Source organism: Gavia stellata, unplaced genomic scaffold (genome assembly GCF_030936135.1).
Source record: "Gavia stellata isolate bGavSte3 unplaced genomic scaffold, bGavSte3.hap2 HAP2_SCAFFOLD_60, whole genome shotgun sequence".
NCBI lineage: Eukaryota > Metazoa > Chordata > Aves > Gaviiformes > Gaviidae > Gavia > Gavia stellata.
The window spans coordinates 652,331-724,044 of record NW_026776979.1 but is presented as its reverse complement, the minus strand read 5'-3'; the positions used below and the strand labels follow the sequence as shown (position 1 = coordinate 724,044).

General features: G+C 45.3%; 1 protein-coding gene across 1 annotated transcript; it reads left to right on the top strand.

The window, feature by feature from the left end:
- The first annotated feature begins 43,282 nt into the window (after window positions 1–43,282).
- On the top strand, window positions 43,283–71,436 carry LOC132321551 (ATPase family AAA domain-containing protein 2-like). The gene is made up of 17 exons (XM_059835048.1): window positions 43,283–43,293; window positions 50,073–50,181; window positions 50,405–50,520; window positions 52,304–52,478; window positions 53,111–53,199; window positions 53,546–53,705; window positions 55,048–55,138; window positions 55,568–55,877; window positions 58,743–58,926; window positions 60,455–60,640; window positions 61,914–62,046; window positions 62,193–62,389; window positions 63,665–63,824; window positions 64,184–64,306; window positions 64,403–64,552; window positions 65,121–65,186; window positions 71,330–71,436. The coding sequence occupies exons 1-17, from the start codon at window positions 43,283–43,285 to the stop codon at window positions 71,434–71,436; spliced, it is 2,367 nt and encodes a 788-aa protein (XP_059691031.1).
- Window positions 71,437–71,714: the final 278 nt, after the last annotated feature.

The window sequence follows — 71,714 nt, the reverse complement described above, 5'->3', positions numbered from 1 at the left end:
AACCTGAGCTCTTCTGAGAGCTGGTTGGTATCGCTTCATACGCCACTGCAGCAGGGATATTCGGAGTGATGCCAGATTGTGCTAGGTAGCAGAATGGCAGAGGAAGATTTTTCTGCCTTAAATTAGTCTCTTGTTGTGGTTTTTGCTTTTGAACTGAAACAGTCCTTTAGAAATCAGGAAAGGAGGTGGTTGATCGCTGGCCATTAAAAGCAGACTCCATCCCCCAAACTGTGGTCATTCTTTTGCTTGAATTAAATCAGAGCAATCCTTGGAGCTTTAGTTGTGCAAACTTTGTGCAGATGAGTTAAGATGATACTGCATCACACAAACTGAAATATGCATTAGTTTCCCCGGAAACAGGCTGGCTGTGGCGATTAGCTCTATTGGGTTATGTTAATGTTGTCTACCTGGAGACAAAAGTAGATCTAGCACCTGATATAGCCTCTGGGTCTCCTGATAATGGCCGATATGCAAACTTGAGACTTGGCCAAACAGCCAAGTCAGTGAAATGCCCCAAATGGGTGCCCTAAGGCTAACCTACCTCATTATAATGTTAAAACCCACACCTCCTAGCTAGAAAAGCCCCCAACCCAAATAAGCCCCCTACTCTTTGGGCATGCGTAGTGAATTAAAAGAGAACTGTATCTTTAAGATGAAGTAAGAAAGATCCTAACCAATAGTTAGCTAAAGGGTGGGACCAGTAGGTGTAACTAACTTTGTTAACTGTTTAAATACCTGTCATGATTTCAACTGGGTGTGCATGCTAGGAGGAAAGATCCCCCATGCACCCAGCGCTGCAATAAACCAACGTTGGCTTTCTAAACTATCATTTGGTTTGGAGAGTTTTCTTGGTTACGATTTTCGGTAACATAATTACAGTCCAACTTAGATTCTTGTTTTCATTTCTCCTCTGTAGTTGGTCAAGTAAAATTTGGTCCACTGTTGAGGGAGGAGACAGAGCCACATCGTGAGTTTGTGAGTTACAAGCATGGGCTATGCTCTGCACATTATTCCCTGCAAATGTCTGTGGAGGAGGAGAAATCCAAGATGTGTAGCATACCTCCTTAGCGCTACTGAAGTTGGTAGTGAATTTTTCTGACAAGTAGCATATTGGTCCTGGATCTTTTGGTGCCATTGCACTATATGCAGCAAGACCCCTTATTTGTGGGCTCTGCCAGGTGTGATGTATGTGCTAAGCAACAGCCCTTGGTCTTGTGGGTTTCCCCTATGCTTTATACCTCATTGCCAAGTATATAATTCCCTTTATTTATAGAGTTATTTTTTTAATTGTAGAATTACAGTGCATATTCAAATGTTTCTTTCCCTTGTGCTTGTATTGACACTTGAGCCACGCCGAGTCTGGCAGTTGATGTATTCTGTGAAGGTGTGTTGCCAATGTTTTCATCCTACGGACCTGTCAGTGCAAGGGGTGTGAGAACTCAAGCAGTGAGGGAAAAGGTGTCTGTGCTGCCTCACGCACACGATTGCAGCAGCTTCCTGTCTTCTATGGAGACTGTTGCTTTCCACACTTGTGCACTTGGGCAGTTTCTTCACATTCCTGGATAAAAAAGACACTCCTTTGCTTCCTTACTGCAGACTTCTGTGTTCTCTTTGTTTTTCTAAGGCAGGTGTTGAGGTGAAAAAGTTGGCTTAGTGCATAGGTGGGAGGGACATTGGCTTTGCTCTGAGTTGGTTTTGGGAAGGGTGTGTAGCTGGGAATGTAATTCCTCTTCTGAAGGCTACAGACTACACGTGAGTGGGATTTCTGGCGTAGGTTTCCTTGTACTGCTCTGTCGTTGTACTAGAATCTCCTTCCCAGTGCCTTGTCCTTTAGTAGTGGGTCAGCTGGCTCTGGGTGTATGAGTTTGTACGTGATCTTGCTCTTCCTCAGCAACAGCTGGACAGGTAGTCTGCAGGTTCTAGTGCCTGTTGGAGACAGAGGAGAATAGCTTACCACATGTCACGTAGGACTTAGGCAGTTGTTTCAGATATGTTATTTAGACCTTGACATGACTGCATAACAACATCATTTCGGAGCCCTGGTTATACAAGTGTTTGTTAAACATGGTAATAAAGTCAGTGTTTCACTGTAAACTCATCACCGTAAACTCCAAAAGATTTTTGAACTGATTCCAAGTTATCCCGGCTTTGCTCCCCTGTTGCATTGTCTGGATTATAAAGAAAATACAATTGGTAGCATCGTATAGTTCAAATTATAATGCTTGGCTCCTTAAGAATTTCATTTATTTCTACAGACACAGACTCATAATTGCAAAGAGATGTTAAGGGAGAAGCTGAAGTTTTAAAAATACTTTTTCCATTTCTTTCTTACTTTATCAGTTACTGACCAAACCAAACCAGTTAGCGGACAACTTCATGGGGCAGAGACGTGTTTTCCTTGCACCTTAGGAACCTGAGTTGCTAAACCGGGGAGAGGGATTTTCTGCAGGGACTAAAGCACCACTTTGGAGAGCACTTCTTCATCCGGTGTTGTTGGGAGGGAGGAGCAGAGCCTTTTCCTACCTTGTGGGTTAGCAATCAGGGCCTTTGCACTTTGGAATGGCAGAAGCCCTTGCTGCTCCAAGAAGGGACTTGAACGATGCAGATTAATTCTGCTGATAAGGAAATCTCTTAGTATTGTCTGCTCCTGTTGGAATTTGGGTGTTTGAAACCTGTCCAAAGAACTTGCCTCATCTCCCTGCCTGTAGGGAAGATCCCTGATTGCTTGTTTGGATCTTTCTGAAGAGGGCAATTAACTGGTCCACTGCTCGTATCAGAATGAAGCATGCAGTCCTGATCTGTCCTTTCCAGATAAAACAGAGCTATGATTTTGAAAATGATGATGTCGGGGTCTAGAGACCAAAGAAAATCTGTATTTTGTCATTAGATATAGAACCGATGGACAATTTAAATTGGCATGTCAAATGCGAACTAGAGATCTGTTCACAGAATGGCTGTTCCAGCAAAGAGCCTTAGCACAAAGCAGGCTGAGGGAGAAGTTTGTAACAACCTACACGCTCTTTTAAATGCAAGCGGGAGCAAGAGGTGCCTGTCTGTTCCTCCAGCACTAACAGTGTGGATCCCTTTTCCTTACAGCAGTTCTTCTGACCCTTTTGCTTCTGTCTCACTAAAGCATGCTTAAATTTGATGTTTATAAGGCAAAGGACTGGACCGCTGCAGCATGAGGAGTTACTGGTGGTGGTGCACAGAGATGTGGAACTGGCACATACTCGCCTCTAACTGAGGCAGTTTGTTGCTCATTGCCACAGCTCAGGTGGTGAACAATAATCCATTCTTTTGGTGTGACTCGGTAGTGTCTGGTAATGTGACCGTACCCTTCGCTGTGTTTTACCTCCATGCCCAGAACTGGCTTAATATGGTTTGAGTTTCAACTAACAACTTTTTTTTTAGCAAGAAACTTTCCCTTTGTGTCTACGTGGCTTTCAGTCACAATGTAAATAATTTGAGTGTCTTGATCTCTGTCTAACAAACAGCCTGGCAGTAGTGATTTTTGGACGATTCAGAAGAAAAATACTACACTGCAAGATCTAACCTGGTATTTTTCATCTTATACCTTTCTTTGTCAGTGTTAGTTTTGTCTTTGTTTTCCTTTTTCAAAGCTCATGTTGTGCCCTGTTGTTGTACTGGTGTTTTCATCTGTGTAAAAGCCATTCAGTCAGTATAAGGATGAGTCTAGATGTGGGTTTCTGTAATGTAGGAAGGAATTCTTAGTATGTGCAGTATTGAAAGTATTTAACCCATATTCATGTTTAGTTGAATCATTTGTATAGAAGGGGCTCAATATTAGGCATTCATTCTAATTTGTTTATTTAACTGCCTTGCAAAGCATAACTTGTTAATTTTTTTGAAAGTGATTAAAAATAGAAGAGACAGTCTCTTTGTATTTTTGTCTGGTAGTTCCTTTAAATAGTCCCATGAAAGACTATAAAATTACATAAATGTAAGTCTCTGAATTCTCCAGATGGTAATTATGTGACAGAATGAATATACACTGAATAGCAGTAACAGAAAGTGGGGTCATAAGTGTTTTCAATGGCATTTGGCATCGCTTACAGACTGATACGTTTTTGACATTTTCTTTTACTGCACTGCTAAAAAATTTGGTTCCTAGCATTGCAGTGTAGAAATTACTCTAGAAAGAGAGTTTTCTTATTTCTGTGCTCTTTAGGCACTGTGTAGTTCGAAAAGTAATGCTTTGAAATCTTGGACATCTTCATATACTGTTAAAAAAGTTAAAGAAACGTTCTGTACTAGATGAAGAGCATTATTCTGCTAACTTTCTTTGATTTGTGAGATGTTTCATAGAAGTGCAGTGAGGGGAACATAGAAGACTGGGCTGCTTGGGAATGTCTTGGTTTGTTTTTCATGTGGTGTTTTTTGTTTTGGATTTGTTACAAATCTGTAATATAAAAACTCATCTACACGATGTACATAGGTGAGCAGGCACTTCTTTATTGCAGCGCTGGACGCCCAGGGGATCACTCCACCTAGTGTGCGTGCCTAGTTTCTCTGCTACAAAAGTTATATTCAACTAAAGTATACATATTCATCATATTTCATTTCATGAGGTTCAGAGAGGACCCCCTTGCTTTCTAAACTTCTGAGAGAGGAGGCTAGGTGCGGCTGGATCCAGACCTGGGCAACATCCTGCGGCTCTCCAGAGCTAAACAGAGGGTAGGAGCATGGGGCACACAGGGCAGGAATGCCTGGGTGTCCCAGCTTCATCCCCTTGGGGCTGGGGTGCACCGAGGTGGACGGTCTCTTTCTAAAGACCTCCCAAGGAAGGGTTTGTCCTCAACGTCCAGATTCAGCCCCCCATGGGTTTCCCCTGCCCATGCTCCTCTTCCACCTCTCAGCCCTTCAAAGAGTTGAAGGGGTGCTTTTCTCTCTTTGGCCTCAGGACATGCAGCTCAAGCTCGCCCTGGTGCAGAGCATCACCGAGGTCAGCTGTGCCATCCAGGCTGTGGGCGACTGTGGCAGCTTTGAGCTCTCCTTAAAGCGGAAGGCGATGTGGACCTTGCTGGTGAGTACCCGTAGGTGGGGCAGTCGCACGGCGGAGTTTTGGGCTGCGCCATCAGACTGGTTTCCCCAGAGGCACGATGGTCTGTGGGCTTCGTGCGAGCTCTGGAGCTGTGTCCGGAGCTGGTGGGGCCCTTGAGTGCTGGTGCTGGGTGGCTGTGGCTGGGGAGCAGGGTCCCTCCTGCAGTGCCTTTGGGGATGCGTGGGGGTGATGGGGCAGTGTCTGCCCAGGCCTGGCAGCAGAGCCTGTCCCCAGGGGAGGCGGGAGGGCTGTCCCATGCCCCGGCCAACTCTGTGCTTCTCTCTCTGGGACTTGCAGGACTGGATCAAGGGGGAGCCCTGGGACTCCCTGGTGTATGGAGTGTTCCAGGCCCTGGAGGAGTTGAGGTGAGGTCTGTTCCCCAGGCTCTGGGGACTTCTAGTGTGCCCCATCCCAGCTGTCTGGGGCAGCCCCAGTGGCCTTGAGCATGGAGCCGGGAGCTGCTGGGGCTGTGGAGTGGGAGGGTGTCCCCCATGTCGGGTGTCTCCCCCAGGAAGGGAGCCCCCAGGGTTCCTTAACCTGGGGGCGGGGGTTTGCCTGCTGCCTGGGAGGAGGCAGGAATTGCTGGTGCTGAAGGCAGTGCTCGCTGGCATGGGCTGGGGGTGTTGGATTTGGGGCCCTCGATTAGGAGGAACCCAGCTGTGGTCTAAGCCACTCTGGAGAGGGCTAGTAAATCCTCTTTCTGTTTTCTTTTTTCCTCTGGCCAGCAAGCTGAGGCCACTTCTGAGCAGGGAGGAAAATCGCAAGCTGCTGTCAGTGTGCTGCCAGACTGTCTTGTCCTGTCCTTCCGAGGACTGGATGAACAAGGTCAGGAAGACAGTGAGGGCAGCTGTGAACACGCAGGTACCCACCAGCCAGTGCCTGCCCACCCCTGGGTCAGGGTCCCACCTCAGTGCGCCCCGGCAGCCCCCCAGCTCTGCTTTCCTGCTTTCAGCTTCTGCACATGAGATGCATGGAAGATCTGGGCCATCTCCTAGAAAGTCTTCTGGAGGCAGAGGAGACCTCTGCCTGCTTTGATGACGTGGTCCATGTGAGTGGCCATGGTGCAACAGGGAAAGTGTCGTGGGGACAGAGAGTGGAGGCATTAGAGGGTGTTAGGAGGTGGATACCTTTCCTACGGGCAAGTGGGGCTTTGGCTCCTCGCTCTGAGGCTGTGCGTCTGGCTGGAGCAAGGGGCTGAGCTGGGGGACGGGAGCGCAGGCCAGGCAGGGAAGTGGGCCCTGATTTAGGCAAAGCCAAGAGCCAGCCCTGAGCTGGGTGAGAGCAGCCTGGGGGAAGGCTGGAGTGGGGAGGTGCCGGCAGGGAAGCAACAGTGGGCTCAGGGCAGAGGCGGCTGGAGAGAGCGAGGTGGTGGAGGCTGCAGTGCCAGTGCTTAGTGGGGCTGGGGGCCGTGCTGGGAAGGGGCCAGAGAAGGAGGGAGTTGGAGAGGGACCTCAGGGAGAGAAAGATGCCTGTTGCGAGAGAGATGCACCCTGCCTCAGGTCCTGAAGGGCTGGCTCACCTCAGCCAAAGAATGGGAGCGGGAGAGAGCCCTGCAGGTTTGCGTCCATGTGCTGGGAGCTTGCAAGGAGCAACGTGAGCTTATGGTGAGTAAAGCCCCCCTGCATGCCCTGGTGCCCCCTTCCCACCATCTGTGTCCCCCAGAAGGGAGCCCTGCCCAACTGGGTGCTGGGTTTGGGGGCTCCTGGGGGATGGAGCTGCTAGGAGCAGAGGCTGCTGAAACCCTGAAGCCCCAGCAAATGGTTCCAGGCGGAGGAGGGCTCTTTCCAGCCCAGGATTTCTCAGCAGGGAATTCCTGCTGCACCGAGTTCAGGAGGGCCCTGGGTTTCCCTGTGGCCTTCACTGCCATCCCTTGGGTTCTCCTTTGCAGTATCTGGGCTCAGCGGTTGGGTTTCTGTAGACATGACTCGTCTTTTTTCCTGGTGTTTGCTCCAGCCAAGACCATGGAGGTGGTGCCTCAGGCAGATGAGATCAGGTGCTTTGGTGAGGAGCTGAACAGCCCAGACACGGAGACTGTGGTGGAGACCTGTACCAAAATAGCAAAGGTAACTGGCCCCAAAAGACCGGGGTGGGGGCCCAGCTCCTGGGCTCCTGCACGTCTCCCTGCTCCCCTCCAGAGTCTCTCGCTGTCTCCAGAGCAAGCTGTCCAGGATGGCTGTTGTTAGCAAGTAGCAGGAGGCTTTGAGACAAGACTGTCCTTTAGACACACTGGAGCAGATACCGTGATGTGTGTATGTGCGTTCGCACATGTGTGAGTGCTCTTGTCAGAATACAAATTTGGTATATGAGCCAACAACGTGGGGGGAGACACTTCCAAATCGGTTAGCTGTGTCAGGTGTAAACAGCACTGTATGCACAGCAGGAGGAAAAAGTGATTGCCCCCTCTACAATTGCCTGACTAACAGTCCCGTCAAGTTTCCTTTCCTTGCCGAATTGCTGGAGCAGAGCTGTGACGCGGTCTCTCCTGTTCCTGACTTCTCTCCAGGCTGTTTGCAAATGCATCCTTCCAGCACAGGCTACAGACTTTCTGAGTGCTGTCCTGGACAGCTTGCTGCATGTCAGACCTGCGTGTGTGAAGGCAGTATGGAAGTGGGTGTTCCATCTTCCTGGTGGAATGCAGGAAGGAAATAGTCCAGGAGGCAAAGGAGACCTTTTTCCCATTTGACTTTGTCTTTTCTCCTGTTGGCTGTTGCACGACACCCTGTGCAGTTGGCATGGGCTCAAGAAACACTGCCTGTGTGCCGAGCCGAGGGGCTGCCGATGCTCCGAGTCGTGCATTGGCAACTGCTGCTGGGGTCTGCTCCAGCTGGTGACAGGGATGTGGGCCTGTCTTGTGTCCAAAGTCTTCCGTTGTCCAGGTCCTTCCCACGAGTGACGCACTGGGAGGCACCGACCTTGCTGTTCCTCCCCTTCCTCCGGGGTCACTGTCAGTCCTTCCTGCCCTGGGACCTGCTTCACTTTGCTCTTTCCTCACTTCTCCCCAATTCCCCCTACTCTGAGCTTTGCTGGGCACACCAGGTTTTCCATAGGTTGCATACTTGTTCATTGCTCTCATTGCTTTCCCCGACTGTGGTGTTTCCCAGCCTGCGAGGTGCCCTTCCTTTAGCCACCAGTTGCTGCCTGTTTGTAGCCTGGGAGCCTCTGGCCTCGTGCTGTGCCTGCCCTTTCAAGGCTCCTGTTCTCCTCCTCCGTTCCTGCTCTCCTGCGCTCCATTTGGGCTCCAGGGCCAGCAGCAGCTCGCTCAGCCCAGACTAACTCCGTGGCTGTCCACCGCTGACAAAGGTCGGTCGCAGTGACAGCAGCCACGGGTAGCAGCCCACAGGATCGCGCCCAGCTGAGCTAAAGCTCACCCAGCCGTTAAGCCACTGCCATTACAGCCAGGGCAGGGTGTCCCTGTGCCGTCCCTGCGCCGTCCCTGCAGAGCCCGCGGCCGCTCTGGGCAGCGGGAGTGCCACATCCGTGCGCTGTGGGGTCACCCCTTGCTGCTTCCCCAGGCGCAGAGCAGGTTCTGTCTGCACCCCGGGCCAGAGGTAGGCAGCTGTGGGAGAAGCTGGGATCTTCCACGGATGAGGGACCTGGCTGCCTATTTGTCCTTATCATGGCCACGGCTTCTAGCTGTGAAAGGCTCAAGCAAACACTCCTTCCTTCAGGGGAAGGTCCTCTGTGTGGGGAAGGGGTTGGCGCTTTGGGAAAGGAGGGTAGAGGCAAGGAGAAGTGTCCCCGGAGAACTGGGTTCCTCTGGAAGGAGTCACGAGCCCTTGCAGAGGCCCTGCAAGGCATCTTCAGGGTCTCAAAGAGCGTGTTTGGTTTTGCTCTTGCATCGCTACAGACACGTGGGGAGAGTTAGTCAAGCGTTGGGTGTGAAATGTGTCCGTGTCCTCTGTGTGCACAATGGCACGCAGCTGCTCATACGGTGCCCAGGGACATGCCATGACTGAGTCTGCGCGTGTGAGTGCATGCATGTCTGTGTGTGCGTGTGCGCGCACAATTGCTAAGAGCACGCTTGGCTCCAGACGTGAGCCAGGATCAGGCAGGGTGGAAGGGGTGAGGTTTCGAGCTAGGTCTGGACTCTGTGTCACGGGAGCAGGCACTGCTCATATGCTGAATGACTGTGTCTGGGCCCCGCAGGAGGGGGTAAAGGATGCACCGAGCCCTTCTTTCTCCTCTTCTTCCATTCAGGTGCCAAAAATCCTGAACACCCTTTACACCTGCATGCAGCAGAGCACCCACAGGCCCTTACCCAATAATGACCAAAAATGGCTCTTCACATCAGTTTTCTGTATGTTCAGGTTAGTTCTTTCAGTCAGACACAGAAATCACAAGTGATTTCTTCTTCTTTCCCTGAAGTAATCAGTCTTTTAAGTAGTTACTGCTAAACAATGTGGAAGCTACCAAAAGAAGTTGAAGCAGGTACTTTCCTCCTCACAAGCAGCATATCATTGAAGTGCTTCCCCTATTAAATTCTCTTCTCTACTCTAAAGGGTCCCTGTTTTCTCTGCCCCCAAGGTAAACTCCAGAGCTATTCATGGGGTTTCAAAGAAAGGCACAGGTAGTTTACCTGCCTTTAAAAAAAAAAAAGGGCACTCAGAGCTATGAATGGAGACTGTTTACTAAACACTGCACAGACAAATTAACCAAAGAGCAAACGTTAATGGGAAAAGCTGGGAGCAGAATGAGAAGCATCACACAACTAAAGCTATCCCAAGCACTTAGGCCTCCATCAAGGACCACAAGCCCTGAGGCTGATGATGGCTGTTGGATGAGCTTCCCTCCCCCAGGTGGAAACACCTCTCACTGCGCTGTGCTCAGACCAAAGAAGGAAAAAGCGATACACCCCCCCCCATCTAAAGGCATGCCACTCCTTTCAAAGGTAAATTTTGATTTATTTAGATAAACTGCCTGGCCAGTTTTAGCACCTGCCTCTAGAGTATATTGATTTCATCCACCCCTACCCACAAAAACTTCTGACTGAGTGCTGAGTAATGTGGAGAGTGAGGTGGACTTAGACAAGCACGCTGCTACCAGGGAACTGTATTTTTAACCTATTTACAAGTATTTGTTGCTTTGAAGCTGCCCGAGGGTCAGCATGCCCTCGCTACTGGAGGTTCTTGCTCTGTGCAGGCACTAAGGAAGACATTTCTGGCGACAGGTTATTTTAAAGCACAGCAGAACATACCGTTTATGACCTCCTGAGAATTATCTCCCAGACAGATCCGGAACAAGGGCAAAACTTGTATATTTAACATGCATTTGGGTTACCTGACTGTTAAACATGTTACAAATCTGTAATATAAAAACTCACCTACACAATGTACGTAGGTGAGCAGGCACTTCTTTATTGCAGCGCTGGACGCACAGGGGATCACTCCACCTAGTGTGCGTGCCTAGTTTCTCTGCTACAAAAGTTATATGCAATCAAAGTATACATATTCATCATATTTCCAAGAAACAATTAACATATTCATACGATTTCTGAGAACTCATTAATATATGTAAACGCTCGTGAGGCATGCGCCTTCAGGTACAGAGGTGGTCGTCTGACGTCCTCTGGTGGTCGTCCATAGTCTTCCTCATGGTGTCCTTTAGTTGAACCCCATCTTTGCGCATGCTCAGGTTGGTTGCAAAATCCCATTCTTGGAATCTTCTTAAGTTTTCGACGGTTTACTGACCAGGCCTACAGCTTATCCTTCTCTTGACAAGCAAATCCTACCTATTCACAGTGCTACATTGTTCGACAATTAGTTTATGATGAAATCACAGATAAGTCATACCTAGTTACCTTCATACAAAATATATATAATTTAATTTTTATTAATCGCTCTCTAGATTATACTTTTCTATCAATATCCATCCTTAAAATAATCAATGGTTATTTCTATTAATATCTATTGATTGGCATTCTTGATATTTGAATCAAGATGGGAAAGGTAAGGAATTTTCCAGGCAGCATCATTGGTGCATATCAGGTCACATTGTCACGGGACTCAAACGAAACTTTTCTATTCAATTCTTCATCGTTCCATCTCGTTACTGTTAGTTCCTTAGTATGGAACAGCGACTCCCTGGTGAGGTTCCTATGGTTATTGTTTCTAACTTCACAATCCTAACGTATGCATTTGTATTTTATTATTTTATTGATTAATCAAATTTAACCTTTCTATATGATTAATTCTTGATTCTTTTTTAAAAAAATCAGAGTATTTACAACAGTTCCCCCCTTTGAAAGTTTTGAAAATTATTTCAATACTTTCATTTTAATCAGTTAAGCAGATTATGTGCATCAAGTATAGATGCCAATCGAGTTAATCGAGTCATCATCGTCCAATTTATGATATGTAGTATTACTGAGAAAACAAGACTGATTACAATCAGTATCAGGCGAATAACGATGGGGTGGCATAACTTATTTAGGATGCCTGTAGCAGTAGGTGACCATCCGAAAAGAGTGTCCCACCATTTATGTTCTGCACCTTTTCCACCCTCTCTAAAACACAGTGTATTTCTTCCACATTGTGACGGACAGTTATTAAAGTTCTTTGTCTGTTTTCCTTGACCTTTTTCAAAATTTTGATTAAATCCTGGTGTTGTAGCAATTGTTTCACTAAAGTGAGATTCATTCCAATGGGTGCAGGCAACAGTTCCTCAATTAATGTATAATTAGATTGCAAGAGCTGGTGAGAGGTGACTGGAGCCAAATAAGAAAAATCACATCCCGTGATTTCAGTGAAATTACAAACACAAAAATTGGAGTGATTCCTAGTATATAGGAATAGTAGTAGGATGTAGTATAACTACATCATCTATGGATATAAAATCACAAGCTGTTCTCAAACATACCCAGCCCTTACCAATATATATATATATAAGCAGTGTTTCAGGGTTTTCATCAGGGCGAGTCTCAAAATGATTTTGTTCAGTATCTAAACAGATATCCTGACCTCTGACTGCATTACCTTCACAGATGAACCGTTGATGTTCTCGTACAATACAAGAATCCAAATCCACAGTTTGCCATTTCTGTCCCACTTCTTGGGCCCATACTCTATGCTCAAATGGATAGAGTATGGTTCCATTGTGATTCAATCCTAATGCAATAACAGGGTAAATTGAATATATTGAAGCATTATGTATAGTTAATACAAAGGTTGTGGCTGTACTTGTGATGGGATCGTGGATAAAGTTTACCAAATTCCACCAGGACTGGAGTTTTTTCTCTAAATCAGTGGCACTATCTCAAATTATTTTCCGAATCTCGGTGGGGAGATTGCCTTCTTCACCCTCTCTTATGATTGAAGCGGCCCACAGTTGAGCCTGGATACAACTGAGAACCAAAGATAGGTTATCTTGGGCCACACCGAGTGCATCTACAATCAATTCATGGTCTTCCACATTCACCTTTTCCCATTTTGGTAATATGTTTGACAACAGCCACTGATTAGTTCTTAAAGGCAACAGGGAAGATTGCAAAGGCCGTTGTAATTTAGCCAAGTCACTAGATGTAGTAGCCAATTTGTCTCCTAACATATTTTGCTGATTTGCCTTTTAAATGTCTGATTCATTCTTTCTATTTTTCCACTCGATTGAGGCCTCCAAGGGGTACGTAAATTTCAGGTAATTCCCAGAATTGTACTAATATTTTGTACTACTTCTGCAACAAAATGTGGGCCTCTGTCAGAAGATATTCCAATAGGTACTCCAAATTTCAGAATTATTTCTTGTAACAACCGTTAAATTATTTCCTTTGCTTGATTGGTCTGACAAGGAAAAGCTTCAGGCCATCCTGTAAAAGTATCAACCCCCACCAGAATGTATCGATACCCTTTTTGTCTGGGTAATTCTGAAAAATCAATTTGCCAATAATCTCCAGCTTGTACTCCTGATTTCAAGGTTCCCATTGGAACTTTTCTCTTTACCACTGGATTGTTTCGCAAACAAATCTCACGCTTAGCAGAAATCATTTTAGCCATTTCTAACATTCTTACAGACACCACATATCTCTTTAAAAAGGCGACTAATGCTTCTGGACCCCAATGGCACTCTTTATGTTTTGTTTGTAATATTTCTCTCATCAGAAGTGGGGGAATTATTACCCGTCCCTGAACTGTGACCCACCGTCCTGCTAGATTCCCTTTTGTGTCTAATAACTTCCCTAGTTTCTCATCTTCCTCCGAATATTTAGGTTTCTCTTTTGGTAATGTAATGTTCTTTGTAGGGATTAATGCCATTTGTAAGGCATTCCTTTTTGCTATTCCTTTAGCTGTTCTATCAGCTAATCTGTTCCCTATAGCTCTTTTTCCTATTTCCTGATTGATGTGCTTTACAGTGCATGATTGCCACTTTGATCGGTCGCTGGACTGCTTGTAACAATTTCAGTATTTCCTCTTTGTATTTGATGTTTACCCCTTGAGAGGATAATAGTCCTCTTTCTTTCCGTAATATCCCATGGACATGCACTACACCAAAAGCATACTTTGAATCAGTCCAGATATTTACTTTCTTTCCTTCGCTCAGTTCTAACGCCTTCGTCAAGGCTATCAGCTCTGCCTTTTGTGCTGAGGTATTGCTGGGCAAAGCATTAGCCTCTATGACTGATCTCTCCGTTGTTACCGCACACCCAGCGTAGCGAACTCCATTCTCCGCAAAGCTGCTACCATCCGTGTACAGTTCCCAGTCAGGATCCTCCCATGGTGCGTCTTTCAGGTCTTGTTGGTTGGAATACACCTGTTTGACAGTAGCTAAACAGTCATGTTCCAGTTGTCCTTCTTCCTGCACAGGAAAACTGCAGGGTTAACTAGGTTAGTTTTTTCTAGCATCACATCATCTTGCTCCGTCAATATTATTTGATATTTCATCATCCTGCTGGGAGAAAGCCAGTGACCCCCCTTTTGTTCCAAAACAGTCACCACCATGTGTGGTACATATACCACTATTGTCCGTCCCAGAGTTAACTTTCGGGCTTCTTGTGTGAGCGTTACCGCAGCAGCGACTGCCCGAAGACAGGTCGGCCATCCTGTACTTACTGTGTCCAGTCGCTTGGAAAAGTACCCCACTGGTCTCTTCCAGCTTCCCATCCGTTGGGTCAGCACTCCCAGGGCCAGATGCTGCCTTTCATGAACAAACAACTGGAAATCTTTAGTTAAATCTGGAAGTCCCAAAGCAGGAGCAGTCATCAGGGCCTGTTTCAGATCTTTGAAGGCCCTTCGCTGTTCTGGGCCCCATTCAAAGGGAGGTGTCCCTTTCTGGGCCTCATACAATGGCTTAGCTATTAGACCATAGTTCATGATCCATAGCCTGCACCATCCAGTCATTCCCAAAAAGGCCCTCAATTTGTGAACGTTTTTCGGTTCTGGTATACTACAAATGGCGTCTTTTCGGTTTGTTCCCAACTGTCGTTGCCCTTTTGAAATTTCAAAGCCCAGATATATTACAACTTGACTTGCTGCTTGAGCCTTGTTTCTGGATACTTTGTACCCATGAAGTCCCAGAAAGTTTAAAAGGTCTATCGTTACCTTTATGCAGGTTGCTCTGTCCTCGGTGGCGATCAATATATCATCCAGGTATTGCAAAAGTAGATGACCAGGTAACTCTGGATTGCTTTGTTTCCACATCTCGAGCTCTTTTGCCAGTTGATTGCTGAAGATGGTCGGGCTATTCTTAAATCCTTGTGGTAGTCTGGTCCGTGTTAATTGTGTTCTTCGTCCTGTTTGTGGATTCTCCCACTCAAAGGCAAACAATTTTCTGCTTTCCTTTTCCAGAGGTATGCAGAAGAAAGCATCTTTTAAATCAAGCACTGTAAACCACTGATGACTTTCCCTTAAAGTTGTCAAAAGGGTATATGGATTCGCAACTACAGGATGAATGTCCTTTACTATCTGATTTATTGCCCTTAAATCCTGAACTAATCTGTATTCACCTGAAGGCTTCCTAACCGGTAAGATTGGAGTATTATATTCGGATTCACATTCTTCCAAAATTCCACATTCCAAAAATTTATCAATTAATTTCTTAATTCCTTGTCTAGCTTCTGATTTTATTGGGTATTGTTTTATTCTTACTGGTCTGGCATGTGCCTTTAATTCAACCTTTACAGGCTGGGCTACCTTCGATCTTCCAGGTATTTCAGTGTTCCAGACCGTAGGTATCACAGCCTCATTTACTTCTTGTGGTATTTCTTGCATTTTTGGTTTTTCTTGTATCATTAATATATCCCCTGTCTTTGATTCAGGTCTTTTTAAATAAATGTCCCCCTTTTCAAAAATTATTTGTGCATTTAATTTAGAAAGCAGATCTTGTCCCAACAAGGGCATCGGACATTCTGGCATATATAGAAATTCATGTGTAATTACCTTACTTCCAAATTTCAGATTAAGGGGTTTTAGGAATGGCCTTTCTTCGTGTTTCCCGGTCGCTCCAATTACACTTGCAGTTTTATTTCCCAATTTCCCTTTATAGGTGTTCAAAACAGAATACGTTGCCCCGGTATCTACTAAAAATTCTACTGCAGAGTCTCCCAGCTTAATTGTAACCAGAAGCTCAGCTGGGCTCCCCTCCGGTCCTCTTCATTCATCCAAAGTCATCATTCTCACAGCCTCCTGCTGATTTGCTTTCAGTCTGGGGCAATTTTTTTTCCAATGTCCCTCTTCCCAACAGTATGCACACTGATTCATCCCTAATGACTTATTAAATCCTCTTTCCCCAAAATTCCTAAAACCTCCTCTTCCCTTGGCTTGTCCCCTTCCTCTGCCTCTCATCAAACTTCTTGTTAAAACAGCCAGCAGCCTATTTTCCCTAACTTTCCTTTCTTTCTCCTTTTTCTGTTCTTCTTCCTTCTCCTAATTATTAGAGACTCTCCATGCCACTTCAAGCAGCTTATTCAGATCCCTCGAATCTTCCCCCTCCAATTTCTGAAGTTTCTTTCTTATGTCCGGGGCTGATTGCCCCATAAAGATAGAAGCCTGTTCCGGTTTTTCAGGGTCCAGATTGGTGTATTCCCTGGCAGCAGTTTTTTTTAACCTTTCCAGGAATAATGAGGGGGATTCATTTTTTGTCTTGTTTTACTTCATATAATTTTGACCAATTCATAGCTTTTGGCAGTGCATGCTTAACTCCATACAGTACCCATCCTTGGTATCGAGTCAATTTTTGTCTGTGATCTATAACATTTGGGTCCCATTGAGGATTCCGCAAAGGGAAATTCTGTTCTATGGTTCCAATAAGCACACCACTTGCACTTGCTGCCTCTGCCTGTGTCTTTGCCGTCTTTAACACCATCTGTTTTTCAGTACTATCTAACAAATTATCCAGTATCACTTGCAAATCATTCCAGTCGGGATCCTGAGTCCTAATAATCATTTCCACAACTCTAGCTACCCTTTCCGGATCTTCTCTGTACACTCCAGCTGCCTGTTTTCATGCCATTAAATCAACAACAGAAAACGGAACTTTCACATATCTTTTCAACAGTTAAAGCCATCACTAAATTATCTCGACTTATCAACTTACATTCCTTCTGCCAATCGGTTCACTGCCTTAAGTAAAAGAACAAATCTACATACGGTACTTCTTTCCACTTTCCTTCCCTTCTACAAAACAAGATTAACTGCAAGATAGTATTATAATTCAAAGTCCCATTCTTTGGCCACTTCTCCTGGTCTTCTAAAACATATAAAGGCCACCAATGATTACAATATTCAATCATTTGACTCTTGCTTAAATCATCTTGCAACTTGTTCCAATGAGCTAACAAACATCCCAATGGTGACGTCTCCGGTATCTTCTCATCAATAGTTAAATTCCCTGCACTCTTACTCTTGAACAATTTTGTTAGCACCATTCTATATATATATATATATACACACACTCTTATATATATATATATAAAAATAACAAATATATTATTTAATAAATATATAATTATATATTAATATAAATAATACCTTTACCAATACGAATATTTGAATTCTAGTACCAATACGAAATTAGCATAGAATATCAAATACCAAAACCAATACCAATATAATAATACCTTTACTAATACCAATATTTGAATTCTAGTACCAATACGAAATTAGCATAGAATATCAAATACCAAAACCAATACCAATATAATAATACCTTTACTAATACCAATATTTGAATTCTAGTACCAATACGAAATTAGCATAGAATATCAAATATCATAACCAATATAAATTAAATACCAGAGACAATTGTCCAATTTCCAAATGTCCAACCCAGCAATAGCTTTCGCTTATGACTTACGGGCAGATGCCTAGGCTCCCATTCCACATACGGGTACCCTCCAAGCCCCAACCCTGCGAAGCTTTTGCCGCGCCTTACGGGCAGGCTACCGAATGTTGCAAAATGCAACACACCAATTCCAAAATTCCGGAATCCAAAACCAGATGTTGCAAAATGCAACACATTAATTCCAAAAAAAAGAAAAGAAGTGCCTTACCTTTTTATTTCTCCAGGGAACGTTGCGAGGAGCTTTTGGGTCGAGGAAGATGGTCCTCCTCCGAGAATCCCTCGGTGCTGGCTGGAGTCTGATCCACACTCGATCCCTTCCAGTCTCACTCGCAAGGTCCCATCTGGGTCGCCAAAACTGTTACAAATCTGTAATATAAAAACTCATCTACACAATGTATGTAGGTGAGCAGGCACTTCTTTATTGCAGCGCTGGATGCACAGGGGATCACTCCACCACGTGTGCGTGCCTAGCTTCTCCACTACCAAAGTTATATACAATCAAAGTATACATATTCATCATATTTTCTAAGAAACAATTAACATATTCATACAATTTCCAAGAACTCATTAATATATGTAAATGCTCGTGACGCATGTGCCTTCAGGTACACAGGTGGTCGTCTAAGGTCCTCTGGTGGTCGTCCATAGTCTTCCTCATGGTGTCCTTTAGTTGAACCCCATCTTTGCGCATGCTCAGGTTGGTTGCAAAATCCCATTCTTGGAATCTTCTTAAGTTTTCGCTGGTTTACTGACCAGGCCTACAACTTATCATTCTCTTGACAAGCAAATTCTACCTCTTCACAATGCTACATTGTTCATAGCTAGTTTATGATTAAATCGGGGTAGCTCATACCTAGTTATCCTTATACAGAATATATCTATATATATAACTTTAAATCTTTTAATAATCACTTTCTAGCTTATAATTTTCTGTCAATTTCCATGCCTATGAATAATCAATGTTTATTTCTATTAATATCTATCAATTGGCATTCTTGATATTCATATCAAGATGGGAGGGTAAGGGGATTTTCAAGCAGCATCACTGGTGCATAACAGGTCACACTGTCACAGGACTCAAACAACACTTTTCTATTCAATTCTTCATCGTTCCATCTCGTTACTGTTAGTTCCTTAGTATGGAATGGCAACTCCCTGGTGAGGTTCCTATGGTTATTGTTTCTAACTGAACAATCCTAACTTATTTATTTATTAATTAAATTTAACCTTTTCTATATATCATATTTTGATTACAAATCAGAATATTTACAACAACTCTGTCCTGGGAGGGGGCCAGGGCATTCAGTTTGGACTGGGAACGATCCCAGTCTCTCCTGGGAGGGGGCCAGGGGATCCAGTTTGGAGTGGGACGTGGCCCAGTCTGTCCTGGGAGGGGGCCAGGGGATCCAGTTTGGACTGGGAATTATCCCGGTCTGTCCTGGGAGGGGGCCAGGGGATTCAGTTTGGACTGGGACAGGGCCCAGTCTGTCCTGGGAGGGGGACAGGGGATCCAGTTTGGACTGGGAATGATCCCAGTCTGTCCTGGGAGGGCACCAGGGGAACCAGTTTGATGTGGGAATGATTGCAGTCTGTCCTGGGAGGGGGCCAGGGGATCCAATTTGGACTGGGACAGGGCCCAGTCTGTCCTGGGAGGGGGCCAGGGGATCCAGTTTGGACTGGGAATGATCCGTGTCTGTCCTCGGTGGGGGCCAGGGGATCCATTTTGGACAGGGACAGGGCCCAGTCTGTCCTGGGATGGGGCAAGGGGATCCAATCTGGACTGGGGCAGGGCCCAATCTGTACTGGGAGGGGGCCAGGGGATTAAGTTTGGACTGGGATAGGGCCCAGTCTGTCCTGGGAGGGGCCAGGGGATCCAGTTTGGACTGGGAATGATCCCAGTCTGTCCTGGGATGGCACCAGGGGATCCAGTTTGGACTGGGACAGGGCCAAGTCGGTACGGCGAGGGGGCTAGGGGATTCAGTTTGGACTGGGAATTATCCCGGTCTGGACTGGGAGGGGGCTATTGGATCCAGTCTGGACTGGGAATGATCCCACTCTGTACTGGGAGGGTGCCACGGGATCCAGTTTGGACTAGGACAGGGCCCAGTCAGTCCTGGGAGGGGGCCAGTGGATCCAGTTTGGAGTGGGACATGGCCCAGTCTGTCCTGGGAGGGGGCCGTGGGATCTAGTTTGGAGTGGGACAGGTCCCAGTGTGTCCTAGGAGGGCGCCAGGGCATCCAGTTTCGACTGGGAATGATCCCAGTGTGTCCTGGGAGGGGGCCAGGTGATCCAGTTTGGACTGGGAATAATCCCAGTCTGTCCTGGATGTGGGCCAGGGGATCCAGGTTGGACTGGGAATGATCCCAGTCTGTCCTGGGAGGGGGCCAGGGAATCCAGTTTGGACTGGGAATGATCCGTGTCTGGAATGGGAGAGGAGCCAGGGGATCCAGTTTGGAGAGGGAATGATCCCAGTCTGTCCTGGGAGGGGGCCAGGGGATCCAGTTTGGACTGGGAATGGTCCCAGTCTGTCATGGGAGGGGGCCAGGGGATCCATTTTGGACTGGGAATGATCGCAGACAGGACTGGGAGGGGCAAGGGAATCCAGTTTGGACTGGGAATGATCCCAGTCTGTCCTGGGAGGGGCAAGGGAATCCAGTTTGGATTGGGAATGATCCCAGTCTTTCCTGGGAGGGGGCCAGGGGATCCAGTTTGGACTGGGACAGGGCCCAGTCTGTACTGGGAGCGGCCAGGGGCTCCAGTAGGAACTGGGAATGATTGCAGTCTGTACTGGGAGGGGGCCAGGGGATCCAATTTGGACTGGGAATGATCCCAGTCTGTCCTGAGAGGGGGCCAGGGGAACCAGTTTGGACTGGGAATGATCCCAGTCTGTCCTGGGTGGGGGCCAGGGGATCCAGTTGGGACTGGGAATGATCCCAGTCTGTCCTGGGAGGGGGCCAGGGGTTCCAATCTGGACTGGGGCAGGGCCCAATCTGTACTGGGAGGGGGCCAGGGGATCCATTTTGGACTGGGAATGATTCTAGTCCATACTGGGAGGAAGCCAGGGTATGCACTTTGGACTGGGAATGATCCCGGTCTGGACTGGGAAGGTGCCAGGGGATCCAGTTTGGACTTGGAATGATCCCAATCTATCCTGGGAGGGGGCCAGGGGATCCAGTTTGGACTGGGACAGGGTCTATTCTGTACTGGGAGTGGCCAGGGGCTCCAGTTGGAACTGGGAATGATTGCAGTCTGTACTGGGAGGGGGCCAGGGGATTCAGTTTGGACTGGGACAGGGCCCAGTCTGTCCTGGAAGGGGGCCAGGGGATCCAGTTTGGACTGGGAAAGGGACAAGGCTGTACAGGGAGGGGGCCAGGGGATCCAGTTTGTACTGGGACATGGCACATTGTGTCCTGAGAGGGGCCAGGGGATCCAGTTTGTACTGGGACAAGGCCCAGTCTGTCCTGGGAGGGGGCCAGGGGATGCAGTTTGGACTGGGAATGATCCCAGTCTGTCCTGGGAGGGCGCCAGGTGATCCAGTTTGGACTGGGAATGATTCCAGTCTGTCCTGGGAGGGGGCCAGGGGATCCTGGTTGGACTGGGAATGATCCCAGTCTGTCCTGGGTGTGGGCCAGGGGATCCAGTTTGGACTGGGAATGATCCCAGTCTGTCCTGGGAGGGGTCCAGGGGGTCCAGTTTGGACTGGGAATGACCCCGGTCTGTCCTGGGAGGGGGCCAGGGGATCCAGTTTGGACTGGGAAAGGGCCCATTTTGTCCAGGGGTGGGGCCAGGGGCTCCAGATGGAACTGGGTATGATTGCAGTCTGTACTGGGAGGGTGCCAGCGGATCCAGTTTGGACTGGGAGAGGGCCCAGTCTGTCCTGGGAGGGGGCCAGGGATCCAGTTTGGACTGGGAAAGGGCCAAGGCTGTACGGGGAGGGGGCCAGGGGATCCGTTTTGGACTGGGAATGATCCCAGTCTGTCCTGGGAGGGGGCCAGGGTATCCAGTTTGGACTGGGAACGATCCCAGTCTGCCCTGGGAGAAGGCCACGAGATCCAGTTTGGAATGGGAATGATCCCACTCTGGACTGGGAGGTGGCCATGGGATCCAGTTTGGACTGGGAATGATCCCACTCTGTACTGGGAGGGTGCCAGGGGATCCAGTTTGGACTGGGACAGGGCCCAGTCTGTCCTGGGAGCGGGCCACTGGATCCAGTTTGGAGTGGGACAGGGCCCATTCTGTCCTGGGAGGGGGCCAGGGGCTCCAGTTGGAACTGGGAATGATTGCAGTCTGTACTGGGAGGTTGCCAGGGGCTCCAGTTTGGACTGGGACAGGTCTCAGTCTGTCCAGGGAGGGGGCCAGGTGATCCAGTTTGGACTGGGAATGATCCCAGTCTGTCCTTGGAGAGGGTCAGGGCATCCAGTTTGGACTGGGAATGATCCCAGTCTGTCCTGGGAGGGGGACAGGGGTTCCAATCTGGACTTGGGCAGGGCCCAATCTGTACTGGGAGGGGGCAGGGGATCAAGTTTGGACTGGGACAGGGCCCAGTCTGTCCTGTGAGGGGGCCAGGGGATCCATTTTGGACTGGGAATGATTCTAGTCCATACTGGGAGGAAGCCAGTGTATGCACTTTGGACTGGGAATGATCCCGGTCTGGACAGGGAGGGGGCCAGGATATCCAGTTTGGACTGGGAATGATCCCACTCGGTACTGGGAGGGTGCCAGGGGATCCAGTTTGGACTGGGAGAGGGCCCAGTCTGTCCTGGGAGCGGGCCAGGGGATCCAGTTTGGACTGGGAATGATCCTAGTCTGTCCTGGGAGGGGGCCAGGGGATCCAGTTTGGACTGGGAGAGTGCCCAGTCTGTCCTGGGAGCGGTCCAGGACATCCAATTTGAACTGGGAATGATCCCAGTCTGTCCTGGGAGGGGGCCAGGGCATCCAGTTTGGACTGGGAACGATCCCAGTCTGTACTGGGATGGGGCTAGAGGATCCATTTTGGACTGGGAATGATCCCAGTCTGTCCTGGGAGTGGGCCAGGGGATCCAGTTTGGACTGGGCATGGTCCCAGTCTGTCCTGGGAGGAGGCCAGCGGATCCAGTTTGGACTGGGACAGGGCCCACTCTGTACTGGAAGTGCCAGGGGATCCAGTTTGGACTGGGAATGATCCCAGTCTGTACTGGGAGGGGGCCAGGGGATCCAGTTTGGACTGGGACAGGGCCAAGTCTGTCCTGGGAGGAGGCCAGCGGATCCAGTTTGGACTGGGACAGGGCCCACTCTGTACTGGGAGGGGCCAGGGGATCCAGTTTGGACTGGGAATGATCCCAGTCTGTACTGGGAGGGGGCCAGGGGATCCAGTTTGGACTGGGACAGGGCCAAGTCTGTACGGGGAGCGGGCAGGGGATCCATTTTGGACTGGGAATGATCCCAGTCTGGAATGGGAGAGGGGCCAGGGGATCCAGTTTGGACTGGGAATGATCCCGTTCTGGACTGGGAGGGGGCCAGTGGATCCAGTTTGGACTGGGAATGATCCCAGTCTGTCCTGGGTGGGGGCCAGGGGATCCAGTTTGGACTGGGAATGATCCCGGTCTGGACTGCGAAGCGGCTAGGGGATCCAGGTTGGACTGGGAATGATCCCAGTGTGTCCTGGGAGGGGGCCAGGGGATCCAGTTTGGACTGTGAATTATCCCAGTCTGTCCTGGGAGGGGGCCAGGGCATCCAGTTTGGATTGGGACAGGGCCCAGTCTGTACTGGGAGGGGGCCAGTGGATCCAGTTTGGACTGGGAATGATCCCAGTCTGTCCAGGGAGGGGGCCAGAGCATCCAGTTCGGACTGGGACAGGGCCCAGTCTGTCCTGGCAGGTGACACGCGGAAACAAACTTCACAACTCACACAGAGTTATAAAGCTGACATTGGTTTATTGCGGCGCCGGGTGCAAGGGGATTTCTCCTCCTAACATGCACACCGGGTTAAAATCATGACAGCTATTTAAAACAGTTAACAACGTTAGTGACGCCTCCTGGTGCTACCCCTTAATTAACTCTTGGTTAACACTTTTCTTACTTCATCTTAAAGTTACAGTTCTCTTTTAATTCACCACGCATGCTCAGAGAGTAGGGGGCTAAATTGGGTTGGGGCTTTTCTATCTGGGAGGTGTGTTCCTTAGCATTAGAATGAGATTATAATGAGACGAGTTAACTCTAGGGCACTATTTTGGCAGTCTTTTCTATATTTCTACGATTCGTCCTTGTGCTAATCATTATTGCTAGTTAGCAGAGAGTCAGTGAAGTCAGTCTTTATCAGCAGAGAGTCAGTGAAGACAGTCTTTATCACAGAGAGTCAGTGCAGACAGTCTTTATCTCTAATATGTCTAAGTACCGGGTGCAGTTGTTACAAAGTATTTTCTCTACATTTTTCTGTCTTACTTTTAACCCTTGTTTCTCACGATGCTCTGTAACATTGTAAAGTTCCCCCAGGATCTAGTAAAAATCCTCCAGGATACTATCTTTTTGAATGTGAGGTGTTGTGGTTGAAGTTCTTATTTTTAATTAGCTTAAGCAGGAATGTGTTCATTACTTGTAAAACATGCTCTGAAAGCTAGGCAGTATGCAGAGCTGAAAAGTAAACCCTCATCAGAGAATGTTCTGAGGGCCCCACAAGCTGTACCACGCACTTTTCAGAGTACTAGAAGTTGGGAAACTATTTGTCAAAATCGATGAAATACTGCCCTCTTCGGATTAAATTTGGTCTAGAGGTAGCTGCACTTGCAAGGAAAGAAAAGAGATCTGAAGAAAGAATAAAGGGACAAAAGATGCGGCTTGGCAACTGGGTGAACCTTCTACAGCGGTTGTTCATTGGGGAACCTTCATAATTTCTGAGTGGCAAATACAGTGACCCCCATCAAAGCGAGAGATATGGGTAGCCTGAATAAGAGCAACACGCAATGTACCGGTGTATTTTAGGATAATAGCGTAATGAAAAGAAAGGTGCCATGAAATGCAAGCAGCAGATGGATGCCTGAAAGTAAGCAGGCGGTGGTTCTTGGTGTAATTAAGCAATGGAACTTCTTGCTGCTCAGTTTTGTGCATACTAAGCTTTTGAACGTTCAAAACCAAGGAATCCAAGCCCCCAAAAGAAAAGCCCATTGGAGAGCTTTCACACACAAAGACACATTCAGGAAGTCTCTGAGCTGCAAACTGCTGGGTGAGCGTGCTGCAAAAGTACCACCATTTGCTTGCCTCTGTCTTATGCCCTTTCCTAGGTATTCTCCCCTGGCAGCTCTCACTGACTCACTTGAGTACCTTCAGTGCTCACCTTAGTGAAGTATTCCTCCATTAATGGCAAAACTGACTTGCACACTAGCCACTAGGTAAGGCATTTTGCAGACCTACAAGCAGAAAAGGGTTCAAAAATAAGATGAGTAAGACGCGCTCATACAGAAATTTGTACACGCTGAACCATTTGTCTGATTAGTTTGACTGTTTTTATGATAACTTCCTCACACAGAGTTGCACACAACATTGTTCCAGCTGTAAGTCACCACACACTCTGAAAATCTGATTGCTTTTCAGACCTTTTACGAGAAAGATGGGCACAGCAGGATCTGAACCTTCATTGAGCATCTGCACAGCTGAGGGTCCAGGACATCGCTTTACCCTTTCACAAGATGAGGCCTAATCCTTCTCGCACGTCCTGCAACTTCTGCTGCAGAGATGAAAAGTGCTCTTGTTCATCCCTTCCTTTTTTTGACCCTTTGAGACTCCCGTGGAGAGAACTGAGGAAGTCATCCTTATGCTCCCATCCTGGTAAAACCCACAACTCCATTCAGCTTTCACACGTCTCAAACAAAATGGAAATCACCATCTAAGGAAACTGCTGCTTTCTCTCCACCATGGTGGACTGACGTGGATGCCACTTCCATTTTGACACAGTTTTACAAGTGAAAGAGTTCTTTAAAACGCTGTAATTCCTTCAAATGCATTGTAAAATCCTTCTGGTATAGAACATTTTTAAATACGTTCAGTGTATGAACAACACAAATCTTTTTGTACTGAAATATTTTATTTGTATTTCTTTAATTAATGTTGAATTGTAAAAATACTTGTACGTAACAAAATTTAAAAATGTACAAATTGTGTCACATTTTAATACCTGTCAATTGCAGTGCGTTTTTGTGCAGAATGCATAAAACAAGATGATCTAGTATTAATGTACACAGTTCTTAATTGTATGCTATAAATTTAAGTGTATGCAAAACTCTTCACACTAGAAGGAAAAAAAAAAAAAAGGATTTTTTGGCAAGTAACATTGCGAGTTACATGCTCCATTGTGTCCTTAGGTAGGTACCCTGTTGCGAGTGAGAGCAGAATCTACATCCCGAATTTTTAGAGTAGATGTCGTGGTTTAAGCCCAGCCGGACTAATCACCACACAGCTGCTCACTCACTCCCCTTCCTCAGCTGGACAGGAGAGAGAAAATATGAAGAAAAGGCTCGTAGGTCGAGATAAGGACATAGGGAGATCACTCACCAATTACCATCATGGGCAAAACAGACTTGACTTGGGGAAATTAGTTTAATTTATTACCAATCAAAATCAGAGTAGGATAATGAGAAGTAAAACCAAATCTTAAAAAAACAACACCTTCCCCCCACCCCTCCCTTCTTCCCGGGCTCAACTTCACTCCCGATTTTCTACCTCTCCCCCCGAGCGGCGCAGGGGGACGGGGAATGGGGGTTGCGGTCAGTTCATCACACGTTGTTTCTGCCGCTCCTTCCTCCTCACACTCTTCCCCTGCTCCAGCGTGGGGTCCCTCCCACAGGAGACAGTTCTCCACGAACTTCTCCAACGTGGGTTCTTCCCACAGGCTGCAGTTCTTCACGAACTGCTCCAGCATGGGTCCGTTCCACGGGGTGCAGTCCTTCAGTAACAGACTGCTCCAGCATGGGTCCCCCGCGGGATCGCAAGTCCTGCCAGCAAACCTGCTCCAGCGTGGGCTCCTCTCTCCATGGCTCCACAGGTCCTGCCAGGAGCCTGCTCCAGCATGGGCTTCCCACAGGACCACAGCCTCCTTCAGGCATCCACCTGCTCCAGCGTGGGGTCCTCCACGGGCTGCAGGTGGATATCTGCTCCACCATGGACCTCCATGGGCTGCAGGGGGACAGCCTGCCTCACCATGGTCTTCATCACGGGCTGCAGGGGAATCTCTGCTCCGGCGCCTGGAGCCTCTCCTCCCCCTCCTTCTTCACTGACCTTGGTGTCTGCAGAGTTGTTTCTCTCACATATTCTCACTCCTCTCTTCTCCGGCTGCCGCTTCCCAGTTTTTTCCCCCTTCTTAAATATGTTATCACAGAGGCGCTACCACTGTTGCTGATTAGCTCAGCCTTAGCCAGTGGCAGATCCGTCTTGGAGTCGGCTGGCATTGGCTCTATCAGACAGACATAGGAGAAGCTTCTAGCAGCTTCTCACAGAAGCCACCCCTGTAGCCCCCCCCGCTACCAAAGCACTGCCACGCAAACCCAATACAGTAGACGTGGTATAAAAGCTTACTTGCAAAGGAGCCAACCTCAGTGGCATGGTTTGGATCACTTACAGTGACTGCTACACTCATTTATTAATATGACCTACAAGAAAGAAATACTGCCTTGCACTTAGCTACATTTCTTCATGAAGTGGGCACTTAAGAAGGTCTTCTATGGCATGTTAGAATGACTAGTTCCAAAAGCATGAACAAGATGTTTTGTGGCCAAATGTTGTCAGGCTAAACCAAAACATCAAGCAGTTTGGTTTGCTTTTGTACTGTGGCGTGAGCTGCTATGCTTATAGACTACACTGGAATATTGAGACGTTACATTATGGAACGTATATGTAGATGACATGTGGCTGCCTAAAATGTTCCACAAAATATTCCAGCACTAGCTGCTAGGGGAGATGGGAAGAAGAAAGTGCCCGTGTTTCCCAAGGCCATTCCTGAAATATATGCCATGCAATTTAAGCGGCTGTCTTATTCTTTAAGGACGTCAGCTTTGCGATTTTTCATTTGGGAACATCTGCACTTTTGAAGTTCTGACCACTATCGGATATCATAGGAAACTCAGAGGCCAAAATTCACCCTCACCAGAGTTTCATGGGGCCCAGATGAGTTGCTGGCACGTATGGTGCCTTGTGGCAGCTCCCCTGAAACCAGGGAGGAACAGTATTAAAAACCAGTACTTGGTCTCTCGGCATTTCATCGGACGCCATGCTGAGAACAGAATTGCACTGGCTCAGGGCAGGGTCGACAACGAATATAGATCTGGATGCTCTGGGTTGTGGCCACTCAGGTCTTGAAGGCTGATTTGCAGGCTCAGGGATCCAACCTCGTCTCTGGGCAACCCACTCCAGTGCTTCATGATCCTCACAGGGATTTTGGTTTTGATCCCTTACCTCCAGCCTGAACCTCTCTTGTTTCAGGAGATGCCGCCGTCTCTCACCCTCCCACCAGGCAGTGCTGGGAAGAGCCTGTCCCCATCCCCTTGATACCTTCCCCATAGGCACCGGGGTGTGCTGTGAGGTGCCCCGATGCCTCCTCTGCTCTATGCTGAACCAGCCCCAGACCCACAGACCCTCCTTGCCTCCCCTGAGCCCCTCTGCTCTGTCAACGTGTCTCCGGGACCCCACGTGGGATGTAGTGCCCGCATGAGGCCTGGTGGGTGCTGAGCAAAGGGGATCACCCTTGTGCCCTCCAGCTAGGGCAGAAAAAGAGGAGAAAACCCTGATGTCACCGAGTCCCCGAGCGATGGGTTCTGTTGTCAGCGACGGATGGGCTGTGTCACCTAGCGATGGTGACCAGGCGACCCTCGCTGCTCCTATGCGGGGACTGAGTCCCACTGAGCTGGCTCATGCCCACACTCCAGCTGAGCAGCTTGTGAGGCTGGAGTGCTGAGCGAGGCCTTGGAGCTGGTGTCCTGACTGGGGAGCTGTTGCTTACAGCTCTCTGTGCCTGACCCCAGAGCCGTCAGCAGATTATCCCCAGCCCTGCCAGCTTTAGGCAGCCGGGGCACCCAGGAGGCGCGCTCGAAGCAGCAGCGGTGAGCTGGGTGGGGAAACCTCACCCTGGGGAGCTGGGAGGGTTTCCTTCTTGAGGGACCTGGGCATTTCTTCCACCCCTCGCCGGGCCACCCAATGACCGTGGCCTCTCTTCCTTTTCCAGCACAACACCCGCTGCTGCAGCGCCAAAGGGAGGGAGCAGTTCCTCACCCCCGGCTCCCCCCGCCCACCGCAGTGAGTGGAGAGCATGGCCATGGAGGTAGGTGACCGCTGTCCAGTATGTCTGGACAGCTGGGATGATGCTGCCTACGTGATGCCGTGCCTCCACCAATTCTGTTACGGGTGCATCCTGCGGTGGGCTCAGAGCAAGCCCGAGTGCCCCCTCTGCAAGAGGAGAGTGCAGTCCATCGTGCACTCGGTGCGGGCAGATGATGACTTCGAAGAGGTCATCATCACACCATCTGGGTCGGCATCACCATCAGTTAGCACCCGCCAGGCAGGAGGAGCGCCCAGGCAGCCAGCCACCCAGAGCCCCCCGCGCCCTGTCACACCCCAGCCGCGGGCGGTGGAGTCGGGGCCCAGGCCTCCAGTGGGCGGCCTCCAGCCCGACACCTGGGCCTCCCTCTTCGACGAGCACCCAGCTCTCCTCCAGCGCTTTCTGCCCTGGCTGCAACAGCAGCTGGGGCTGATCTTTGCGGAGGAGCCCTCAACAGCAGTCGTGCTGGAGGACCTCATCCTCTCTGTCCTGGGCTTCTTTGGGCTGGACGAAGGGGTCCTGGTCCGGCTGCTGCAGGCCAGCCTCCAGGATCGTGCGGCGACGTTCGTACGGCAGCTGATCAACGTCGCCGTGCAGCGCTGCAGCAGGGAGGCCCACCGCCTGCTGGGCCTCGAGGACGGCCATGCCGTCGAGGAGCGGGAGGGCAGCCCTGCGGCTGCCCCTCGGCCTGCTGCCTCCCGAAGGGGGTCTCCTGCCCCTGGCCCAGGCCCCTCCGGCAGCCCTGCGGGAGCCGGCGAAGAGGAGCGCCCCGGCACCTCAAGCGCTGCTCTTCGTGGGGGTCCCAGCAGCCCCCCCGACGCCCCCGTTCCCACCCACGGGGAGCAGGAAGAGCCGCAGGAGGATGCGGGGGAGGCTGGGGCAGGTCCCTCCACTCCCAGCCGGGGCAGGGACCGCTCCCCTGGAGGGCCTCGGCGAGCCCCGAAGAGGAGGGCCGGCAGCTCCCCGGACTCTTGCCAGCCACCCAAGAGGCCACCCCACCGGCCCAACTAGGACCAGGCCCCAGGAGCTGCCGAAACCAGGGCCGGGCCAGCAGCTGGGGCGCCAGCCGGCCTGCAAGTCCATCAGAAGGCCCCAGATCTATCAATCCCAATAAACTGCCCGCAGGCAAGTGCGGCCCAGCTCCAGGCCTGCATCTCTGCAGCTGGTCCCCGGACAGATGTTTCCAGCCGGGGGGTCTCCAGGGCCAGCCCGTGCCCCATCGCTCATCACCCCAGGCCCGTCCTCCTCCTCACCGCACCCTCTGCCCCACGTCGCGGGGCTCCGCTCTCCTACCAGCCTGCGCTGCCCGGGGCAGCCTCCCTACGGCGGCACCCAAATCCTCCTCCTGCGCTGAGTCACCAATGGTGCTGCTCTCTGCATCAACCTGGGGTCGTACCCTGCCAAGGCATCAGCCCCAAGAACTGCAGCAAGGGGAAGCGCAAAGCCCTGCACCTGGGGAGGGACAACCCCCGGCACCAGCACTGCGGCAGGCTGCCTGGCTGGAAAGCAGAAACAGCCCTGGAGGTCCTGGGGGGCACCTACTTTTTTGGAAGTAAAAAGATTTACTTCAAGCTCAAGCTCTGAACACCCAGAGATGCTTAAGAATCTCAGTTTTCATTACAAGGAAATGTTTTTGATCCTTGTGACTGCAGAGGAAAAGCTGAAAAGAAACAAAGAGGAGCAAAGCAGAGAGAGTAAGTAAACAAAACTCCGTGTTTCCCCACTTTCTGACTCTATAGCACCAAAAAACCCCGACAAACCAAAGCCAGGGAGTTTGGTGACCAATTTTCTTGAATTCAATTGCAATTTTGCAAATTTTGCAACTTGCAATTTGCAAATTTTCCAAATTTCAGAGCAGAGGTTATGTAGCACCTGTTCAAAACACTAAGGCTATTAAAAGGCTATTAAAAGGCTAGCTCTATCCTGAAAATTTTTTTGTCCCACAGTAGACATTTGGGCAGCCTGATGGATCACTATTCAAAGTCTGCATGAGAGATCCTTGGTCTTGTACGCACTTCTAGGCTCGTTGTAATACTAACTACATGGGCAATTACCTAAAGGCTATGTACCTCAGGTATCTCAGGGACATCTCAGGTACCTCAGAGAAGTAGGACATGAACTTGACGTCGGGGCCAACACACACAGGGCTGTTCACATTTCCCTGGGACTGCAGAACATTTCTGGAGAGTCTTACCTGCTCTTTTACCCACACAACTTTACCTATGCTTTATGGTACATACAAGACCCTGCCTGCGGCAAAAAAATCCACAAGTTAGTATAGTCACGGAATGTTGTTAAAAATGTAAGCAAGCTTGATGAACATACCAAAAGTCCAGCTTGTCAGTAAAATATTTCTAAACTGCAGAGTGGAGGCCACATCATTTAGAAAAGGCTCCCAGACTGCTCAAGTGTTCCTGAATCCTAGATTGTCACACAAGGTGTTTCAAGCATTTGCAGTAATCATGGCTGAAACTTCAAAAAGGAGACCGGTCGATGTTACGCACATCAGATTGTAGGGATCTTGTGTGATCTTCACAAGTCCTCCTTGATGACCGTTTCAAAAGATGGCAATTACTGGTTGCCTGAAATACGCTAACAAAGTTAATAACACTGACGCTAGAAAGGTTTTTTTCCAAATCTTAGTACGTGCTTGTGCATGATGTTGTTTGAGACTTCAGGTTGCTGTTCTAAATACTGAAAAGATGATAAATAATGCAAAGTTATGAATCACCATGTATTGCAAATGCCAGAAAATCCTGAGGTGAAACCTGGCTATCTGAGAAGGTACACAGTGTATTGCCTGAAATGTGTGCATGTTCATCAGACTGCTCAAACCTGTGGAGGATTAGATGATGGTCTCAAATTCCATGGGACCACAAAAACAATGCAGGCAGCGAAGAAGAGCATGTTGGGCGCATCTTACAGATGCACAATACTTAGCATACATCCATAATACACATACGATACCATACGAATTAACTGTTTGTTTCCAACTTTTTGGGGATTTGCCAGGGTACAAAAAACAATCTAGACAAAATTATGACTCCAAGTTTTAAAAAAAAAAAAGGTGTCAAATTGCTTCCTGAATTCGTTTTGTTTCATTTGGGTTTTGGATCCTTTTTACATTTCTAAACTTCCAACTTGTTTTTAATTGCCAGTGTCTTTTTCATTCTACTGTCACCCTGGCCACATTCTTTACTCTGGATGAACTCCTCTGTCCTGAGAAACTGCACAATCTTTTTCACTCTTTACTGCCTTTTTCTTTTTTTATTGTTCTGGGCCTTTGTATTCTGGTGAACTCCAATATGGTATTTTTAAAAGTTCTCAAATTAAATGGAGGAATTGTAATTAGCTTATTAACTCCCAGTCTCTGTCTTAAAACTCGTTATTAATTATAGTAATGTATTTTATACCTCTGAAATAGCTAATCTATTATTTCCCTCCCCCCTCCCAGGAAATAATATGGGCTTGCACGGGGCTGTCACTTTGCACGTGGCTATGCACGTGGCTTTTGACAGTTGCTGGAGGACTAGTGTTGCTGCTTGTGTCTCTGAAGACCTTTTTCCCATCTTTCTGGGAAGATCTGATCTACTTCTTGAGGCGCAAGAGCTTAAAAGCAAGAGCAAAGAAGTGGGCAAGCAGTGGAATTCTCTCCATAATTGACCTTTTCATGCAGAGAGTGGGAAAGATTCCCCACAAGCTGTTCCTCATCTCCGAAGGGAAGGTGAACACCTACCAGGATGTGGACAGGAGGATCAGCAGGGTAGCGCAGGTCTTCCTACACTCTGGGAATCTGAAAACAGGCGACACAGTGGCCCTGCTGATGGGTAATGGACCTGACTTCAGCTACGTCTGCTTCGGGCTGGCCAAGCTGGGCTGTGTGGTGGCTTTTCTCAGCTTCACCATCCACCCTAGATCTCTCCTGCACTGCGTTAACACACGTGCAGCAAAAGCAGCGGTGATAGGAGAAGGTAAGTTCTGTACTGTGTTTGACTTACTACTGACTTTCCACTGCTTCATGCTTTTGCTCAAAAACAGGAAATCAGAGCCATTCCAAGCTGCAAGCACTTCCTAGAGACATACACATATGCCTAATAAAAAAGAGGGGAAAGCGATAGTCTTGTTTAAATGTCAAATGCATAAGCACCAAAAATATGTGGAATTAATTAGTGTAATAAAGGACTCAGATCCGAAACTCTCCAATGTACCAGCAGAAACAATCATGCATCAGCAAGAGAACAGCCTGGGCAGATGCTTCAGCATCATCTCCTTGCCGTTTCTATTTATTGGCTTAGGTAGCTACAACTCCACTGACTACAGGCAGACTCAGATTCCCTTTGTTAGTGGTGATTTCCTTCAGCTCAATATTTTCACATACAAATTTATGGTTACTTCAGAACTCTTTTAAAGTGGTGGTCCCAAGGTAGCGCTGCTTGGAGCAAAGAGTACAGCATGTTGAGCTGCAATTTTGGCCCTCTTACTGGCGTATGAGGTAATACTGGGCAATTTATTCAACCTTTCTACTCCTCTTTTCCCATCTTTCATACAGGTTGGCAATACTTCCATAACTCCATATGAACCCATGAGGGCTCATTAGTTGGTATGTGTACCAAGACATAAAACAAATGTTCTAACATACCGACTAACTGAAATCCTGTATATTAGCATCACCAAGTAGGAACAGGGAGTTCCTCAGGACACATACCAGGATGTATGACACAGGTGCAGTTTCTGCTACTAAGGAAATGGACTGAAATCTAGGACTGCTAGGAAAGACCCGTAACCATATTACGCTCTAGGATAAATGTTTTCTCTCTCTTCTGCTGATCCTGTCGTTTTTATTTCAGCTGAGACTGTTCAGTCTTCTTGACCTCACTTTGTGCGTACTTCCCAGTGTTGTCCTTGCCTTCAAGGACAGAAAAACCCACCTTTAAAATACATTCTTCACAAGGGAACAGCAACAGCAAAATCACACATCTCTACTTCCATTATTAGAAATAAACCAAACCGTTCCTCTGCCTGACCCTCCCTCCTAGCCATTAGCTTCCTGTTTTTCTTGCTCTCTGACAGGCCATTCATGGTTTCAGACAACCTACTCCATAGTCATGTGGTCTCCTTTACAGCTTCTTTAATCTTTTCCTCCAGTCAGGGTGAGAGTCCAATCCTTCCATAATGTGCCAATGTACCATACGACCGGCCCAGAATTATGATGTCCTCCAAACACAGCAAATGAAATGAAATATTTAGTATGTGAACGGAACAAAGTCTCTAAGCTTAATTAATATATTCTAATCAGGTGACATAATGTAATCTGTTAATTATTCAGTAAAATGAATTGTAGGGAAAAAAGTAATGGCCTACAGCTTTTCTAAAATCCAAACACCATCATTATGCCTCAGAGAACATTCATACAGTGATAGAAGATCCTTCTTATGAAAAATTAAATAGTACACAAACAGGAATGCAGCACACCCATGTGTATTTAGCAACCTTTTTCAAAAGCTGTTCAGCTTGCGATTTTGACTTTTAGAAATGAAAGGCTTAGTCCGTGTGATTTAAGTTGTTAGCCAACAGTGTATATGCCTTCCTGTATTCATGTAGTATTGCCTACTTCTTCAACCCATTAGGCAGCCAGAGGCATATAGTATAGTGTCCTTTTTCAGCATTTACAGTCTGTAACAAGACTGTCCTCGGAGGTTTGTATGACTAAGCTTAAAAAATGTGTTTGTCAGAAAATACTCTTCCACCTAATGAGGCCTTTGTACCTACTGCAGAGAACATACGACAATGTGAGAGAAATGCTATGGAAACATTTGCTGTATACTGAATGTATTGTAGTTAGGAGTACACAGCAACATCACTACACTTCTTCCATTACACTGAAACAGTCGTTTCAACAGAGTAGTCCTTTCCTTTGGTACAACGCCCTGCCTTGCTGCTTATGGTCCTCTTAAGCATATAAACTAACAGAGTGTAATTGACTGCTTTTGCTTTTAACAATTCACTCTCCATACAGCCAGCAAACACACTGCGTTCTAAGGTGCAACATCCGATTCCCTTTCAGTCAGATGCTTGAAGATAGCTGCAAAGCTGAGGAACTACAGAACAGGAGACCTGGGACATCCAGGAGACAGAAAGGAGGCTTCAGCTGTATGTGTGGGCATGCAGTCACCAGTGAAACACTACGGGTGTGGAGCTTCAGGAGAGCATCTGCTTGGATAAAATGAGTATGTTCAGAGTACCCACGCAACCTTCCTATGAGTGACGCACAGGGGCAGAAAGGATCTAACTGAATACAGGACACTAATCAAAGTACAAAATCAAAAAGTTGGTAAGAAAATATCTGTTTACTTATCATTCAGATGCTGGAAAAAGCACTGGTTATACACTTAGCTAAATTATAATGTTCTCATGTCTTTTATAGGTAATTTCTCAGTACTTACACAGAACAACGTCCACTGTATGTAGCTGAAGTCAGATTAGATTCATTCCTTTCTTTGCTTGCCTTACACTTCTCTGAAGCTGTCTTCTGTGCCTCTCTGCCTCAATCAGATAAACTTCTTAACCTATTCCTATTAACGAGACAGTAGGGTGAGCTTCAAAACGGAACTTTTGCTGCCTGCTGATTAGATTGCTTTTAGCAAGGGTAGCATGTTGTGTAACTGAAAAAGCTGGCAGATGACTTGGAAAACAGAACCTTCACTTGAATTCTTAGTGAATGTTTGGGCTCACTGTGTTTGGAAAGCCTTCCTGTTTGTCATTAGTCCTGTGGTTGCCTAAATACTGGAAGATAGTTAATTGTGCATTTCGATGCCGTTGACTACTGTCTTAGCCTTTTGTGTTTTACTTCAAGCTCAGGCTCTGAACACCCAGAGATGCTTAAGAATCTCAGTTTTCATTACGAGGAAATGTTTTTGATCCTTGTGACTGCAGAGGAAAAGCTGAAAAGAAACAAAGAGGAGCAAAGCAGAGAGAGTAAGTAAACAAAACTCCAGGTTTCCCCACCTTCTGACTCTATAGCACCAAAAAACCCCGACAAACCAAAGCCAGGGAGTTTGGTGACCAATTTTCTTGAATTCAATTGCAATTTTGCAAATTTTGCAACTTGCAATTTGCAAATTTTCCAAATTTCAGAGCAGAGGTTATGTAGCACCTGTTCAAAACACTAAGGCTATTAAAAGGCTATTAAAAGGCTAGCTCTATCCTGAAAATTTTTTTTTCCCACAGTGGACATTTGGGCAGCCTGATGGATCACTATTCAAAGTCTGCATGAGAGATCCTTGGTCTTGTACGCACTTCTAGGCTCGTTGTAATACTAACTACATGGGCAATTACCTAAAGGCTATGTACCTCAGGTATCTCAGGGACATCTCAGATACCTCAGAGAAGTAGGACATGAACTTGACGTCGGGGCCAACACACACAGGGCTGTTTACATTTCCCTGGGACTGCAGAACATTTCTGGAGAGTCTTACCTGCTCTTTAACTGACTGAATGCTTCATGTGTTCTTTCTCTCTCCAGGACTTCCCCTGCCTCCCTGCCTTCAGGAAAATTACACCAGAGTCTACCGACTCATTGGAACAAGTAAGTTTATTTCTGACCACACAGAGATACAAATCTGGATAGACGTGCAGCAAAATGCCCCTTTGTGAATCCTGGTGAAAAGAACGCAAAGGAGAAGTAACACAGTCACATTGCAAGCAGTTACCTCTTACTTTGACAGAGGGCCTTGGCAAAAAAACCCCAAACCAAACCATGCCAAAACTTGACCGTTAGTCGATACTGTAAGAAGAATACAAAGGCTTTGCTGAGACTGCCAATTAAGCATGCACTGGGTAAGATGGGGAACAACTGAGTTGTATGCATTTACAGCTAAATCCCAAGTTATTCATCAGTATATGAATAATTATTTTCTCCAGCGTGCCTTGAGTTTGTCTAGATTTAAGAAAATGCTTCACTGTCCTGAGCAGCTCCTTCTTATGGAGTGTGTTATAAATTCCTGGGCACGTAGCCTTTGTGAATGTTTTGGAGAATCCTGAAGTCCAGTAATCAGAAGCAAGCGAGGTGGTACCGCCAGGATACTGCAGCCAAAAGCAGGTATCAAGCTTGTCATTCCAGGCATAGGGGAGGTCATGGCAGTATGGCTTCTGGACTGCAGCTGACTGTATGCCTGTAGTATCACTCAGAGAGACGCATACTCTTTCTTAGGAGTCACTCTTTCCTAATATTCCCTCCTTTTCTTCTCCATCTATATATCCTACGTTTTTCCTTTCATCTCCTCTCTTTAGCTTGTATTTAATGTTTCTGCCCCATAGACAGTACCTCGCTCAAACAATTCTGAAACAAGGAATTGGTGGGCCTTCCTGTGAACCTAAATTAATCCTGAAACAACTCTGAAGACCAAAACTCTTTCATGTAGCCTGCTTTAGTCTTTTTGTCTGTTGTTTTAGTCTTTAGTCTGTTTTAGAACAGGGAGTTTTACTGACTACAATTAAATCCACAAGATAAATAGAGGGAGATTAAACCACGATTTTTTTTTCCCACTGTCGAATAGATGGGTTAGTTCTGCTGTACGCAGGTTCACTGTACGCAGCAGTAGTGTCTATCATTCCAATGCAGCTTATCGGGTCTGTAGTTGTTCTTATTTTAATAATAAGCATATAAATTCTTTAACTTGGCAGATTGATTGGGATCAACAGAGAAAGACTTTCTTTTTCATCTCTTGGAAAATAATGTTGCTGTCTGGCTGATGAGCACTAGCTCTCCTTTCCAGCATCTTCACACTACGCCAGACAAATTAGACAAGGTGCCAGATCACCCCGTTCCATCTCACCGTAAAGTTTTCAGTAACACAAGAAACACTGCTTCATGTATCTTCACATCGGGAAGTACAGGTGAGGATGTGTGCTAACAAAGTACAACTGCAGCTCTCTGAAAATTTAGCTGGTATAAATTTAGCAACAAAACAGGCGCACAAAAAGACAGAACTTGAATTTTTAAGCCAAGAGAGGGAGGAATTCATTTAGTTAAAAGCATAGTACACTTTAAACCATTTTTGTCTTGGCATAACAAGGGCGTAATTCCAGTTAGTGACCTTTCACATAGCTATTCCATGGCTGAACTTTATTTCTTAAACATAAGGCCAATAAAGTCAGTCTCTAACAGCTGCTCAGATTCCATAGTGACAGAATTTCACAGGTCTATACTAAAAAGAAATATGGGCAGTACAAGTGCTTGGGCCTTGGGAGAAAAGTGTTCCTCTGAGACTGACCTGAATAATGAAGCTTCACCTTACTTCCCTGGGAAGCAAAGGGGAATCCTTCCTCTTGTCAAGCCAATCAACTTTGTAAAAGTTTTTCCTATTGCAAATAGCAGCCGAGCAGCACAGCGGCTCTTCAGAAGCTTTCCCATTCTCGCTTTGTGGCGAGGGAACACTGTGTGCGTGGTCGGTCTGCACTCGCCTGTGAAGGGTATGGACTTTCTCCCACAGACACAGCAGATGAGAGGATTTAATAGACTTACAGGCAGAAAGACTAAAGAAGCTGAGAGACTAAGGAGATGTACTCATGAGGTAAAGACTAAAGGACGGGACAGACAAAGACTCAGAAGAAAAGACAATTCTCCCTCTACCTTCCAAACATAATTCGGTTTGCAGCAAAATTATTAATGCAAGCAGTACATTTATAATTATTTGCTTTTCTCCCATTGACAGGTTTCCCAAAAGCCGCTATCATCACTCATCTAAGAGCTCTATCTGCCTGCTTAGCATTTACTCAGTGTGATGCAGTTTCTCAGCATATTCTGAAGCTCACTCTTCCCTTGTACCACATGAGTGCTTCTCGGCATCAGTGGATGCACTGAGTTAGGCAATCTTTGCCTTCTAGTGAATTTTCATTAACTTGAGAATGCTGTAACATTCTGTTGTTTGGCAAGTATCTCCGTTTGGTGAGTAACTCAAATATTATGTCTACCAATAGACTTGTGTCATTTTCTCATTTTTATCACCTTCTACGGTCTGCAAACAATATCTAAGATACATGCCTAGTTTTTGAAGCTTAGAACAGATGCCAATCGTTACATAGATCCACCATAACATGACTTGAGGTCTGCATATTGCTCATACCACTGCGTATGTTCTGCAGGTTTAACTTAGAATCATATTTGTATCCTGTACCAAAAGTCTAAAAGGGCATTCACATAGGCATCTCAGCAGTCAGGCTTGATTTTTAGTGTCAGAAGGGACAAATGCATTGCGGAAGCTTTAACTAACCTTCAGAAGAAGGTCAACTAAATCTGTGTTGGAGCTTTTTGAGTCACATATTTGAGTAACACCTACAGAATTGGATTCTTTATATTAAAGGGAAGGAAAGGAAGAACGACGGAGCCTCCCCTTTTGATTCTGATAAGGGGGGTTATTTGTAGAGAGCTAGCAACCAGGTGTTTTTTCAGGTATGTCCTCCTGTCCTGTCCTTAGAGTCTTGCCCAGATGCTGGTTTTTGGTATGCTAAGTATACACCTGGACTGTTTTAAAAGCCATTTCAGTGCTTTGTTTCTTAGGGAACAGCATGGGCAGGCATGCTGGGCTACAGCAACTGATCCCAAGACTGCTGCTGCCTAACCAAAACACAAAAGGGATAGGAAAAGGCACCTTAAAAGTGCAAGGAATACACCCCTCGTGTACTCCCCACAGGATGACCTTCTGCAACAGGTCAGGAGAGCATCATCTGCAGAGAGCAGGAAAGGGCCCCACATTACATCTTCTGAAAGTTTGAGCAGACTGTTTTGTGCTGTTAGGGGATGCCGAGAGGCATTCGGCAGTTTTGCCTCTCCCTAAATACTGACAAATTGCCTGAAAGGCACAAATTTGACTGCGAACAAGATGGGAACCTAACGGAGAAAGCACACAGAGAGAGTATACATTTAGAGAGAAGTGTAATTTTTAGATAGTTTAAAGAATTGAGGAAAGCTATTTTTTCACTAATAGGTTACTGTACTAAGTAAATGTATCTTCAAATGCAGTTAGCATAGGTTATCTACGGTGCCTCAGGACAGCAGTGCCCTCTTCTCGGAAAAACCTTTGGAACAGACTTGTCTTTATGGTTCCATTAGATGGAGAAAATCTATATGGAGCTCTAGGGTCTATATATGTGGAAGCGATTAAACCTGTTTGCATTGATGTGTTCTCTGACTAAAGCTTTTTTTAGCTAGCTTACTACCAAAGATACTATCAGTACTAACTGATGAACATCTACACATGTATAAATTCTTATTAAAGCAGATAAAAACAATCTTAGAAAAAACCCTCAAAATTACAAAAAAACATATCGTTACTTTAAAAAACATCTTAGGGGAGGATAATAGGATGAATGCTGAACTCACAATTTTCTGAGTGGACAGATAATTCAGTCCCTTCTGAAAAAACCAGATGTGTCTTGAGAAAGAGTTCATCCTAATCAAGAGTGACAAACAAAAATATGAAATTCTCATGCAAAATTGGATTTAAGATCAAATCAATCTTGAAAATTTTTCAGCAGTCCATACGTAGGCTCTTTCTAATATAACTTGCAACCATGGTTGACTGATTTTGTGAAAACCAGACAGGCTGAGAGTTGTTCTTCTCAACCTCCCTGACTTGACTCTAGAAGAAGAGCAGGGGCCCAGGGACAATGATGCATAGAACCAGTGTACTCCGAGGCTCTGAGATAGTAGGTTTTTCACTTGACTTTTGCTAGCTTTATTTCTTGTTTGCAGAAGGATATTAGGAAGAGGTTTCTAAGAGCATGCAGGGAGTGATTTCAGTTTTGCATTATTTGTGCTCTGGTTTGGTTTGAGGTTTTTAGGGGTTTTTTGGTTTTGTTTTTTTTTTTTTTTCCAAAACTCGTCTTTCCTTGTAGAAAAATCTGACTTTATTAAAATAACATCAAGGGATCATTTAAACAGAAAATCTCAGCAATCTGTATTCATAACACACATTTAAAATATTTAGTACCTGTCTTTATTGAACTTTTAATCTTATCATTACAACTTTTTAAATAATTACCAAGACAAATTCATGCTAGCTATTCAGTTTGAAGCAATCCCACCTGGTAATGACTGAACATTATTACCATCTGGCAGCTATTCGGTGCCTGTGTGAAATGACTTGGTGGTCTAAGCGTGGATCCTGTCCTAAGTGCTGCCAAAAGAGAGAAGGAGCTGGCAAACTTATTAGCAGTCTCAGCTCAGAAGCCAAAGACTAAATGATCTGGGAGCTGTGGAAATGGAGTAGCAGTGTGAAGAGGAAATCAGGCATGTTACAGATCATATTACAGATCAAGACGGAAAAACAAGAACTGAAAAGTGGCCTGTTTCAGCAAGAGAAGTGAAAGAAAATGTTGGCTACATTGAAAACACCGTACAAGTAATAACAGTGCTTGAAAACAGTGTGTTTTGAGCTTTTCCCTTAATGTAAGCCACCTTTTAAATGAGATTATTTTATATACCACTTCTGCTCTCGTACACTGACTATCGTGTGTAGACCAACTTGTTCATGAATTGGCATTTGAGTCACTGCTGTACAGCAAATGCTTACACAGAAAAATAACACAGGAAGGCGTTTAGCGTATTTGTATTTAATGTCTTAAATGAAGTTTAACAGCTGGAAATGAGAGGAGAGCCAGTACCATAAAATCAGCCAGCTCTCTGCAGAGCATCGCCAAGTGTCCCATGAACTAGAGATTTTGTGATCAGCTGCACCAATGAAAGTTAAAGAACATTCTTATTTTGAAACAGAAACTTCCAAGCTCGCATGTGGCTTTGATAGAGAAATGAGTAAGAAATAAATGCTGCATTTAGACTGAGATTTCACTGTACCTGTGAATCAGATCATTCTGTCTAACTGAAGACATTCCATAGTAAAATGGTATGATTCATTTTACTCAGTGATTGCATCCAATTTTCACTGACACAGGCTGAAATGGAACATTGCATTTTACTTGAATTACTTCTTTGTTAGGATGTTATGCAAATCACTGCAACTTTCAAGCATCAGAAAATGCATCTGGTGAATGAAGGATTTAATCCAGAAATTATAGCTGAACCTCTGTACTTCATGCATCAGCCTGCACATTCCGATATTCCTTGGACAAGAGAGCTATACAAGAATGGGGTTTCCGGTGAAATACGTTTATAAAGCATACAAATAAAACTACAATACAGAAAGTAAATGTCAAGTATACTCCTGCAATCATTTCAACAAAAGCCAGGATGCACTATTTGTTCTAAAAACACAAGATAATTTGTTCTAAAAACACAAGATAATCAAATTAGTCTTAATGTGATAGAATTTACCTCTTCATAAGACAGAGCCACAATAGTTATGTGCATTGTGTAAGCTGCGCTGCATCTGCTCATATTACTTCCAGTACTCACACATGCAAATTTTTATTTTACACTTCTCACCGATTCAAATTATTTTTGCCTAAGCCACCAGTATCTTACCTTAGCTGAATATTTCACTCCTTTAGATCATCATACTGATTCTGCTTTTAGAACGCATAAATGAGTAGATGAATAATGTCATAGGCAATAATAAAATATAAAATGGGCAGTCAGAAACAGAAGCAAAATACTGCGCAAGCACTGCATGTAGACTTCAGTTCAATGTCTGTTAATTATATTATGTAATATTTATTGCAATATTTTATGTGATGCTCAATTTCAGATTTTTATGGAAAATAAACATTCTATGTCAAAGTACAGTTGTAGTATTTAGTGGTCGTGATTTTTCACAACTTACACCACAACTAACACAGATTAAACTCTCCCCAAAAGTTCATCCCCGCTGACACATGACCTCTTCCTTTACTTGTCAATTGTCATATTCCTGAAATAGAGTTCTCATGAAAACAGGGCAGAAATGACTATAACTTCCAGCTTTTGCTGGAAGTGAACACCCAGAACCTGTTACAAGGTGAGGTGACCCCTGAGGCCTCTCCTGCCCACGCCCCTGGGGGGTCCCTCACCCTGGAGCCAGGCCTTGGGCTGACCCATGGCCTTGTGAGGAGTGGGGCCCGGCTGTTCCCCCCGCGCTGAGTTACCGGGGTGCCTCTGCCCGCCAGTGCTTCGCTGCTTTTTGTTTGTGCAGATTAGCCTTTAATCACGTCACCTAACATTCTAGGGAGTTCCCAGGCGTGCCTGTAGATTTTATAGGATGATAGAAAAGCCATAGTCATACCAGCTGTAGGAATACTATTGAGTGTGTTTGCAGGTAAGAGAACATCATTATTTCTTGGTCTAGGCTTTTTTTTTCTAGTTGTCTCAGTGATGAACGCTGAACGTATTGGTTTAAGTCTTTACATGCTCCTGTGTGTGAGTGTGCACAAAGCCCTGCCTTCTTCAAATAAACCTAGGGCTCTGTCAAATTGAAAAATAGTTGAAAGGCTTTCTGTTATGATTTCTTTCTTAAACCTTTGAGAGGAAAAATGTTAAGGGTGACTCTGACATATCAGACTGCCTCTTGTTAAGCTTTAGGTCTTGTTACATCCATCTGTGCTGGATCTGAGAAGCAGAAAATGTCTTCAGGGGTTTCATCTCAGATGCCCCAATTCAAAAGCCAGTTACGGGAGGCGTCTCATGAGGCCTTGCTCCACCAGCCCAGAGGACTGCTGGAAGGGAGGTGCTCCTTAAAACGAGCCATGAAGGAAAGGTGATGGAAATCCTCCTCGTGCAAATGTCTGTCTTATCAGGAGAAGTTGTCAGGTGAACGGTGGGGATGACTTGTTCAAGGTTGACTGAGGAGAAGACCGTCAGACAGTTACAGGATTGCCCAGCTCTGTGGCTCAGGGCTGACCCCTCAGCAGCAGGTGGCCACAGCTCTCATTGCATGGCCCTGCATGGGCCTTACGCATGCATCACTGCCCTCCTGTAGTGACATTCTTCACGCTTCTGTCACCATCTCCATCAACTACTAATGGAAGTACCTCTTGGTAAAGTTAGTGTCAAGAAGTAGAAGAATCTGGTCGTTTTTCTGCCTTTTTCAGTGTGAGATGTAGTTTGGGGTATTCCTAATGAAACCTTGGGTTGTAAATTGAACAAGCCACCTCTCATGGTCATCACAGCTTTCCTCACATAGTAGAAGTGATAGTACTCAGAACAAGATCAATGGTAATAAAAGAAGTGTATCTTGAGTTCCCTTTGGCTTCCTGTGGATAAATGCCATCCTCCTGAAGGAAATCTTTTAATATCCCTCCAAATGAGGTCACAAATGGAACAGAAAGAGGAGAAAAACTCTCCTAACTAGATTTTAATCCCAGGACATGCAAGGTCAAGCTTGGCTGCTTCTCTGAACCAATGTTGAAATAAAAGGTGGGGGTTTTTTCATGAAACTCTAAGTTTATCTGAAAGGTTTTGCCGCAATAATTTTTTCAAAGGCTATTAAGCTCAAGTTGTCCACAAGAAAAGTGTGGCGGAGAGGAGCTTTAGCTTTGAAAGCTGGTTGGCTGGGTTTTTTTTCTGAGGGCTACTTCTTGGTGCCGAAGTGGTTCAAGGCTTACCTGCCATGAGTTGCACCACTATCAAGTCATGAGACTTACAGAATAAACTTGCCTAAAGGAGGGAGAATTCCCTTCTTAGCTCAACATACATGGTTCAGATTAATATGTTCTTATTTCCTTCTTTCTTTCCCTAGGAATTTTCCTCTGGCAAAATTGAATGCTTCAGTGGACACTGTTTGAAATCAATGAGAAAAAACATGCCGCCCTGTTCAGACTCTAGCTTTGACAAAAGCATGGAAATATTAAGTGAAAATGTCAATTGAAGACACTTTACGAGGTATTGTATTTCTAGATGTCCAATCCCTGTTCAATTCATAGAATTAAAAGGAAAAGTGAAAGCATGCACAATGAGTCATGTCATGATAAATCTACAGCTAAAAATCTGCGGGGCAGTATGATTATGTTAATGTCAGTGTCAGTGTCTTAGAATGAGAATCACTCTTCTTAGTAAAAGTCTTCTGCTTGTATAAAAAACGTGCATCTTTTCCCAACTCTTTTGAGATCTCTCCTCCGCTTTGGTTACTGAGATGTTATTTGCACTATTGAGACTTCAAGATTAGCCGGTTAGGAAAGTTGCGTCCCTACCGAACTGTCTGCATATGGTACGCAGCAGACTTGGGATCTGAATCCTCAGTGTGGTCCACAGGCTTTTCTTTGCATGATGTGGAGCACTGGATTACAAACTTGGTCAGGTTCCCTAGTCTTGATGGGGAACAGTACAATACAAGGCTTCTATGCAATATTCTAATACAATAATTCTTTTCTTCTTTCTCTCCTCTGTTCTCTTTCTTAATGTAGGCGGTTGGCAAAGCCAAAGTCAGACCAAAAAAAAATAAGAATATAAAGAAGGTAAGTAGTGGTAACTCCCTAGGATTCCTTTTTAGTCTGGTTTCTGAGAAGGATTGCGTTTGGTCACTCCATCTATTTAACTTGGCCACAAAAACTGCTGAACTTATCAACCCAAAGCAGCTGAAGTTGTGAAAATAGATAGTGAAAAGATAGTGAATTTCCTATGAGTTTTACGAAAAGAGGTAGGTGAGAATAGGAGGATATGCTATTAATTCCTGTCAGGCTTGGGGAGAACACAGCTTGAATTCCAGCCTGCTCTTAGGCACTAGTGCCTGAGAATCTGTTCCTTAGCTCAGGTTTCTTTGTGACACGGATTTTCTGGAGTCTGCAGGACACAAATTAATTGAAAATCGTTCTTGCAAATAGGAGGTAATATTTGAGTTAAAAAGTAATTCAGTCATGAGGCGCACAAACCCGCTGATGTGGGGAAGGTGTCACTGAAGTTCAGTGATTCACCTTGGAACTGAATCACTGTGCTGAGTACACAAGCAGGCTTGGTGCTGTGAGGCTGCTTGCTGGCAGCCGGGAAAATGCGTTATTTCCAGGCAGCGTCCTGCCAGCCATGGATGGGCTGAACGCAGGAAGGGGCCTGAAATGCGCTTTGTGTGTAGTAATTCAAGTTCTAATTGTGCACTACTTCCTCACTGACCTCTCTTAACTGTTTTAATGATAGTGCAAGTAACAGACCCGTGGCAAAGGATGCTGTGTGGTAAATACTGGGCAGATCGTTTTTAAAGCAGGCAAGCGTTTGAGTTCTTTGCTATTTGGGAGTTTATCTTGAGACGTTTCTTATCTTCTAGAGCTTTTGTGTCAGGATGCAGAAAATGAGTGATGCATGCTTAAACAATGGACTAAAACCACGCATCTTAAGAAAAGACTTCCCACATAAATAATTTTTTAAAAAAACTATTCGATACAATTTGACATGGATGGAGTAAAAACACCTTAGAGAGAGGTATTTGTTGCTTTCGCTTTTCCAGAAAGAAGTAACTGGAATGAACTTGCTTCCTGCATGGAACAAAAGCTGCGTGTTTGTTTTCATCAGATTGGCTTCCCAGTCTATTAAAAAATTGCTATACAAGTCATGCTTTTAGGTAGGTAGTTTAAACATAATTAATTAAAGTTGAATGCTGTGGTCATGACAATAACTTCCAATTTGGTATTTAAAGAAAAAATCAAGCCACTGCAGATTTTTTTACATTTTACTAGAGCAACGGTGAAATAAAGGGAATAATGTATTTTCTGTCTCAAAATATTTTATACATTAATGCATTGTAGTCACCAGAACACTGAAGACCGGAGCTGATGCAAAAGCTGCACAACAAGTCCATGAAGAAAACGGGGATTTGGAGGTCCGCTGAAGCTGCAGACTTCAACAAAATCGTTACACCATTACAAATCAATCTGTTTTGTTCGACAAACTTATAACAAAGTAAGTGGGTTTTTTTCATGATCTTACAAAGCTACTAAAATGAGCCTTACTAGCAAGCCTTTCTGCTATGGCATAATATTGGCTAGGGACTTTCTCCTTCTTTTGACAACAGAAAAAGGTATTGTTATTCCTGGCAGCAAGAGCTAAATGTATTCAGTGGTCAGGCTGAGACTTCCCTACATGCCCTTACGTATACGGTACATCCGTGTGACAACTGCTGGGCTGCAGGTGCCTTCCATAGTAGAGTTCCAACAGGGTGGTGCAGCTTGGAACTTCTGGGTTGTTACTGGCAACCTCTGCTAACATTCCGTGGTCATTGATCAGGTAGGGTCTCCTCCTCTTCCTCTGCCTGCACTGGTATGTCCTGCTCGCAGGAGCAGGCAGTGCCCCTGTGCCGTAAGAAGAGCCGGCGGGGAAGACGGCCGGCCTGGCTGAACAAGGAGCTTATGCTGAGGCTCGGGGAAAAAAAGAGAACTTACCACCTCTGGAAAAAGGGGCAGGCAAGTGAAGAGGAATACAAGGACCTCGTTAGGTCATGCAGGGAGGGAATTAGGAAGGCGAAAGCCCAGCTAGAGCTCAACCTGGCCACGGTCGTGAGGGACAACAAAAAAAGCTTCTATAAATACATTAACAACAAAAAGGGGGCCAAGGAGGATCTCCATCCTCTACTGGATGCGGCGGGGAACATTGTCACGAAGGATGAGGAAAAGGCTGAGGTACTTAATGCCTTCTTCGCCTCAGTCTTTAACAGCCACACCAGGTATCCTCAGGGTATCCGTCTCCCTGAGCTCGATGACAGGGATGGAGAGCAAAATAGGCTCCCCATGATCCAGGAGGAAGCAGTTAACGACCTGCTATGCCACCTGGAGACTCATAAGTCTATGGGGCCTGATGGCATCCACCCAAGGGTGCTGAGGGAGCTGGCGGAGGAGCTTGCCAAGCCGCTCTCCATCATTTATCAACAGTCCTGGTCAACGGGGGAGGTCCCGGATGACTGGAGGCTTGCCAACGTGACGCCCATCTACAAGAAGGGTCGGAAGGAGGATCCGGGGAACTACAGGCCTGTCAGCCTGACCTCGGTGCCGGGGAAGGTTATGGAGAGGCTCATCTTGAGGGCGCTCACGGGACACGTGCAGAATACCCAAGGGATCAGGCCAAGCCAGCACGGGTTCATGAAAGGCAGGTCCTGCTTGACCAACCTGATCTCCTTCTATGACCAGGTGACCCGCCTAGTGGACGAGGGGAAGGCTGTTGATGTTGTCTACCTGGACTTCAGCAAAGCCTTTGACACTGTTCCCCACAGTATTCTCCTAGAGAAGCTGGCGGCCCGTGGTTTAGACAGGTACACTCTTCGCTGGGTAAAAAACTGGCTGGATGGCCGAGCCCAGAGAGTTGTAGTGAATGGGGTGAAATCCAGCTGGCGGCCGGTCACAAGCGGAGTCCCCCAGGGCTCAGTTTTGGGACCGGTCTTGTTTAATGTCTTCATTGATGATCTGGATGAGGGGATAGAGTGCTCCCTCAGCAAGTTTGCAGACGACACCAAGTTGGGAGGGAGTGTTGATCTGCTTGAGGGTAGGAAGGCTCTGCAGAGGGATCTGGACAGGCTGGATCGATGGGCTGAGGCCAACCGGATGAAGTTCAGTAAGGCCAAGTGCTGGGTTCTACACTTGGGCCACAACAACCCCAGGCAACGCTACAGGCTTGGGGATGAGTGGCTGGAAAGCTCCCCCGCAGAAAAGGACCTGGGGGTGTTGATCGACACCCGGCTGAATATGAGCCAGCAGTGTGCCCAGGTGGCCAAGAAGGCCAACGGCATCCTGGCTTGTATCAGAAATGGTGTGGCCAGCAGGAGCAGGGAGGTAATCATGCCTCTGTACTCGGTGCTGGTGAGGCCGCACCTCGAATACTGTGTTCAGTTTTGGGCCCCTCACTACAAGAAGGACATGGAGGTGCTGGAGCGTGTCCAGAGAAGGGCGACGAAGCTGGTGAGGGGTCTGGAACACAAGTCTTATGAGGAGCGGCTGAGGGAACTGGGGTTGTTTAGCCTGGAGAAGAGGAGGCTGAGGGGAGACCTTATCGCTCTCTACAACTACCTGAAAGGGGGTTGCAGAGAGGTGGGTGTTGGTCTCTTCTCCCAAGTGACTAGTGACAGGACTAGAGGAAATGGCCTCAAGTTGTGCCAGGGGAGGTTCAGGCTAGATATTAGGAAAAAGTTCTTTACCGAGAGAGTAGTGAAACATTGGAATAGGCTGCCCAGGGAGGTGGTAGAGTCACCCTCCCTGGAGGTATTCAAGGAGCGTGTGGATGTGGCATTGTGGGATGTAGCTTGATGGACATGGTGCTGTGTGGTGTTGGGTGGGTTGGTTTTTGGTGTGTTGTGCCTTGTTGTTGTTGTGTGGTGGTTGGCTTGCGTGGGTTGTTTGTGTGTGGGTTTTTTTTTTTGTTTTGTTTTTTTTTTTTCAGGTTGGACTTGATGATCTTACAGGTCTTTTCCAACCGTAGTGATTCTGTGATTCTGTGATTCTGTGAATTATTGTTAATACATTGATTTGTGTAAGGTGTGGGGCTTTGTACTTCGCAGCAAAACTGTTTAACCTGTTTTTTGGAGATAGGTGCTTGTGGCTGCTTAAGACTTCCAGGTCTGAGAGCATGTGCGGGAGGATGTATTTGGAAGGTGTTTCATGTGTAAAGAATTTGGGCACAGCCAATGTTGAAATTTGCCACTGGTGTCTCTGTTTTGGGATTGCCAGTTGCAGAGAGGTCTTCATACCAGAGCATCTTTTATGTACTTGCCCTCTAAATGAATTTTCTTAGCATCAGAACTGCCTTCACTTTTAATTAACTTTTCTTCCATGCTTATGAATGTTCTTATAATGCTTGGTTGAGTTAAGATACTGAGGAAAGTTGGATAAAGCCAAAGTGAAGTAGTCCCAGTGTTTCTGCCTGTCTGTCCATGGCTTAATTCTCTTTGTGAAGCCCAAATGGGCATTGTTTTCAGAAAGGTTTGCCAAGTGTAACAGCAGTGGGATGTTTTTTCCAGCATGTATAGTCATGGAAAACCAGCACAAAACTTAGATTACAGTTAAGAGAAGAACAAGCAGCCTGTTGTCTGAGGAAGGCTGTGAACTGAAAATTACTTAATGCTGTCATGCAGAACAACTTAAGTGCTATTATAAACTGCCATAATTTCTTTCTGTTGTCTTACTATGATCTTTAGAATTCTTATTTTTCTCTTGCTTAAATGGATTTTTTTTACTGTGCTCACCGAGAGGGAAAATAAACCTGAAAACAGTGTATTTTTGCAAATCTCAAATGCTTGTTCTTAAATCTATAAAAACCTTGAACATTTGATCTAATTTTTAAGTAGTGAGAGCCTGCATTCATGTATGTGCTGTGTTGACTGGTGTGGCTATTCGTAAGTGCTAAGAGTTGTTGAAGTAAACCCAGTTTAATGCCTGCAGTGACCTTTTTCCTTTATTTACTCACAGACATTAAATAGAAAACAATTTGAACACGTATTTAACTATTTAGGAAGTTTAAGCTCATTTGTAAGGTTTTCTGCATTCACTTGCCATTGTTATAAAAGCAAAAACCTTCTAGCTGCATCCTAAGTTAGAAAGCGCTTTTCTCTTTCTCCTTAATTCAAATCAGGTGTCTTCCACTAAACTTTCGGAAAGACGATTTGAAGGGAATTCACAAGGATCGAATGAAAATTGGAGCACGTCTGGCTGACGTTGATCCAATGCAAACAGATTGTTCAGTAAGTATTTTTAGGTCATTGTGTCAGTGAGATGTTTCCAGTGTTTATGAAAGCTTTCAATAACGTGCTGTCTACAGCTACCTTGGTTTACAATTTTCTCTCAAGCAGTTTGAAAATTGCCCAGAGCATTTCCTTTGTGCTGACATACAATTTCTGATGGAACCTTATCAAGGTTGCAGCTTTCTTTAACATATAAAATGTGTTCTTTTGAATTTCTCTTTAGGTACGGTTTGATGGTGTGGGTGGTCTTTCTGACCACATTTCAGCTTTAAAAGAGATGGTCGTTTTTCCTTTGCTTTACCCAGAAGTCTTTGAGCGATTCAAAATTCAACCTCCAAGGTAACAGACATTGTTTCATAGAATCATAGAATGGTTTGGGTTGGAAGGGACCTTAAAGATCATCCAGTTCCAACCCTCTTCCATGGGCAGGGACACCTTCCACTAGAGCAGGTTGCTCAAAGCCCCATACAACCTGGCCTTGAACACTTCCAGGGTTGGGGCGTCCACAGCTTCTCTGGGCAACCTGTTCCAGTGCCTCACCAGCCACATGGTGAAGAATTTCTTCCTTATAGCTGATCTCAATCCACCCTCTTTCAGTTTTAAAGCCATTACCCCTTGTCCTGTCACTACATGCCCTTGCAAAAAGTCCCTCTCCAGCTTTCCTGTAGGCCCCTTTCGGGTACTGGAAGGCTGCTCTAAGGTCTCCCCGGAGCCTTCACTTCTCCAGGCTGAACAATGCCAACTCTCTCAGCCTGTCTTCATAGGAGAGGTGCTCCAGCCCTCTGATCATCTTTGTGGCCCTCCTCTGGACTTGCGCCAACAGGTCCCTGTCCTTACGTGGGGGGCCCCAGAGCTGAACGCAGTACTCCAGGGGGGGTCTCATGAGAGTGAAGTAGAGGGGAAGAATCACCTCCCTCGACCTGCTGGTCACCCATTTTCATGAGAATATTCAACTGAGGTATCAATATGTTTCCATGCTTCAAAATTTTCAGGAGTGTTGATGGGGTTTTTTAGCAGTAGTAAAAAGTAATTTCTTAAAAATGGATAGAATCCAGAATATATGTAGGATCAAAGATGTACTGTGTGGGGAGAATATACTTTGAAAGTGTCTTGCCTTTAAAAGGCAGGGTTGGAGTGTTTTTGTTTTGAGTTCTACGTACAAGTCAACTTCATTAGTTTATAAGCAGGAAGAAGGAATTACCTACTGGTAGTCAACTGTAATTTGTTTCTTGGAAGTCCAGTTGTCTCTCCCACCGACTCTCTTTTTTTTCAAGTGCTCAAGTATCAAGTTTACAATTGATAGGACTTGCAACTAGAACCTTGCAGCGTTTGTTGTACTTAGTTATGAAATGAAATTATTAGTTAGCTTTACATATTCTTGGTCAGCAAAACTCAATCATGGTATATTGAAATACGACTTTTAATCCTTTGCTTTCAGTAACTTTAAAAGTATTACAAAGAACGACAACAAAATCTGTGTTTTGCTTCTTTATTCATTTAAATTCTTTTTGAAACAGCAGTGTATTGGCTTTTCTAGCTGATGGCTATATTTATCTGATGGCTATATTTATCTGATGGCTATATTTATATATCCCAGCTTCAGACTTCCTCCTCATTTATCATCAGCAATGGGAGACCAAGTCCACTAACTTAAAGCTTTTTACGGGAGAATTAAATGCTTTACTATCAAATCTTGCCTTTTGTGAAAACAAGAATGAATGTGCCGTGTATCATTGAAGAATGAACTGGTGATTCATAAGTTAGCCCAGTCTTAGATTCTGTGCTGAAGTTTGTTCTTGTTTGGCTCCACTGTGCTGTAACCACCCCTGTTAGTTTGTCAGCAGTTTTGGAAGTGGTGTTCTGGGACACTACGATCATTTCTCAAGGTTCTGTACATCTGCATGATCCTCTTTATTCATGTTGTTTACTGCCTTGTTGAGTTGTGTAGGAACACAAAACTTCCATCTGGTTTGACTTTTCTCACGCTTCAGCTGTTACCGCTCTCTTACACGTCAAGTGTAAGCTAGAGAGAAGAGTTGTGTGTTGTAGGGATGAGGGTTGTAATAGGTACTTTGCCATGATGTTTTTTTCTTATGTGAATCTTTGGTATTTTTAATTGCAGAGGCTGTCTCTTCTATGGCCCTCCAGGGACTGGGAAGACACTGGTTGCTCGTGCACTTGCTAATGAATGTAGCCAAGGTGACAGGAGAATAGCCTTTTTTATGAGAAAAGGTGCCGACTGCCTCAGTAAATGGGCGGGGGAATCTGAACGACAGCTTCGTTTATTGTTTGATCAGGTAAGGTGGAAACGTGCCACGTGTTCTGTCCAAGTTGTAACTGTAGTTTTCTGTGGTCAATATTTTTAAGAACTCACTCTTTTTTGGATTTTGTCAGTTCCTTCCACTGAAACGGGATTGTCAGTGTTTCTTTTTTCAGTGGGTTTTTTAGGGGCTTGAAATCTTGAGATGTATTGGGAAAGATTAATAAAACAAATGAGAGAACCTCGCAAAGCACCCCCCCCCAAAAAAAAAAAAAACATCAAACAGCCACAAAAAAGGTTTCAAGAGGCAAGAGACGGTGGCTTTAGATCAGAGGGAAACAGATGCAGGCTGCAAGCATGGTCATTTAAATTCATAACAGAAGCTTGCTTCCAGAACCTGTAATTGAATTAAGTCCTGGCTCTGTTCTCGGTGGTTGCCAAATAGCTGTAAATACTACTGGTATGATTTGTTTCCTGTCACCCAGTCTCAGTGGGTTGACATAGCTGCTGTCTTCTGTTACTCATGCCACTTACTCCGTTAGCTCAATTAGTAGAGATCCCTGATGCTAGCTGGAAAAATCTAGCTCCAGTGACTTTCCAACCATGACGTTTTTCTCTTTAAAATTGTGCTGGTTTACTTATGTCAGTATTCCTGTGTTTTCATTCTAGGCCTACCAGATGCGACCTTCAATTATTTTCTTTGATGAGATAGATGGTCTTGCTCCTGTGCGGTCCTGTGAACAAGACGAAATCCATAGGTAGTACATTTTTTGTACCTACATAGAAGCTGCTTGATCTTTGTGAAAAGAAGACCACAACCTATTTAACTTCATGTGACACATTCATTTGTCCTGAAAACTAGTAATTCAATGCTACTAAACTTCAGATGGTTTTTAAACAATAATTGAAAACAATTCACTAAGCTTGATAGCAGCACAAGACCTGTGTTACCTTGTCTGGTTTTTTATGTCTCAAAACGAGTCTTTCAGTAAGGAGCATCTCATCAATAAAAGCTTGTCCTTTTTGAGTGGTCATTGGAGAAGGTCATGTAAAATGTAACAAAATTTACTAAACCAGTGAATGAAAATTACATTTTTCTGTTAGCTCTATTGTATCAACACTTCTGGCACTTATGGATGGGTTAGACAGCAGAGGAGAGATTGTGGTAATTGGAGCCACCAACAGGCTGGATTCTATAGATCCTGCTTTACGAAGACCCGGACGGTTTGATCGAGAGTTCCTCTTCAGCCTGCCAAATAAAGAGGTCAGAACTTAAACTCAACCCTAATGCTAATGTGGCAAAGTCCCTCTTTGTAACAAAATCACATAACAGTGCAGTATCCCGGAGCAGTTAAAGTCGAAATCAGTGTTGTACAACTTGGACAAAAGAGTGATGTCTGGAGAGAACTGCGTTGTGCTGTGGAGGGCAGATCTGGTACTGAATATATATGACTAAGATGATTTCAACAAGTAGGTAGTTCTAGAATTAATTTTGGTTTCACTGTGACCAGCCAAGAAAAGGGGATGCTGCTAGTCACCGAAATGTTTAAGTAAGGATCAATGTCTGAATTAGCTATAAATTACTGCTATCTCATCTGGAAAATGACAGAAATGGTGTGCACGCAAGAATTCCTTTTTGCTAACAACAACTTTTACCAAGGCTGGTGCTGGAGCAACTTAAGATTTTTCATTCCCAAAGCGGTTCATGTTTGCTTACTTATTTAATCCAATTAGGCACTTTCACCCTGAAGCGCTCTTGCTCTCAGTTCTTGGTTTATGAATGGATAGTGGACGTACCTGTGTTGGACTGTTCCCAGGCTGGGTATCCTGGGCGTTACCTATAAGTATTTGGGGATCTGACATTCTTACTGGTACTCGTTAACAGCGACTTGGACAAAGATGTGAAGTACACTGCACAGGTGCAGGGCTTGGGAAGCTTCTAGTTCAATGGCAATAGCTAAGCAATGAAAAAATAGGTATATAGCAACAAAAACATATTGGGGGGACGATCGTGTGCAAAACTGGAACCCTGTTTTTGTGGTTTTTCTCTGGCTACCGCTGAATTGCTTTTTCTTTTAGTAGCACTTTTTGGAAAAAGGATAAAATGCTTATTGGAGTGAAGGCTAATAAAAGTGCACTGAGCAGTGTAGTTAACACACACATTTGCCTCCAGTTTCTATCTGCTTTCAGGAACAGGAGAGGAGGTGCCATGAAATGGATATAATACACAGTTCCCTACTGTGGAAGAATTCTAGAAATCTGCCATAATTAATCTGTGTACCAGGAAATACTTAAATGAAAGTCTTGCTAAGATCAGACAAGAAGACAGGCAACATTTGACATTTTCTGGATCAATGCCACGAGTTTGAGTCATAATTATTGTTCTTCGTAGTAACTGTAGCAATTTGAAAGGTAGTGCTAGGACTGTCTTCCTTGAATGAACTGGCAGAAAACCAAATTTGATGAACTAATGAGCCTGTCAGCATGAGATTTTGCTGAATTGGAGAGAAAAAGTATTTTTATTAATGTGAGGTGGTTTTGTGTTTTGTTTTTTATTTTTAAGAGAAAACTTAGGACAAACCAAAATGCAACCATTTTGTTTCCAGGCTAGAAAAGATATTTTCAAGATTCACACACGAGACTGGACCCCTAAGCCACTGGACATGTTTCTTGAAGAGCTAGCTGAAAAATGTGTTGGTAAGTTTGAAAACAAAGTCAGTCCCTGCACGTGACTGAGTCCTAAGGAGTCTGAGCTTGTACCCGGCAGCACCCGAGCTCTTGTGCCTTGCTGCAGAGTGAGGCAGCTGACACGCCTTGGGAGCAAACAAAGTTAGATGCTTCTTTTCTTTTAATTTTCTTCTTGTCTCTCAGAACATTAAAGAGCTTTGGGGCATCTTCCTCAGGACTAAAGTTCTGATTAGGAGGCCGCTTCATAAGCGCAGGGTATCAGGCTGCGAGCCACGTAACAAAACTTCTCTGCAGTTCGGTAATGCTTTGGATTATCTCTTAGCCTGTTAATTTTTAGCTGCATACAAAGTCTTTCAGTGTTGCACTTTGGAAACCTTGGCCTTGACTTCTGTGTTGCCTGAGACTGACATAACATTTGATTCTTGTTTTGTTTATTAGGATACTGTGGTGCTGATATTAAATGCTTATGTGCTGAAGCTGCCCTCTGTGCTCTGCGCCGCCGCTATCCTCAAATATACAAAAGCAGTGAGAAACTGCAGTTAGATATTGCTTCTATTAAAATAACAGCGAAGGATTTTGTCATGGCTATGCAGAAGACTGTTCCAGCTTCACGGAGGGCTGTGGCTTCACCTGGGCGAGCACTATCACCTATTTCAAAACCACTGCTTGAAAACACACTAGCAAGAATTTTACAAGCCTTGCAGAGAGTATTTCCCCACGCAGAGCTTGCTCTAAAGAAGGGCCAACAGCAAGGTATAACAATAGTAGCTGCTTCTTTAAACTTCTGCCAAAGCAAAAACTTCCGATTTGTGCAATCAACATACAGAAACCTCTCAGCCATAATGACAGTAGGATTTTATAATATGCACATGCACGCCTTTATTTCAGGAATATCGTGCATAGTTTTTATTCTGGATTCTAAACTGAAGTGCTGGATGGGAGCTGTGAATGACTCGCAATACATAGGAGAGAACTATGCATTCTCTCCTAGAGCACCCTGTTTCTCACAGTAGCTAATATCATGTTTATCATTCATAGAGATGGATTTAAGGTTTAATGTGTGAGGCACCTCTTTCAAAATAAATGTTTAAATGGGGGGAGAGGGCATTTTTACATGAATGCTTCTAATTCCTGTGAAGAATGTCAGAACCACAATACAACTATAAGTGGTTTAAGCTAAATATTGTTACAGCTATCGTGATTTTTAACCATAGTCTCCTAATTTGAATGTTTGTGGATCACACTGTACGCCTGCACATGAGATCAGAATGTTTCAGTAACGTATACTCTGGGGCTTGGCTTGCATAGCATATGTGAGCTCACACTCCTGACTGCATCAACCCTGACCAAGTTGTCTGTCGGTTGGTGACAGCAAATAAATTGATAAACTCGCTGCACTCCTGATTAACGGAGATCCATGAATAGTTAGTTATTATCCTAATCCCTGGAGAATATCCTGCCAGTATTACTCCCAGTAGAGCTGGTAGATTGTTTGCATTGGTGAAAGAGGCAGAAACCCACCAACAATATAAAAGCAGAGAGGCTAAGGGATTGGTAATTGCATCCCGTCTCCGTTGTCGGCCTTTCATGATCTCTTCCTTCGGGGATCTTTGAGGAGCCTTATTTAGAAGATGTGTTGGTCTGTATATTCTGACTCACTAGTCCTAGACAAAGGGAAGTCTGTGGCCACCACATTCACTTAATTTCCCCACATCCAGTGGGGGAACCTGCTCCAGAAGGAAGTGGCCTTGTTGGGTTCTTCAGGTGCCTAGGAACTACAGAAGTTCCTAATCATCTTTATTCTAAGGAAGAAACCTCCTGTTGTTTTCACCAACAGAGAGAGAATACCTTATGCAAATCATGTGATGTAGGACAGCTTTGTAGAGACTTGTGCAATCTCCTTAGATCTGTGGTAGGATAAACTCTTCAGAAAATAACATTCTGCATGTGCCCTCAAATGAGGAAATACAATATAAGGGGTCTCCAGCACTGATTTAGAAGCTGTATTAATGTGAGAGGAAGATATGGACTATTCAGGAAAGTTAACAAACCTCTCTTGTCTTTCAGACAGTTTAAATCATATTTTAAGAAATTATGCAATTGACAGTGATGAGGAATCACCATCAATCTTTGAAGATAAGCCAACTCCTGAAATGCCTGGTAGACAAAAGGAAAAATTCCTCAATTTTAGCAGGTACATATTTGTCCCTTTATGTTTGCATTATTAAGATGGCCGTGTCTGTAAACAGTTTTGGTGTGAGGGGTGGTAGATGAAGAAGTAGAGGGGAGGGGTGTGGGGGGGTGATCAATATTTGCAAGAAGTAAGCGTGAAGATCCAGCTGGGTACTGAGGTTCTAATGGAGTACACTGCCATAACCCATCAAACTGAATGGCCCAGCCCTCTTTTCCTAAGTCAAAGTGGTCCACAGACTATTAGAATGTGTTGATTTAATCCATGGCATTCCTTGAAAGACTCAAGACCAAAGAAACGTGCTGCCTGTCCTTTTAGCTAAAAAAACCCTACAGATTTGTGTAGACATCTTTTGCCCTTCTAATTTCCAAGATTGTTAAACCAGCAGCGAATTATGTAGCAGAAACAGAACTGAGAAATGGTTTGTTAAAACACTGTGAGAAAAACTTAAACAATGTCTGCATTTTGTACCTTTAACCGACTAAGTTTATGTTAACTTTTTAACATTTTAATGTGGAAGTCATATAAGCTGACAGTTGAAAAAACAGATTATTGTCGTCACTGGTGGGTCAGTTATTTTTCTCACTTTCTATTGCTGCGCTGTCCAGAAAATCTTCTGACCTGCTGAGCTTGGTTAGGTCTCTAGATCTTTGACTTCAGCCAGCAAAGGTACAATAGTATTGTGGTGGAAAAAAACGAATGCTCTTCACCAATGTGTTTCATGCTAGTAAAGCAGGATTACTAGGAAATTAATAGACAATTCAAAGATGAAACATTAGAATGACTGACTAAAATAAATATACATCTTAATACATATTGAGTGTACTGCTGTAATTTAACCAGTCCATTTGTGTACTTCTTCAGATACAGCTAATGTGTTTCAGTGCCCACGTTAATTTTTTTCTAGAAATGTTGTTCTACTCCTTCCTTCCCACTATCTCCAGTAACTATGGCCAAATTTCAGCTAAACTAGACAGATGTAGAGATCTCACAGCTACTTAAACTCAAGACCTACTGAAAATCAGTGTCTACGGGCAGTGAGGAGATCCAGATAGGCGTGTGCTGAGAGATAGAGTTGTTATTCTCCCCCATATCGGGTTACTGATGAGTTGTCACATGTGTATTTAGCTGGACAGTCCCCCTGTATGATTTAAGAGCCGTTACTTAACCCAGCCAAAGGAACAGCAGACATGCTGGGGATTGGCAGGATTTCTTAAGGGAGGTATGGTACAAGTTTTTTAAAAAGAAAATGGGCTTTGACAGTGTTCCTGATCACAGACCAGCTTATTATTTGCTGGAACATGGAGAGTATTTACCGAAAGGGAAAAAAAAAAGAAAGAAAGGTGTATAGGAAAAAACCTTATCCTCTGTGTGCCTATTCATCACCTCATTTTTAAACTTGTTTTCTTCTTCCTGTTCTAGAAATGCTTATTACCAGCCAACATCTTGCAGGCCACGGTTCTTACTAGTTGGAGAGCCAGGATACGGGCAAGCTTCTCATTTGGCACCTGCAGTAATACATGCCCTGGAAAAGTTTCCAGTCTATACACTAGACCTATCTGTTCTGTTTGTTAGCATGACATCATCGGAAGAAACATGTGCACAGGTACCTTTTTTTCTCTTTAATCTCATAAACTAGTAAAGTAAGCAAAATTCATTGTTAATGGAGGTGGCCTGGTTTGAATGTGCTGTTAGGTTTACTTCTGTCTGAAAAGCCACTTTTCTGCTAGATCAAATGATACCAAATGAGGATGTTACATGTGGCCGTATCTTTCATTCCAAAGGAATGGAAAGTGAGGATGTTGCTAGCAGCTTGGGAAGCTGGGAGGTGCTGCTAATAAACCCCTCTTTATAGCAAGAAGTCCTCCCCATCTCGGTGGGATCCAGAAAGTTGTTTTCATTGCTGCTTAAGAATCTGTGCTCCCAGTAGATGGCTCTGCAGCAGCCTGACTGCCTGTCATGCACTTTTTGTAACCTTCATTTTCATTATATTTGTAAGGCAATCAAGCTTTTGGGGAAAAGAAGTGTTTCTTTTCTTATATATACCTATACAGCTTGTACTGCTGCAGTATATGCAGGAAAAGCGTTAAAATTCATGGAACGCTTACGTTTGTTTTTCTTATACTAGAAATTAAATATAAGCAGATTTAGTGCTGTTTTCCTTTTTACTTTTAGGCAGGAAATCCCTTTCATTGTTTGACATCACTGTATTAAAATATTTTCACCTTTAGTAGCAGCATTTGAGAGCTCTACAAGTAAGGATGGACATGTTACATGACTGGAGACTCATTTGTCACATAAGAGGAACAATTCCTTTTGTGTTATGTGATGGTTGCACCTGCGGTCATATAACTAGCATGTCTAGTCACTGCCCGGATATACCACGTGCACTTCCCATCTTGTGACAGGAACTCCCTGAATATTGATAATCTGAAAGGGTGCACGGAGAAATTTGTCATGTGAAAGGACTGTTGCCGCTTCCCTCATGTGGTAGATGCATGTCCTCTTCTGTGATCGAGGTACCATCTGTAGGCAATGGCTTGTGGTCTTCCGAAGCACGTAATCTGGTCTGATTGATAATGAGAGGCTGTGAGTGATTTAGCTATTCAGGCAGCTATTCAGACTGGTCACCTCTTATAAAATGTACGTGAAGTTATGAATTGTAACCAGGCTTCTTTCACAGTGTCAGCCCTCATCTTTTCACATAGGTCTTTGCTTGTTCAAACTGTGCTTCAGAGTGACTTGGATATGTGCGCACCCTGAATTGAAAATGGTGCAGTCAGAGTCGTGTAGTGATTTACCCAGGCTAATACATCTTGCTCAAGGGTTAGTCTTGTTTTTTCAGGCACACCACCACAGCAGCTGAGTTGTAAGGCTCTTTAGGCATTACCTTACACCTAAGTAGTTTTGAAATCAGGCAGAGATTTCAGGTCAGTTTCTGTCTGTGTAGCAATGTCCATATTTGAGTAAAGTGAAAATTTTGCCTTATTGTTAAGGAGTTGTTTTTTGTTGGATTGTTTTGATGTTTTGGCTGCATGTGCTCCTATTTCATAAGACAGTTTGACTGACACGTAGTTATTTATTAGCCTGTTCTACATGGTTTAGTTTTCTTATCCAAGCTTTCATTTTACCAGTTGATGCGAGAAGCACAAAGAACAGCACCAAGTATCATTTATATTCCACATATCCATTTGTGGTGGGAGGCTGCTGGAGCTACATTGAGAGCTACTTTTACAACACTACTGCAGAACATTCCAGCATTTGCTCCAGTTTTGCTGCTTGCAACATCTGATGTGTGTCATGCAGATCTCCCAGAAGAGGTATTTCTGTTGATACTTTTCTTACTTTTTTTAGTCAGTTTTTTGTTAATTTATAAATCCTTTAAACGTTGGAGTACTGTGCACTCTTAAGCAAATTCATACTGTTATTACTCAGGCACCCTAACCAGGTCTCTTAAAATTTGCTTAGACAAAACAATGCTTGACAGCATTTGCCTAAAGTGTTTTCTGAGTAAAGAGATTGACTTTGACCCAACTTTTTCCCCCTTCTCACACACTCATGCTTATTAGACAGACATAAACATTTACTTCAGACAATAATTCCAGTGACTTCAAGATTGTTAGGTATGTACTTAGTCAAGAATATACGGTGCTTGAAATGTACATGGGAAAAAGATACTTTTACTGAAAAGTGAAAGATAGTTTTACAGAGAAAGTACGATGGTCACACTCTTAATGATGGAATGTAATTTCAAATTTAAATTCTTTATTAAAAATTTCAATTTCTTTCTTCATATCAGTGAAAGCTTTACAAATCAGAAAGCTAAGTTCCAACTTCTGTTTAAGTAACTTGGAAATCTATTTTTAGTTGTATTTCTTAACAAAATTCAGTAAGAGTATGTGCTTAGCTTTCTAGGTATCTGAGAGTGTGCATTAAAGGAAGGTGTTCAAAATGTGAATATGCTGCTCTGATTATTTTGTCTCATTTACTGGGGGGGAGAGAGGGGGTTGCCTAGATGTGTTTATCATCAAATGCTTTGAAAGGGCTTAACTTTCTACAGAAATTCTTCTACGGTTAATAAATTCTTTCTAAAATAAGTATTGAAATTCCTTCCATACTTTCTGGTAGTAGAGATTGAAAAATGGAGTAAAACTTGGAAGTGTGCAGCTTTAGACACCTCATTTAAATTAATTTAAAAAAAACCCACAGCACCTTACCAAAAAAGCCCACACTTGTCTCCTGAATCCTGCCTGTTCCTTCGATAGCTGCCATAAAGATTCAAACTAAAGGACAGCAAGGCAGGTAAATACAAAATAAGCAGTCTAGGAGGTGCTGAATGTCAGCACTTTATCAGTGTATCATAGGGTCCCTTCATTGAGCTTTAACTCTAGAGGTGTTCTTTAGAGAAGATACTTTAATTTGCCATGCTAACCTATGAAAATCCAGCCTTTTAAGGCCAAGAAGATACCTTTTCACAGTTTGTCTTATCAAGGTGATTATTCGGTTTAATTTGGAAAGGCACTCATCTTTTTGGAACAGAACATGAATTTGTGTGACCTTACATCTGAAATATCTTTTCTCCTCATGCTTTAGATAAAAGAATTGTTTATTAATGATGATGAAGTGTTCAAAATCCAGTTGCCTAATGAGGAAGAAAGAAGAACATTTTTTGAGGACTTAATTGTAAATCAAACTGCTAAACCTCCTGCATCAAAAACTAAGACAGGTGAGGATATTCTACATAGAAAACTTTGCTAACTGTAAGTTAACAGCTCTACAGCATTTGCTTTGGTGGTAATTTTCTATCAATAATTTTTCATAGGCTTGTATTTGAGTACCGTAAATTGACTAAAAGTTTCTGATTCTTTTAAGCTTGGCAGACATTGGAAGTACTGCCTGTAGCACCACCGCCTAAGCCTCCACAGCTGACAGAGGAAGAAATAAGACAGCTGGAGGAGCAGGAGGAGGATATATTGCGTGAACTGAGGATTTTCTTAAGGGATGTGACTCGTAGACTTGCCGGTGACAGACGTTTCAGAGCATTTACAAAGCCTGTCGACCCAGAGGAGGTAAATTAGTGTTGATCTGTAATACCATTTTATCTGGGTGTATTCATAATTTCTGCATGTTTATATTTCTCAGAGTTCGTGTGCTCTTTATAGGAAGGTTTGTCTTTGTTTTTAGGACCGTACTATTCTGATTTTTCAAGAAGCAGGAAGTTTGCTTTTACTTTTGCTGACTCCTTGAGGCCCTCAAATGTCTGTTATTTGAGTTTCACTGAAAGCCCCGGGTTCCTTCTGCAATGCCTTCAGAACTTTAGAATATTTCAGTTGGAAGGGACCTATAACGATCATCTAGACCGACTGCCAGTTAGACCAACTGCCAGTTAGACCGACTGCCAACACAGTTCACTCATGAAAAGGCTTTGACATGTAGGCATGTTACAGCACTGAAAAGCAGAGAGATCTCTTTCTTTATAATTATAAACAGTATCTATAGGACTGTTTTAATAAAGCCTAAAGCTCTTTAATTGACTGTCAGTAGTTTCTGTGAGAACAGGAGTAAGAACAGCAGTTTTTAAAATAAATTCTAAGATTCTATTCTCTGTTTCATCTGGGGCTCCTCCGTATAAGATCAACCATAAGGGCTGTGTGGTTTCTTCTTCTTCCCATACGCTTCTGTCTTTTTTTTTTCTCATGTAATGTATTGAATAAGTCTAAGCCAGGGGCATATACTTCAAAGTCAGCTGTCGTTTTAATAGAGCTTTGCATTTCAGCAAAGTCCTGTTCCCCTAAACATCCACTGACTTGTCTTTCCCTTTACTTCTAGTTTCTGAGATGTAAATAACCTAAAAAAACCTAGATGTCCTCATCTATACTAGTCATTAGGCTCCTTTTATGGTCTGAGTAAAGAAATCGGCACCTCTCGGTCCAGTTATCTCATGCAAAAGTAGATGCCTAGGACAGATACTTCAAAGGTGCATTCCTGCACCTTTTTCTTCCCGCCAACAACAAAGAGAATCTCGGGTGACTCTACTGAGAAAGCTTTCTTTGCTGTGATTTTCTGAAGCGAAGTGAAATGAATCCCACTCTGGGTGTCTGCTCCCTTCTCTGCCCCACACGTGCTTCTGACCTCCCTGCTTCTTGTTTTTCCCTCTTCTGGTCTGTCTCTTCAAAGCCAGTTGAAATAGCCCTTCTATTTTCAAGCAACTAACTGGTTAATTTCCATATCTTTGGATGTGTCATAAATATTTGGGGTTTTGAAGAAGTCCTTTATTTTACGTTATTAAAATAATGTTGGTAGATACTGTGTTAAATCTCTGAACACGCATATTTCATTTGTAGGTACCTGATTATGACGCAGTTATTAAACAGCCCATGGACCTTTCGGCAGTTCTCTCGAAGATTGACTTGCACCAGTACCTAACTGCAGGAGATTTCCTAAAAGACATCGATCTAATCTGCAGCAATGCTTTACAGTACAACCCAGATAAAGACCCTGGAGGTGAGAATGTGTTTTTATCCCTAATTTGGAAAAATTAAAAATGTATAAATTGATAAACGTCGTCTGTGGACAGTAGACTTGGGATTAGATCATTTTAAACATCCACAGAGAGCATTTCTTGCCAGGTTGTAAATGTTGGAGCATTAAACTACTTGGACAAGAAATTGTGATAGAAGTGTTGATCAGTAACTAGTGCTTTTGCTTTAATGATTAACTTTTATGTTGTTATGCTGAAAATATTCACTGAGATAACCCTTCAGAACCTATCTATGAAAAGAGCAAAATCTTTCGATAAGTAATCAAAATAAAGGATTTCATCAGCTGGTAGAAAAGACTCAGTTCTGACTGTAAAATTTCAGATCGTCTCATTAGGCACAGAGCTTGTGCTTTGAGAGATACTGCATATGCCATCGTGAGAGAGGAAATGGATGAAGATTTTGAACAGCGCTGTGAAGAAATTCAAGAATCTCGCAAGAAAAGAGGTATGGTTTTTGACGCTAATGATTTTAAGACTTGTCTCGGTATTTGTAACCAACAATGCAAGACACAATTCTTTGCTATCTGTTCTTTATTGCAAGGTTGTAGCTCTTCAAAGTATGCTCCGCCTTACTACCGTGTAATGCCAAAGCAGAACTATGTTCCTGGCTGTGAGAAAACAGACCCAAAGTGTAACGAAAAGATGAAGATGCCAGCAGCGCCTGTAGATTCCAGTACACCGTGCTCTGAAGGCAAGTTGCATTTTATTCAGACTTTCCTGGAGAAGGTGCTAAAGTCACTGATACCTTCTCTGGTTTTGTGACATAACAGGTTTCTGTGATGCCTGGTTCTTCGTGCCAGAGGCGTTCAGTGTTTTTAATTTGCTTCAAAACGTGAGATAAATCCAGAGGTCATTCATTCGATAGAGTTATGAAGTTCAAGTACAGTGGATGGTTTACATTGTAAGACACTGGACTTGATGACCCAACTGACATTTAACGGCTCCTAAATTGCTCTCTCTTGAAGTCAAAAATGTTGTACATGGCAGTTTCTGAATACTCAACTAGCTTTTAGTTACGAGAAACAGTATTTTTCCCTTCCCTGCCCTCAAATGCTAAAATCTATGCCACCTCTTAGTGTGATTTCCAACTGAAGGGGGAAAGGGCAGAAAAATAGGGGAGCAATAATAATAGATATGTAAAGGAAAGACAATTATTTCCTCACTTTTCCTGTGAAAAGGACATGAAGGAACAAAGGGACTTGGGTCTCTTTCGGCTAAAACGCATGACATGGTGTGAACTTTCCTGGTCTCCATAACAGGACTAGGAATTTTGCCATTGACTTCACCCATGCGCTTTGTGCAGTACTCCGTCGATACAAAGAACGGTGGGTTTTTCTGGAAGGCAAAAATGCTAAGTTTGTTTTAAACAAGGTTAACAGAAAGCGTGTGAGGTGTAAGTCTTCACAGGCAAATTTTTCTCCAGCAAATATTCCCTTAAAATTGTCTCTTTAACTCTGCCCAACATGTGTTTAGCTTCTGAAGTTTACAGCTTTATAACCGATTTGAAGAAGGGCTCGTCTCCAAATGCTTTTCTGTTCATCTATATTAGTTCACGTAGTAAGACAGTAAGCAACTTCACCTAATAACTTTGCTTTCTGGTCATACTTCCTATCTAAAGTAAGAATTCTCTGCTCATAAAATCTTGAAGCTGATGGTTTTGTGAGTGAAATTCTGTAGCTGGCTTTTTAAAATCTAATAGCAAATTGACCTCATTAACTTGCAACTCTTTCTCTAGACATATGTAGGGAGACAGACAATGTTACCTGAGCTCCTTTGATAATTTTCCTTGTAAGTCAAGTAAGATGAGGATGCTGGATTTTGAAGGAAGAACTGTTCTGGTAATGTTTTGGCTTACTTCTTCTGATATCTCTTTGTAGAGATGTCAAAAAGGAAACGCAGAAAGAACAAAGCGTCTTCAAGTATCGCAGCAAAGAGGAGGAAATTTTAGTTCAATAAAGAGAATAAAGTTCCAGAAGACCAAAATGAAGCAGAGAGTGCGGAAGAGTCTCCAGAAGAACATGTTTCTAACATGGATTGCACGGAAGTTGAGTCCACGCAGGATTCTTCTATGGAAGAAAATGGAAGCGTACTTCAAGAATGACAGAAAAATGGGCATGAAAATAAATCTGGGTCAGAAAACGAAAGAGAGAGGGTTCTTCTTGTGGCTAAATCTGCTTCTGAAAAGAAGAGTGTCATGCTTTCTGAACATTCAGACCTAAGAGAGGACAGTGAAATGCCAGATTGCCAAATAGCAGAAAGTTCTGAAGACGGAGATTCAAATGGTAAGTGAAAGGTCAAACAGGTCCTTTAGCTCCTTTTTCTTCCTGAGGAGGATTACACTATTTATTAGGAGGGGGGAGGGGGGGGGGGGAGAAGGGGAGGGGAGGGGAGGGGAGGGGAGAGGAAATATTTCCAGTCGGAAGGGACCTACAATGATCATCTAGTCCAACTGCCCGACCAGTCGAGGGCTGACCCGAAGTTAAAGCATGTGGAGGGCACTGTCCAAATGCCTTTTTTTGGGGCACTGACAGGCAGGGGGCATCGACTACTGCTCTAAGAAGGACTGTTCCAGTGTTTGACCACCCAGGAAATGGTGGGCATAGCCCCAGGAAAAGGGGGAGAAAGCAGCACGGGTGGGGATAGCAACGCCACCTGCACTGTGAGAAACACCAAGACTTTTTTGGCAATTTTCAAGCCTTTATTTTCTTTTACTGCCTGATAATTAGACTTAGAGGGCTGGCAGCCCTTGAGGGCCGGCACATGCCCCAGCTGCTGGCCCACCCCGGTTTCGGCAGTGCCTGGGGCATTCTTCTAGTGCTGCCGGCGGGGTGGCCTCTTCTTGGCTAGAGAGGAAGCCTCGGGGCTGCCAGCCCTCCTCTTCGGGGGCCGCCGTGGCCCCCCAGGGGAGTGGTCCCTGCCCCGGCTGGGAGTAGATGGATGTGCCATGGCCTCCTCGGGATCCTCCGGGGGCTCTTCTTGCTCCCCAGGAATAGGAACGGGGGCAGAGGGAGGGCTGCCAGGACCCCCACGAAGGGCAGCTGCTGAGGTGCTGGGGAGGTCGTCCACATTGGTTCCCTCGGAGCTGCTGGAGGGGGCCGGGACAGGTGTGGGAGACCCTCCTCGGGAGGCAGCGGGGCTGGGGGCAGCCACGGGGCTGCCCTCCCGCTCCCCGGCAGCATGGCCATCCTCCAGACCCAGCAGACGGTGGGCTTCCCCACTGCACCGTCGCACAGCAACATTAATAAGTTGGTGCACAAATGTTGCCGCACGGTTTTGGAGGGAGGCCCCCAGCAGCTGGACCAGTAGGTCTTCATCCAGCCCAAAGAGGACCAGGAGGGGCATGACGAGGTCCTCCACGATGGCCACCAGCGAACGCCGGTTCCCAAAGATCCGTCCCAGCTCCTGACGCACCCAGGTCAGAAGGGGCTGGAGGAGAGCTGGGTGGTCCCGGAAAAGGGATGCCCAGGTGTTGGGCTGGAGGCCACCCAGAGAAGCCCTGGACACCATCCCCACAGGCTGTGGTAGTGTCGCTGCAGGGCTGTGGGCAGCTGGATGGCCAGGAACTCCTCCTGCCTGGTGGCTGACGACGGATGAAGCCACAGGTGGGACAACATGCTCCTCAAAGTTGTCGTCTGCCCACACCGAGTGCACGATGGAGAGGATCCTCCTCTTGCAGAGGGGGCACTCGGGCTTGCTCTCAGCCCACCGCAGGATGCACCCGTAACAGAATTGGTGGAGGCATGGCATCACATAGGCGGCATTGTCCCAGCTGTCCAGGCATATTGGACAGCAGTTCTCCAGCTCCGTGGCCATGCTCTCTATGTGCTGCGGTGGGCTGGGGGGAGCTGGCGATGTCAAGAGGCTCCCTCGCACCGGTGCTGCAGCAGCGGGTGTCACACTAGAAAAGGAAGAGAGGCCACGGTCATTGGGTGGCCTGGCGAGGGGTGGAAGAAATGCCCAGGTCCCTCAAGAAGGAAACCCTCCCAGCTCCCCAGGGTGAGGTGTCCCCGCACAGCTCACCTCTGCTGCTGTGAGGGTGCCTCCTGGGTACCCCGGCTGCCTAAAGCTGGCAGGGCCGGGAAAATCCTTTGACGGCTCTGGGGTTGGACAAGGAGAGCTGCAACAAACAACTCCCTGAGCACGACACCAGCACCAAAGGTCTCGCTTAACACTCCAAACCTCGCGAACTCGCTCAGCTGGAGTGCTGGCACGAGCTGGCTGGGTGCGACTCGGCGCCCAGATATAAGCAGTGGGGGACGCCTGGTCACAATCCATCGCTTGGGAATATCACAGTCCGTCACTAGGTGACATCACAGTCTGTCTCTCCGGGACGTCTCAGTCCATCCCTTGGTGACAACAGAACCCATCGGTTGAATCGGGGATTCAGTGACATCAGAATCCATATCTTGTTGATGACACTGTCCCAACGGGCCATCCTCGCCCAAGGCGCTCACCCTGGCAGCGCTGCAGCCCCAGTACACACATCTGGGGTTACCGCAACACCAGTGCCCACTCCGTCCCCACACCTCTTATCTTGTGCTCGGCATCGGTGTTTCACACCAGTTACCGAGGTCTCAGCCATGTCTTCCCAGAGCCCTGTCAGGTCGCTCTGGCCATGGCAGATGTCTCCAGGCACATACGACAAGAGGGTTCATTGGGTAACACCCCGTGCCTCCCTGGGAGGCTGCGGGACAAAGTCCCACAGGCTCTTCCCACACCCCAGCATGCTGGCCAGCCCTCGGGGCTCCCCTGCTTCCTCCCACAGGGATCAAGGGCAGCACTTGGCTCGCTCTCACAGTTTTTCTCCTGTCTTTCTCCCGTAGCCAGAAGGCACAAGGGTGATGCCCTCTGCTCAGCACCCATCAGGCCTCATGCTGGTGCTATGTCCCATGTGGGATCCTGGACAGGAGGGAGGCCGACATAGCAGAGGGGCTCAGGGGAGGCAAGGAGGGTCTGTGGGGCTGGGGCTGGTTCAGCATGGACCAGAGAAGGTGTTGGGGCACCTCACAGCACATGCTGGTGCCTATGGGGAAGGTATCAAGGGGATGGGGACAGGCTCTTCCCAGCACTGCCTGGTGGGAGGGTGAGAGACGGTGGCATTGCCTGAAACTAGAGAGGTTCAGGCTGGAGGTAAGGGATCAAAACCAAAATCCCTGTGAGGATCATGAAGCACTGGAGTGGGATGCCCAGAGATGAGGTAGGATCCCTGAGCCTGGAGGTCTTCAAGACCTGAGTGGCCACAACCCAGAGCACGGCGGTCACAAGCCCGTGAAGGGGGACTCGCCAAAGTCCCAGAAGAGAAAGCACTGCCTGTAGAAAATACAGCAAAAGTTTCCAAAGGTGCACCAGCTTCCAGAAGCTGCAGTGTCAGAAGCCACTTTCTGGTTTCCTTCGATTCAGCAGCTTTCACAAACATTGATTAAAAATAGAATAGAACAGAACAGAACAGAACAGAACAGAATAGTTCCAGCTGGAAGGGACCTGCAACTATCACCTAGTCAGACTGCCTGACCACGCCAGGGCTGACCAGAAGTTAAAGCATTAAGGGCATTGTCCAAATGCCTCTGAAACAGTGACAGGCATGGGGCATCGACCACCTCCCTAGAAAGCCTGTTCCATTGTTTGACCACCCTCTTGGTAAAGGAATGCTTCCTAACATCAAGTCTGAACCTCCCCTGATGCAGCTTTGAACCCTCCCCACGCATCCTGTCGCTCCCTCTCCACTTCCCCTCCTCAGGAAGCTGTAGAGAGCAATGAGGTCGCCCCTCAGCCTCCTTTTCTCCAAACTAGACAAACCCAGAGTCCTCAGCCGCTCCTCATAGCACATGCTTTCCAGCCCTTCCACCAGCTTTCTTGCCCTCCTCTGGATGCATTCAGGGACCTTAACATCCTTTTTCAACTGTGGGGCCCAGAACTGCACACAGTACTCAAAGTGAGGCCGCACCAACGCTAAATACAGCAGGATAAACCCCTCTTTTGACCGGCTGGTTATGCTGTGTTTAACGCACCCCAAGATGAGGTTTGCCCTCTTGGCGGCCAGGGCACACTGCTGACTCATACTGAGCTTCGTGTCAACCAGCACCCCCAGATCCCTTTCTGCAGGGCTGCTCTCCAGACACTCTGCTCCCCATCTATACTTGTGCCCGGCGTTCCTCCATACAAGGTGCAGATTGCCCAATGCTCCAATCTATCCAGGTCCCTCTGCAAGGCCTCTTGTCGCTCGAGAGAGTCAACAGCACCTCCCAGTTTGGTATCATCAGCAAACTTGCTAATGGTGCGTTCAACTCCTGCCTCCAGACCATTGGTAAGAATATGGAACAGAACTGGCTCTAGGACTGAGCCCTGAGGAACACCACTGGTGACTGGCCACCAGCCAGATGTAGCCCCATTCCCTACAACCCCTTGAACCCTGCCGTTCAGGGCCATTATTTGAACTTAGTATTTTAACAAGACCACAAAAGTTATCTGTCTCTCCCATCTTCTCCCACGTCCAGTTAAACAAGTGTCCTCTAACTCTCAAAGAAAGGACATAAAAGTAGCAAACTTCCAATAAAGGAAAGAACACATAACTAACGTGAAATAAACAAGGAATGGAGAAATATGACAGGGAATTAAGTAATACATCACAAATACAAATAAGCTTAAAAATGTTGACATAAAAAATGTTCTTTTTTCAATAGCTATTGCTCGAGCAAGGCACTCGAAATTTCTTGCCAATTATGTTTTATTCCTCTGTCTTAAATATACATGTATAGTTCTAACTTTTCACTGACTGTTTTTGAATGTTTTACTTTTTTATATTATCTCTTTCATATTTTTCCCCTCCATTACTCTGCTTCCTCAATAATTTATTTAATTGATTCTTTTCGTTCAGTTTTCCTTCCTTCATTTCTTTTCATTCTCCTTCCTCTGGGTTCTGGATAATCTACATCATCTGTGTTTCTAGTCTTTTTTTTTTCCTCTGCATCCATTTGGTGATGAGTCAATGCCCTAGCTGGAGCAAAAGGAAATAGGCTATCCCAGGCATACTCTTACGGAAGTTGTCTAAGAGAAAGCATAGTTAACTACAGTTCTACATTTTTAAGCCTGTGCTTTGTAAGTGTCCAACTTACGTATATTTAATTTAATGTTACAAGTAACCTATTGCTACTAGAAAGTAGTGCTCAGAAACAATTTAAAGTCCGTTTATGGAAAAGCTTTACAAGGCAGCAGCTATTCAACAGAGTCATCGAATCTATCAGATATATTTAAGTAATACTTTCCTGTCACATTCTGATTATCTATTCTCAGGCATGCAACTTTTTGCATCTTAATCCCGTAAGATTAAGGTGGGCAATCTTATTTGCTTAGCTTACTATAATCATCTACTTATAAAAATGCACTTATCATTGGACCCTTTAAAAGGCAGGATTTCACTATTTTGACACTCACCTGCACCCTCACACACCCGCCTCCCCTCCATTTTCAGCCAAGATCATCAACCACTGCTTCAAGAGGAGTCAGTTAAACCCTGCCACTGAGGCTGAAAGCAAGCTGCCTAGGACCTTCCAGGAGATCTCCAAGAAAATGCATTAATAAAAAGAAAGAGGAGGACCTTTGCACTGCTGTTTTGAGTTTCTCCCTCAAATGACACTGGGCTTCCCGGAAAGAACATGTTAACAGTTTTAGGAGATTGTATGTCTTCTCTGTGTCAAACGCATGGGAAAACCATAGGCAAAGCCATGTGCTTTTTTAGTGTCACCTACCATAGTTTCTTCTGTAGGTTTTATTAGATCCAACAGCAGTAAGATTCAGATTTTTTGGAATGATTCTGATAGCCTTTGATAATTATTTTCTCTAATTGTAGATAGTAA

Excerpts from the sequence above, each read along its gene's own strand:
- LOC132321551 (XM_059835048.1), top strand. Across the intron at positions 52,479-53,110 it reads TTCGTTTATTGTTTGATCAG|GCCTACCAGATGCGACCTTC; the intron begins GTAAGGTGGAAA and ends TTTTCATTCTAG. Across the intron at positions 63,825-64,183 it reads CCCAGATAAAGACCCTGGAG|ATCGTCTCATTAGGCACAGA; the intron begins GTGAGAATGTGT and ends GTAAAATTTCAG.